Source organism: Aegilops tauschii, chromosome 3 (assembly GCF_002575655.3).
Source record: "Aegilops tauschii subsp. strangulata cultivar AL8/78 chromosome 3, Aet v6.0, whole genome shotgun sequence".
NCBI classification, from domain to species: domain Eukaryota; kingdom Viridiplantae; phylum Streptophyta; class Magnoliopsida; order Poales; family Poaceae; genus Aegilops; species Aegilops tauschii.
The window spans coordinates 230,679,218-230,751,306 of NC_053037.3; the positions used below are offsets into that span (position 1 = coordinate 230,679,218).

General features: G+C 48.1%; 1 protein-coding gene across 1 annotated transcript; it reads right to left on the minus strand.

Annotated features, from left to right (window-relative positions):
• Positions 1-26,233: 26,233 nt before the first annotated feature.
• Positions 26,234-42,876, minus strand: LOC109738476 (gamma carbonic anhydrase 1, mitochondrial). Its single transcript, XM_020297570.4, has 5 exons — positions 42,559-42,876; positions 40,093-40,236; positions 30,351-30,476; positions 27,181-27,332; positions 26,234-26,829 (listed from the first exon to the last, which is right to left on the minus strand). The coding sequence occupies exons 1-5, from the start codon at positions 42,662-42,664 to the stop codon at positions 26,569-26,571; spliced, it is 789 nt and encodes a 262-aa protein (XP_020153159.1). The 5' UTR covers positions 42,665-42,876; the 3' UTR covers positions 26,234-26,568.
• Between the last annotated feature and the right edge of the window lie 29,213 nt (positions 42,877-72,089).

Genomic DNA, 72,089 nt, shown 5'->3' on the forward strand with positions numbered 1-72,089 from the left:
TCACTTGTAATAGAGCAATCCTAATCCTACTAGGACTAGTCATGTAACCCGCCCCTTCAACATATATAAGGAGGGGCAGGGCTCCCCAAAGAGGGACAAGCAAGAAGCAATAATCTCTAGGGCTAGACACAATTAGAGGAGAGCCGGTTTACCGGCGACTCCCTCATGAGCATAATGAGATCTAGCCACAAACAGCATGTAGGGCTATTACCGGATGATGTTTCCCGGGGCCCGAAGCTGTCTAAATCCTTGTCTTGTGTGTTGATCCGCCTCGCGTCTCTCGATTCCGACCAACCCCTTCAAGCTACCACATAGATGCGTTGGCCTCACGACTAAGTCCTCACACTAGGACATCTGCCGTGACAATTCCACGACAGTTGGCGCCCACCGTGGGGCTCGCGCACGGTGGTGTTGAGTTCTTGGAGGGATCTGTTCTTAGGGTTTCGAGAAATTTGCGATCAGCCGGATAAAGAAGAACCGGCGCGAAAGAACTGTGCAAGATGACCCGGCGTGGGACAGTCATTTGGCAAAGCCGACGTTGTGATTAATTCTACAGGGCCAAGACAATAGCTGAAGGCTGTGAACGGCCGCCGGAGGCGCCCGAATGTCGGTGTTCTGGGAACGGGGGTCCCCAGACTTGCCTGCCTGCAGCCCACGGCGTGGCTAAGCTAGCGGGCCGTACGGCCCATCTTCATCGACAAGGCAATCAAGACCCTCGCGAGGGGCCAAGCCTCGCGGGGCGGACGACGCAAGACCTCCTCAGGAGCGGTCTAGCCAGGCAGGCTCACTAGGAGCGGAGATATCAAGGCGGGGCAAACCTCACGAGGCTCTCTTGTGACGTGAGCCATGACGATCGACACCTGGCAGGCGCCAGGGCGCGCAGCGTCCTTGTTTCCTCTTTGATGCTAAGGAGGCAAGCGCAGGCGAGGAGTATCGAGGCATCAGGCAAAGGTTTCCACATCGGTGCAACGAGACCAAGACCAGCAGGACGGCAAGACGGAGGTCACCATGGAGCCCAAGATGATGTCATCACCAGAGCCTTTTGCAAGCGAAGGCCGCTTTTGTCAGGATAGCTTGTACTAGCTGTCCCCTTTCAAATTCTCCCGCCATTGTTGGCTCCCTTCCCGCTCAATATTTGGGGAGAGGACCAGGGCCTATATAAGTAGAGCTAGCCACCACAGTAGAGACAGGTTGAAAGGGGGAACCAGAGGTTGAACTGTGGAACGAACCAAGGGTGAACTGATAGAGTTCTCATCCACAAGTCCATAGAGCACAAGAACACCTCAACCTCAGGAGGCTGTTCTTCCCCTTGTACTGTTCATCATCAGCCCAAGAGGCAATCCACCACCACCACACTGGAGTAGGGTATTACACCATAACGGTGGCCCGAACCAGTATAAACCTCGTGTCCTTCTGTGTTGCGAGTTCGTCGAGTTCGTCCGTGAGATCTTAGCGAGCTAGGGCGTGGATCGGTAGGAGGAAAAGAACTTCGCACGCACCCCGGAGTTCGAACCTGAAGGGTTTTGCTGGAACCCCACATCCGACATTGGGCGCGCCAGGAAGGGGTGCGCCGTAGCTTCCTTTTCGTCGATCCATCGCTCCGTCGCTCCGCCATCTCCATGGCGGACGCTCGCCGTGCTCGAGCTGAGCGCCGGGCTGCCCTCACCGCCCGCGTAGCTCAGACGGCTCCCGTCGGCGGGCCACCCCGTCGTTCTCCATCTCCTGCCGCCAACGCCGCCACCGGCCTGGCGGGGAATGAGCAGCAAGCGTCCTCGCTGCACCCATCGGTGCGGCAGGACGGCCGCACCGCCACTCCATCACTGACCCCGGCCGGTTCTTCGTCTCATGCACACTACGCTCCCATGAATGTGCGGGCCGCGCTCCTCGTGGCAAACGAGCTCCTGCGCTACCGCCCGGTCGATGACCTCTACGAGGAGTGGCTCGACCACGTCGCCGAGCTCGTCCGCACCGCAGGAGGCTCCCCGGCGACGTCCCTTTCTCTGCCTCACCCTCCGCCAGCCATGGGCGACGTGGCTCATGGCGCGCCTCCACCACCTCTGCCTCAAGACCACGCCTTGGCGCCAAGGCGCGCGGCCTCGCAGCGCGATCCACCACGCCCGGTGCCCGCGTGCGAAGAGAGGAGCTGCCAAGAAATCCTCGGCCGCGGGAAGCTGCACCTGCGCTCCCCGCACCGCCTCATCAAGACCGCGCGCCACCTGCGGTGGCGGCGCACGGACCTCATCAAGACCAAGCCCCACCTCTGAGGCGGGCCCCGGCGACCACGACCGGTTGCCGCGCCTTCACCCCCGAGCTGCGTAGCGTCGCCTGGCCGGGCAAGTTCAAGCCGGATCTGCCCCCTCGCTACGATGGCACCGCCGACCCCGCGGAGTTCCTGCAGCTCTACGAGCTGAGCATCAAAGCGGCCAATGGCGATGAGAAAGTCATGGCAAACTGGTTTCCCATGGCTCTCCAAGATGGTGCCCGCTCCTGGCTCCTGAACCTGCAGCACGGCTCGATCTCCTCCTGGGATGAGATGCGCGACCGCTTCGTCGCCAACTTCCAGGGCACCCGTGACCGCCCGCCGGCCGCGGGCGACCTGCGCCGCATCAAGCAACAACCGGGAGAGACCCTCCAGAAGTACATCCAGCGCTTCAACAACACTCACCTCAAGATCCCCAAGGTCACGGACGAGGCCATCATCTCTGCGTTCTCCGATGGCGTCCGTGACGTCAAGATGAAGGAAGAGCTCGCTATCCACGAGGAGTTGTGCACGTCTCAGGAGCTGTTCAACCTGGCGACGAAGTGCGCAAGAGCTGAGGAGGCGCGCCTTTCCCTCCTCGAGCTGCCAGCTGCGGGTGCAGAGGAGAAGAAGGCTAGGGCCAAGGACGTGAAGCGCAAGGAAGCGGTCGTGCTCGCAGCGGAGCCCGACACCAAGCGGGGCAGAGATCAGCCTGGGTCATCCAAGAATAGCCGGCCGTTCTGCGCCTTCCACAAGCTGAACACCCACAACACCAGTGACTGCCAAGAGCTCAGAGCCATCCGCAAAGGACGCTTCGGTCGACGCCTTGAGCGCAGCGACCGTGGCTACGGCCGAGGAGGAGCACGTGGTGGCGGACGCTGGGACGACCGTGGCCCACGTCAGGAGTGGCGCGACCGTCCTCGCGAGGACTGCTGGCAGGATCATCCTCGCGAGGGCTCCTGGAGAGACCAGCCTCGTGAGGACCGTCCTTAGGGCAACGCCGGTCTTCCCCCGCTGCGGCCACCGCCAAGGAGGAATGACGACCACCATCAAGACGAGGGGGCTGGGGGCTTCCAGGAGCCGCGTGCTATCGCCTGCATCTTGGGCGGAGCTCAGGCCCCCGCCTCGCAGCGCATCTTCAAACAGTTTGCTCATGAAGTGAATGTAGTCCTCCCCAAGCTCGAGGCCACGCGTCCGCTCAGGTGGTCCCAGTGCGCCATCACCTTCAACTCGGCAGACCAGATCAAGTGCGCCGCCACCGCTGGCGCCCTCCCAATGCTTTGTTCACCAGTCATCAGCAATGTGCAAGTTACCAAGACCCTCATCGACTGCGGCGCATGGCTTAACGTCCTGTCCGTCGACACGTTCGACAACCTCCAAGTCCCGTATGAACAGCTTCAGCCTACCAAGCCTTTCTCAGGAGTGACCGACGGTTCCACCACACCAATTGGGCAGGTCCGCCTCCCTGTCACCTTCGGGGAACGCAAGAACTACCGCACCGAGCTCATCGACTTCGACGTCGCGCACATCCGCCTGCCGTACAACGCCATCCTTGGGTATCTGGCCCTGGCCAAGTTCATGGCCATCACCCACCATGGCTACAACGTCCTCAAGATGTCGGGAAGCGGCGGAATAATCACGGTCCCATGTGAAGAGAGAGATGCGGTGTGCTCCCTCGAGCGCGCCTTCCAGGCCGCAGCGATCGACGACCCCGACAGCAAAAGTGAGGGCCCTCCGGAGGCCATCCCCAAGAAGAAGCAGCTGCGCCGTGCCGGATCTCAGAAGGGTGACGACGCTGCTGGAGCCTCGTCAGGATCAGCGCCCGCTCTAGGGGCGCCTCCTTCCATCGCATAGGAAGGCGCGCCCGGCGCCCTCCTCGGGCAGGGCTCGGGGGCTCTCTTCTGGAGGGCCTCGGACCTTGCCAACCTCACGAGGGAGGCGCTTGGGAACCACTTGGAGGCGTGCTTTGCGGCACGTTTCCCTTAGGAGGACACATGGCAAGGCGTGCCCACCACTCAGAAGTTCATCACCAAGGCCACTCAGGAACTGCAAGACGCAAGAGCCATGCGCGGCGACCGCCGCTCACGAGGCACAGCTCCGCATCCAGGCGAGGATGTCGGGCTGTGTGTCTGCATCGACGTCCCAGGACTCAACAGGGCCGCATCTCAGGGGCTCTTCTGGCCTTCGCGCGTGGGACGCTGCGAGGGTCTACCGCACAGCTACGTTCGCATGCCCTTCAGCTTTCCGAGCATGGCGTCAGCCTATCAGCGCAACATGCGGCGTGTCCTGGCGGCTCAGGAGGCCAGGCACCACGCCGTCCTGGCGGAGATGGAGATGGTCCTCAGGGAACCACCTGAGCCCCCAGAGCCTCCCGAGGCTCAGGGCCCCGGTGGCTCGTGAGGAGCCATTCCTTCGACGCACGCCTTCAGCTTCACCAACTCTTCTTCGTCGACAGAACCAGGTGACATTTTCCAAGTTCGTTTAGCTGGGAGCGCCCCTCGGCTTCATTATTCCCAGGCCGCGTGGGTCTGTCCCTGTGGCATGTATCCCTTTTGCTTATGTCTTTAGCTTACCTTGTTGGGGGCATCCCTCGGGCTGCATCATCCCCAAGCCGCTCGGGCCTGACCCAGTGGCATGTATCTTTCTGCATTCACTTAAGCCGGTTTTGCCTTCCATGCTTAACCTGCCTGATTGCTACCTGCTCGGTCGTCGCCCTCACGGGGCCTCCTCACACTGGCACGGCGCTGGTCCATGGGTCCGTCCCTGCTCGTCGACAAACCTGAGCGGTCGAGCTCTGGCTCGCGGCACGCCTCGTGCACGCCACCTCACCAGGCCCTCAGTACATTCGTCTCCTCACCAAGCGACCAGCGGCAGGCTGGCAACCATAACGGCAAAACCGTGTTTCTCCTCGTGATGACCTGCAGGAACCTCCCGAGGATAATAGCTAGCGGAACCACGGGCCCTTTCCTCTTACAAGCAATCCGCTTGCACGTTAAAGGGGGGCTCCTGAGCATCGCGACTCAGGAGCTCTTACTGGCTCTCCAGCCCTCACCCCCTAGCCTTGACCACGGCATCGCGACCTGGCATACCAGTGGCGGCTGAGCTCGCTCGAGGGCCGGGACCTGAGGACGTAGAGCACTAAGGAGAGCATGGGGAGGGGAAGACTCGTGCGGGCCTAACCTAGCTACGCTGCGGGGATCTGCGCACAGGCCTGGCGCATCGCGAAGAATCGACCCCGCGCCACTGAGATAAGTCTCACGCTCGGATCGGCTAATCGTTGGAACCTTAGGGTCGCGGTCATCGCTGTTGGAGATATGCCCTAGAGGCAATCATGTGATGATGATATTTCCATATGTATTCATGAGTCCTTTGTATTGTCCTTGAACATCATCAATGATATGTATCAATAAGTATGTGACTTGTTTGTGGAACTATGTATTGTATGATGATTGTTTTAATGGTCCCTAGTTGATAAGGTTATGCAGACACATATCCTTGACTAGTATACGACTCGGTTGATGACTATGTTTCACAAGTCATGTGCATGGAGATGCTAAACCGATATTATGGGCTCGGGGATGGAGATCACCGAGCCGGACAGACCCACTTTGAGACGCAGTGAGATATAGTCATCTGTTAGTCTCAAGTGCAATGTCTATGCCATGTCCTAGACCTGAGGTCCTCGCATGTTCTCGGGATGAGGATCGACTCACTTAGGGTCTATCAAACGCTACTCCGTAACTGGGTAGTTATAAAGGTAGCTTTCAGGTGAGTCGCGAGACATGCCGCGAGACATGGTTGACCAAGATGGAATTTGCCCCTCCTATTTGGAGAGATATTCTCTGGGCCCTCTCGAGTGGTCAGATTCGAAAAGCATGGCCATGCGACTTGGGTTAAGTGTTAACCCAGTTCGGGAATCTGTATCATGGTTTCGAGAAGAGAGGTCGAGCTAACACAAGGGTGACAAGTACTCGCCTTGAGCTCGACAACAAATATCGTGAGGCAAAAGGAATGTTGCATATGCCACATTGTTGAGGTTCATCAAACGACTTTACGCCCACATGGGAGTTGGCACGTTCTGCTAGGAGCCGCTACCAACTATCGACTCTGGTCGTGTCCATGTGTACGTGAACCTATAGGGTCGCACACTTAAGGGGCTGCAGCCCATTCGGATTGGATCGGAGTGGAAAATGGATGTGGATTCCTAGTGGGCTCAAGTGTTGAGCCCACCTCGGAGGTCTATATAAAGGGGAGTGGGCACACCACTTAGGGTTGATCGGATTGAACCCTGGTTAGCCACCGCCACTCCCCATGCCCATGCCGCGCGACCGGACCTAGCAGTCCGCCGCTCGACGCTGCTCCCCGTACGTGTGGATACCTTGGAGGCATCGCATTTGCGGTGCTTGGACGAACCGTTCGAGGGAACCGCGAGGTGCCGTTCGCGGGAGATCACCGTTCACGGGTCTTCGCTGTTCGCGGGAGATCGGCAACGCGAGGAGGAGACGGCCCGGGAGATCGGCTACACGCATCACAAACTCTACTTCCGCTGTGGTGACTACACGTCTAGTGGTAAACCCGATCCCGTGATCTATTTCCAGCAGCATGATCTTGGGTGCGCGGTAGAAAATTTTATTTGGCGCTAGCATAGCGTACCGCGTGTTCCAACAATCGCAGCTCTGTCGCGGCCACGTCGCCTCCCTTTCTTACCTTGCCGTAGCTGCTTGAGCGCTAAAGGGGACCTCCTGAGCATCGCACCTCAGGGGCTCTTACCGGACCTCGGGCCGCACACCTCCTGGCCTTGACCACGGCACGCGACTTGGCATACCAGCAACGACTGTAGCCTGCCTGGGGACTGAGACCTGTCAGCATAGAGCAACAAGCTATCGCGAGGTTGGAAAGGGGAGACCGAGCCTTGACAGGACATGCGCTCGCAAATTTTCATAATAAGGAAGATATACACAAAAGGGCATCACAGATCCTTACACGCCCCCACGGGGTACCTCATGATCCTTCGCAGGAAACAACAGCAAGAACTAGGGGGAATCCTATCTACACCCTCCCGTGGCAGACGCCATAATCAACAGTGGGCCACGGGAGGCCGGCGCCAACCTCATCCAGATCAGCGACAACGTCGACTGGACCCCGCAGCCCTGCTCCGAGCCCGGCGAGAGCTCGGAGGCACGTAGCTGTCGTCGCTTGTCTCCGGAGTCTCTTAAGGCTCGGAAGAGCTTCTGGACTCCCAGGGGCTGCTGCTGCTGGAGTAGCCACGAGCGGAGCGCGCGTCAACCTGGCGCTCCCCTCTAGGGCAACACTCTAGGCGGCGGCACTCCGCGTTGAAGACCTTGAAGAAGAGCGTGGTGGTGCCGTCATACTCGCAGTGGATCGCGAGAGCATCCCTCGCACGACAAACCCGCGCGACCTCGCCCCAGTCGCGGGTCATGAAGATTTTGCCGGCAGGGACCGCTTCGATCTCGCCCCAGTCGGCGTGCTGCAACCAAAGCTCAAGGGCCCCCCTCGGCGGCATCACGTCGAAGAAGAACCGCGGGAAGCAGATCCAAGAGCTTGGGGGCATCGGCGCCCATAGCACAAGCTCGCGCGAGGAGTCTGCAGCATGGACTCCCGGAGCGACCGCACGCGTCGTCGTCGCACGGCAACCACGGGCGCGGCGCGGGCGGCGCCGCTCATCGATCCGCCCTCCTGAGCCCTCGGCTCGGGCATACAAGGGTAGCGGATACCCTGGAGGAGGCCGCTCGCACCAAGGCCTCGTCACCACCTGCATTGCCGTCTCGTCGCGATGATGGACCGACCTCTTCTTCGGCGGGAGAGGCCCGGATCTTTGCGGGGAGCCTTTCCCTTCTCTTCAGTGGAGAACCTTCGGATGGGCGCCATTGTTGCAAGCAGAGGAGAAGAAGCGAGTGAAGGAAGGAAGAGATGAGCGACGGGGGCTCCACCCCCTTCCCCATTTATAGCGAGAGGAGGCCAACCGGCGCCCCCCACGATCACAGGTAATGATGGTTTTCCTTGCATGTCGCAGGGACTTGTCAAGTCATGCAGTTGCCGAGGCAGTGTGGGGAAGCGGAGACGCCCACGTCCGATCAACCGCCACGCGTCAACCGAGGCCGCAGGCTTTTGGGGCCCGCGGTGCTCCGTACTTGACCCTTGGCTTCGCCTCGAAGCCAAGCCCGAGCGCGCCTTGGGCCCGGGGGCTATTGTCGGCGTTCTGGGAACGGGGGTCCCCAGACTTGCCTACCTGCGGCCCACGGCGTGGCTAAGCTAGCGGGCTGTACGACCCATCTTCATCGACAAGGCAATCAAGACCCTCGCGAGGGGCCAAGCCTCGCGGGGCGGACGACGCAAGACCTCCTCAGGAGCGGTCTAGCCAGGCAGGCTCACGAGGAGCGGAGATATCAAGGCAGGGCAAACCTCATGAGGCTCTCTTGTGACGTGAGCCATGACGATCGACACCAGGCAGGCGCCAGGTGGGCGCCAGGGCGCGCAGTGTCCTTGTTTCCTCTTTGGTGCTAAGGAGGCAAGCGCAGGCGAGGAGTACCGAGGCATCAGGCAAAGGTTTCCACATTGGTGCAATGAGACCAAGACCAGCAGGACGGCAAGATGGAGGTCACCATGGAGCCCAAGACGGTGTCATCACTAGAGCCTTTTGCAGGCGAAGGCCGCTTTTGTCAGGATAGCTTGTACTCGTTGTCCCCTTTCAAATTCGCCCGACATTGTTGGCTTCCTTCCCGCTCAATATTTGGGGAGAGGACCAGGGCCTATATAAGTAGAGCTAGCCACCACAGTAGAGACAGGTTGAAAGGGGGAACCAGAGGTTGAACTGTGGAATGAACCAAGGGTGAACTGATAGAGTTCTCATCCACAAGTCCACAGAGCACAAGAACACCTCAACCTCAGGAGGTTGTTCTTCCCCTTGTACTGTTCAACATCAGCCCAAGAGGCAATCCACCACCACCACACTGGAGTAGGGTATTACACCACGACGGTGGCCCGAACCAGTATAAACCTCGTGTCTTTCTGTGTTGCGAGTTCGTCTGTGAGATCTTAGCGAGCTAGGGCGTGGATCGGTAGGAGGAAAAGAACTTCGCGCGCACCCCAGAGTTCGAACCTTAAAGGTTTTGCCGGAACCCCACATCCGACACCTGATGATTCACCAGCCAGATTGTTTCCGTGGACAGCCGCAAGTTGCCAATCTAAGACGGTCAAGAAAATCCCGTTGCGGTAGTCTGAATACTATTCTATAGACCAAAGGAGATATTGAATTAAGTCCCAAGGCAGCGTTCCGGTTTGATCAACGCGTCGATATCCGCGTGTTTTGTTGCCGCTGATTATACTACTTCCAAACCATAGCTGCTGGTGCTACTACATGTCATTGTATAGAAGAAGAAACAAAAAGCATGGCCGGAGGCCCAAGCGTGCACGTCACCGACCGCACGTGCTATGCTGCTGTTGCAGGAGAGAAAAAAATTGCGACGACCGCCGATGGATCATGTGCGGGCACGGCTGCTACATCGGTTGAGAGGATATTCAGGTGGATCAAGGAAAAGGAGATAAAGCCGGCTATGTACAGATTGCACTACTAGTACAATACAAAATCGGACTGATGTGCCATCACAAAGGCTTAAGGGATTTGAACTATTATCGTACTCTTCAAAGACCCGGAGTCCAGATAAAAAAAGTTGTTTATACCAATCTAATGTCGCGTGGGATGGCTGGGCCCAGCTGCTTGTTTTATCTGCTGGTGCACGCCGTCCAGGGTCAAACCTCGAAGAGAGGAGCGCAGCAGTGCTTCCCGCGTGCACGGCAGGGTGCTGCATGCCCTTTGTCCTATCCGTTCAACCCGTGAGCCGCCAGAACAAAAATTGCGCAAGGATTAAAGCAAGGCACTTATTGCTATCCTTGTGAAGGCCATTGTACGGGAGTACCAGTACTCAGACAACAATCTGTCTAACTACATCCAGCATCATACGGCGCCAGTGTCCGTGTTCACCCGATAACAAATATCAGGTGCTATTTTCCCTTTTCATCACATACATTATTTCATCCGAAAACAATTATTTTGTCCCATAATATTTATACGCAGGATAGTCATTCAGGACAAGGGTGTTGTACAACGGATATGGAGTGCGCACCAGTATAACTCTGCACTGGCGTTCGTCCGTGTCATGTTGCTTGACGGATACGCGTACAAGTCACCGCCCCCGCTGTTCGGTTTACATCCGTCCGCACCTGCGGCCGATTCACCCGTCTGCGCCGGCCTACAACACCTGCGATCGACTCGCCCGCCCGCACCGGCTTACAACGCCGTGGCCGGCTCATCTGTCCGTTTCAGCGGACGACTCACTCGTGGTTGATTTCAGCTTCACCGTCGTGATCTTGAACACCGTGGCTGATAATTTTCGGCCTAACATATCAAGGTGAAATCTGTCCAATCAATTTTTATTGATACATTTTTTATTCTTTAAAAGAACAAATTACTCCGGCTTGCGATATTACCTATGCAGGAGCAATTATTCATTGCAAAAGCTATGGCCGTGTCATGGATGTATAGCTCGCGCCACCATTATAATGCGCTAGCATCTGACCATACCATCAAGCTCGATGAATATATGTGCAAGCCGTCATTCTGCAGACCAGTTTACGTCAACATGATGTGGCTAACTCGCCCGTCCGCGCCGGCTTACAACGCTGCTGCCGACTCTCCCGTCTGCACCGGTTTACAACACCGCAGACAACTCACTCGTCCGCCCCCGCGACCGGTTCACCAGACTGCACCGGCTTACAACGCCGTGGCCGACTCATTTATCTATATCGCCTCTGATGTTGCGGTTGTCTTTGTTGTCCATCTCTCCCGGCTTGGTCTACATCAGCACACCGTGCCGCACCTGTCTGCATGAGTTGTTTATTGAGTATGAGCAAGTCACTGCTTGGGTAGCCCGGTTTTCTTCCAACAAATTGGAGGCAAATTATCATGTATTATCAGCCGCCGTCTGCACTGGATGGCTCAATGGGCATGCGCACAAGTCGCCGCCACTACAGTTTGGTTAACTTCAAACAGCCAGTTGGGAGGAACCATTGGCCGAGTTGCTGACACGGCTCATACGGGATCATTTATAACCCACCGCAGCCACCTCAACCTTCTGTGGATTCACATCGCATTATCAACGCCAACAATACACCTCTTATGCTGTGGTCAAGCATGGAGAGTCTCAAGCCAACTCCTCAAGTAGTCTTGAGATTCGGGGGCTACAATGACATGACTCAACAAATCTTGCCAGTTTCAGCAGGCTCAAGAACTCCGGATTATTGGAGGGAAGATAACCCGGTCCCGGAGGCTACCTCCATATTGGTGAAAATTTAAAGGCCGTCAGAAGATTTCCAACTCAAAATGAGGATTCTGGTTCAAAATCCAGTTAAAGGGAAACTTATCTACCACAAAGCTTTGAAACTCTCAATATCCGGTTCACAATCCGGCTCAAGGACAATCTGTCTCCCACAAAGTTTGAAGCTTTCAAATCCGGTTTAAAGTTCTGGTTCAAAAAGAATTAATCTCTCGCAAGTTCGAGTTCTCAGACAAATTAAAGGTTGCCAAAGAGAACTTGCTGCCATGATGCGCGGTTCAAACATGGGTATCCTGCCTTACGGCTTATCTTATTATGGTCACTTGGGGGCTTCCTGCTCATCGAGCATAGCTGTATGTACCATCTTGATCGGCGCAATGCCAAAACTTATATGGTCACTTGGGGGCTTCCTATTCAAACATAGGTCGTATTTGAACCAAAGAGAACATAGTTGTCAGTACCCTCTTGATCGGCACAATGCCAAACTCACTAGGGGGCTTCTTGATCGTATTCGAATAATAGGTTAACCTCTTTTGGGTCCGACTTTGATCGTATTCGAATCAGAGTCGTTAAAAAATTCAAGGTCATTTGGGGGCTTCCTGTTCAAACATAGGTTGTATTCGAACCAAAGAGAACATAGTTGCCGGTACCCTCTTGATCGGCGCAACGCCAAAGCCACTGGGGGCTACATGATCGTATTCGAATCCTAGCTTAACCCCTTTGGTCCGGTTTACTGATCGTATTCAAATCAGAAGCCTCAAATTTTTCTTTATATTTGGTTTAAGTTTTTTGAAAACAATCTTTGTTTTTGTCTTGAAGCTTTTTGTCCAGGTCTAAGTATAAGTATGGTTTAAATTTAACCCGGCTTGGCTTTCGACTATAAGTCGCCAGTATGAGATAAAATAATATCCGGTGTTTATTAACCGGGCATGGCTTTAAGACGATAAGTCGCCAGTATATGATGAGAAATTATCCGGTGTTTGTTAACCCGGCCTGGCTTTGGACTATAAGTCGCCAGTATATATTTGGATTGCCCAATGGAATCATGCGCTTATAAATCATTGGGTATATTATTCAAATCTTTAATAGCCAACATGGCTGGATTTTTATTATGGTTATCAATAACCAATATTATGATTTAGGTTTTCAAAGTCGCTTTAGCGCAATGGCTATTATTTTATATGATTTATTCTACAATGGAGGGAGTAGTCCCGAGTCGCTGCAGGCTACGACCCGGCCCTTGGGGGCTACATTATTCAAGTTGAAATTACATCAAATATGCAAGTTTCATGTCGCTGCAAGCATGCACCATGACACTTGGGGGCTAATGCAAAGTCATTTTTACTAGCCTTATTGAAGACCCGACTCATCACATCATAATGAGCCGGCCCTTGGGGGCTACCAATTTCTCCTGACAAAAATTTAAGGTACACAAGTCTTAATCCATTATATTAAAGGATCCACTGCTCAGTTGGTAAAGCACAAGGCTCTTAACCTTGTGGTCGTGGGTTCAAGCCCCATGGTGGAGTTACATCATATGATGTTATTTTCAATGAAGTATAATCATATCTACAAAGTCCCTGCTCATTATTGCATAATGACCCGGCCCTTGGGGGCTACATTGGTTGAAGTTTTTATGAGCATAAGGCAATTACAAGTCCCAGGTTGCTGCAAGCATGACAACCCGGCACTTGGGGGCTACATATGAGGAATACTCAGTTATGACTAGTGATTGAGATGAACAATATAGATTTCTTCAAAGTGGTAATATTTATATTGAAGCAAGTCTTAAGTCATCATTTTGCTCTGCTCAAGACTTGGGTGCTACAGGTAACACAGATATAAGGAGAAATATTTTCAAATTCTCAGTTTTGAGCAAACCAGATTGACCAGGCGTCACCAATCATCATGACCCGGTGTCTGCAACAATCATAACCCGACGTCATCAATAATTATGACCCGGCGTTGGCAACAATCATGACCCGGCGTCTATAAACAGTCGTGACCCGGAACCATCGGTTTTTATAACCCGGCAATTTTGCAAATCATAGCTCGGCAAGTTCTACATTTTCAAGTCGACTGAATATCTGTTGAATATTTCAAGACCAATATTTTTGTCAAGTCACAGCATTGAAGGCCGACTCGAATGGATTCTTTATTTACAATATTTCTTCTACAAGCAAATTGATTATGAAGTTGGTATATTGACCCGGACTTTCCAGAAGGAGGAGATGACAAGGACTTAAGGATGATCAAGTGTCGGCTTACAAGATATTTAACCTGGAGTACAATCTGTCAATTTGTTCTTGTGTTTATGTTGTAGATCAGTTTAACATGGATAAATCCAAATTAAACTTGGGGGCTAATGCCGGGGATATACCCCGCGGTATGACCCGGCCGGATGTATAACCCGGCCGGACTTGGCGACTCACTAAGTGACCCGCCCGAGCCTGGCGACTTATGGGTGACCTGGCAAGCGGATCAGAGGAGCGACAAGTCCCGGGGGCCCAGGTGGCTCAAGGCCCAGAAGGCCGGCTTACGTTATGGTAGGCCGGCTTAAGAGGAAAGGCATAAGGAATATTCTCCTACAAAGGAAGCAAGACTAGGACTTCACTTGTAATAGAGTAATCTTAATCCTACTAGGACTAGTCATGTAACCCGCCCCTTCAACATATATAAGGAGGGGCAGGGCAAGACACAATTAGAGGAGAGCCGGTTTACCGGCGACTCCCTCATGAGCATAATGAGACCTAGCCACAAACAGCATGTAGGGCTATTACCGGATGATGTTTCCCGGGGCCTGAAGCTATCTAAATCCTTGTCTTGTGTGTTGATCCGCCTCGCGTCTCTCGATTCTGACCAACCCCTTGAAGCTACCACATAGATGCGTTGGCCTCATGACTAAGTCCTCACACTAAGACATTTGCCGTGACAATTCCACGACAATGAGGGAAGGCGCGCCGTGGTCGCCCGACCTCCTCGGCCGCGCTTCCACTCGACGGGCTTGTTCCCAGAGTTTGTCGTGTGGTCGGAGAGGCCTGCTGGCACCTGGCTCCCACTCCCGTGCTTCTTTGCGGGTGAGCTGCCGCCCATGGGGCTTGACGGCCTCTGGTTGCAAGCTGACGACTGCTGCAGCAGGGCCTCATGGGCTGGGGTCGAGGTCACCGCCGCAGGCATCGTGTCCTTGACTCGTGGTTGGCAGGTGTTTGCCCACGCGCAGGGCCTGAGCAGGAGGTAGGTACAAGATAGAAGGCCTTTCCCCGTGTCCGAATGGGGCTCACCTTGGCGTGGATAGCAAGCTTGGCGGCTAGTCGTATAGTTTCCTTTCTCTGTAAACCGACTTTGTACAACCCTGGCCCTCTCCGGTGTCTATATAAACCGGAGGGTTTAGTCCGTAGAGGCGATCACGATCATACAGGCTAGACATCTAGGGTTTAGCCATCACGATCTTGAGGTAGATCAACTCTTGTAACCCCTATACTCATTAAAGTCAATCAAGCAGGAAGTAGGTTATTACCTCCATTAAGAGGGCCCGAACCTGGGTAAACATCGTGTCCCCCGCCTCCTGTTACCTTCGATCATCAGACGCACGCATAGTTCGGTACCCCCTACCCGAGATCGGCCGGTTTTGAAACCGACAGTCACCCATCCTTGGACTACTCCAGCCCGAGCACGCTTAACTTCTGCGTTCTATTCGACTAGGCTAGCGGATGGGAAGCCGCCCCTTACTGATAAGAATTGCCTCCTTGCCATTAAGGCGTTTCACGCTGGTCACCCTATGGGACCTACTCCCTCCTATCACATACATTTGTCCTTTTAGAAACTGTGTGGGATATTTACATGGCCGGTGTGTCGCCGCTAGCCTTCAATGAGCACTGACACTGGTAGCGGGAAAACGATGGGAGAAGAGGCGGGAAACCGATGAGAGGAGTGGCTAGAAACGGTAGCATGTTTAGAAAACCTAGTACAGAAGGAAGCGTGAGCTAGCACGACGCATGCGCATAGTGCTTACCCATGTACTGCATGTGCTGTCGAAAGGGCTCAGGGTTGTCGTTCGATTTGGGAGCATCCAACGGTGCACACATACGATCCGTGGGGTTTGGGTTCTGGCCAATCGGAATGCATCACTCAGATCGCGCGCAACAAGGGGGCGGGGGAGGGGGCATCGGCCACGGTTTGGTTGGCACACTGCTTTCGTGAGTGAACCGTGTGCTATTTGAAAACATTTTCTGAGAAGAATCTCGATTTTTAAATCCCCGTAAATCCAAAACTCACCCGAAAATCGTGAAACCTGGCATGGTGTCACGACATGGCACATATATGTCGAGGAATTTTTTCGTCCATTATGGCGCAAGTTTTATTACAAGCCTCTTACAAACCGGAGCTTCTCTCAAAGAAGCCTCGTGGTTCCGATAGGGAAACGTGTCCCCCTTGTGGGCGAAACGTAATCACTGCCTCTTTTCGCCTTGTATTTTCTTCTACGTGCAATATGGAACGACATGATATCCATGCTGAAATTTAAACGTATTCAGGGTTCGTTTGGCCTTTTTATACAGTAATTGAGTTTCCTAGGCATTTAATGTTCACCAAAATGGCTAGAAAATTTATACATGTGTCCTTGGCTGCATGTTTAGGTCCCATGCCAGGAATGGGAACGAATTACAACCGTACCCGCGTCCTGGCTCGTCCTCAAACATTTGGAATCTTGGTTTTTAAATCCCCGTAAATCCTAAACTCACCAGAAAGTCATCAAAGGTGGCATGGTGTCACGTCATGGCACATATATGTCGTGGTAAAAACATTGTCCAATTTGGGCCAAGCTTTATTACAAACCTCTTACAAACCGGAGCTTCTCTCAAAGAAGCCTCATGGTTCCGATAGGGAAATGTGTTCCCCTTGTGGGCGAAACGTAATCACTGCCTCTTTTCGCCTTGTATTTTCTTCTACGGGCAACATGGAACGACATGATATCCGTGCTGAAATTTAAACTTATTCAGGGTTTGTTTGGCCTTTTTATACACTAATTGAGTTTCCTAGGCATTTAATGTCCATAATTCAAATCTGAACTACAAATACATGCTCCAGTTCACCAAAATGGCTAGAAAAATTATACATGTGTCCTTGGGTGCATGTTTAGGTCCCATGCCAGGAATGGGAACGAATTACAACCGTACCGGTGTCCTGGCTCGTCCTCAAACATTTCGAATCTCGGTTTTAAATCCAAAACTCACCAGAAAGTCATCAAAGGTGGCATGGTGTCACGTCATGGCGCATATATGTCATGGTAAAAACATTGCCAATTTGGGACAAGCTTTATTACAAACCTCTTACAAACCGAAGCCTGTCGAAGAACCCTTGTGGTTTTGATAGGGCAACGTATCCCCTTGTGGGCCAAACGATAATCGCTCCCTCTTCTAGCCTCGTATTTTTCTTCTACACGCAACACGGAACAACAGGAGATTCACGCTGAACTTTGAAATTATTCAGGGTTCGTTTTACCTTTTTTATTCATTAATTGAGTTTTCTAGGCATTTAATGTCCTTAATTCAAATCCAAACTACAAATACATGCTCCAGTGCACCAAAATGGCTAGAAAAAACGTACATGTTTCCTGGGGGTGCATGTTTAGGTCCCATGGAACGAATGGGAATGAATTCAACCGTCTCGACGTCCTAGCTTGGCCACAAACATTACGAATCTCGGTTTTTAAATCTCTGTAAATCCAAAACTCACCAGGAAATCATGAAACTTGTCATGGTGTCACTACATGGTACATATAATTGTCCAATTTGGGCGAAGCTATATTACAAGCCTCTTACAAACCAGAGCCTGTCGCAACCCTCGTGGTTCCGATAGGGAAACACGCCCCTCTTGTGGGCGAAACGATAATCGCTGCCTCTTCTCGCCTTGAACTTTGTTTTCTACACGCAACATAGAATAACAGGAGTGTCGTGCTGAAATTTGAAACTGTTCAGGGTTCGTTTGACCATTTTATATATTACTAATTAAGTTTTCTATGCATTTAATGTAGTCCATAATTCAAATTTGAACTACAAGCACATGCTCCAGTGAAGCAAAATGGGTGGGAAATCGTACATGTGTCATTGGGTGCATGTTTAGGTCTCATTTAAGGAATGGAAATGAATTACAAACTTGCCGTCGTCCTGAAACATTGAGAATCTCGGTTTTTAAATACCAGTAAATCAAAAACTCACCCAAAAAACATGAAACTTGGCATGGTTTCATGACATGGCACATATATGTTGTGGTAAAAAAATCGTCCAGTTTGAGAAGAGGCGCACACATTAGTAGCCAACAAAGTCCTTTTTGAAACAAAAAGTTGACACGTTAATATCGCAAATGGTTGTATTATATTAACCGTGTCTAAATTTAACCATACTCGGTGGCGTGCGTGCAGCTGTTTGATTAGACGGGACGAGCGCGAGAAGTCCACCGTGCAGGCTCGACGAGACGCATGCGAGCAGTCCCCCGCGCAGGCTCGACTAGACGCGTGCATCCTGTCCACCTCGCAGGCTCGACGGGACACGTGCGACCAGCAAGGCCACCCATGCTCACCGGGAAGCGAGCTCTTTGACCTCCATGCACCAGTTGCCGCCTGCCTCGCTCACAACTTCTCCATTAATGGGTTAATTAAAGCACCTAGACGGAGGGTGTTTGCTTGTGATCCCATGGCAGCATTTGCTTTGTTCGTGTTTTCAACTCGTATTCCGGCCTAATTTAAATTGCCACATAGGGCAACGGATAATACGACCACAAATAAAATGGCAACGGATAATACGACGACAAATTTACAATGGTGCAGATAATAATTGTCTTACATATTCCGGATAATTTAAAATGCCACATGCGGCAAAGCCCGGAAGACACGGGAGCAAGAGAAGAAGGAAATTGCAGACAACGATCTGGGTCGCTACTGTCTCTACTCGTCGATGGATCGCTGGGCGACGACATCCTCCAGCTCCTTCTTCAATTCCTCACGACTTTGCTTGAAAGCAGCCACAGATTCCTCCACCTCCTGCTCACGCTCGATACGGAGCTTCCTCAAGTCACCCATCAGTTCCTAGACGACCGCTGCCAGCGTCATCCCCGAGGCACTGCTCTACTCATGCAGCATCTTCCAGCCGGCGGCCTCCTCCTCCTTCTCGGCGAGCGCCATGAGGAGCTTCACATTGTCAGCCATGAGTTGCTCGACGAGGCCGGTCGCCTTGTCAACCGAGGCATCACTGATCTTGAGCAGCTTCATCAAGCTGTCGACCAGCTCCTGCTGCTTAGTGACGCTAGCGAGAATGTCATCGTCGCCGGCCAAGGACTTCAGGAACGCCAGCTCGTCGCGATGGCCGACACCGCGAGTGCGCTTGTGAGAGCCCTCGCGTGCCCGTGAGAGCTCATTCGAGGGCTCCGCGGCGCGTCGGGACATCTCTGATGCGGTTGTGGCTTCGCGGGGGGACCTCTCTAGTGCTTCTGCGGCCTTGGTCTTTGCTGCCTGGTTGTATGTCCACCCTAAACTCCTCCTACCGGTCATGGCGGAACGACTTGACAGGAAAGACCAGTTTTGTGGGTGATGAGGAGAGGAACTGTGAAGTAATTTTTGAGAGGGTAGTTTTTATAGCCCGGTGCTAAGTGTGAACACATATTAGTTTGATAGGTGTGAACAGATTTGCAATTACTTATTGCGTTGTAATCTGCAATGTGATGAGAAACAAGGTCAAAATTTATTAATGGCAGAAGGTTGACCACGTGGTTGCTCGCCGTTGAGGCGGCCGCGGTGCTCTCTGCTCGCGTCCGTCCGAGCGTTTGGCTCGCCATTGTGGCGGCCACGGCGTGCTCCGTTCATCTGAGTCGGCTGTTTGCCACGTATCACACACATCTTATTAAGTTGAACCATTTCTGTTGTGTTCCCTAATCGAAAACAGTTCGTCCGAGTGAACCGTATGCCGTATATCACACACACCTTGATCTGGCTAACCATTTCTATTGCACTCCCTAATAGCAAACAGTTCATCAGAGCGAATTGTATGCCATATATCGCACACACATTGATATATGGCTGCCCATTTCTGTTGTTCTGCCTCATCGCAAATAGTTCGAATGGATTAACTGTGTGCCCTGCATCGCACACGCAACTAAAATCTGAACCGTGTTTGATGGCTCCGCCATCGCAAACGTTTGCACCTTTTTTGACGTTTTTTATTGTTTGCGATTAATGCATCGCACACAGTTTCATGAAAGGGTCTCTGATCGTAGTGTCGCGTTAGCAGCATCCTGCAGTAGTGACATGTCAACTATAGTTGTTAAGACATGGAAAATGCATTTGAAAATTGATGGAAAATACAGTTTGAAACAGACATGGCAAATGCAGTTGATAAGTCATGGCAACTGCAGTTGAAGAGGCATTTTTCGTAAATACAGTTGATAAGTGATGGCAAATCCAGTTGATCAGAGATGGCAAATGCACTTTACCAGACATGGCAAATGCAGATGATGGGACATGGCAAATGAATTTCATACGTGATGGCAAATGCACTTCGATGTCAACTATAGTTTTTAAGGCACGGCAAATGCATTTGATAATTCATGGCAAATGCAGTTTGAACAGACATGGCAAATGCAGTTGATAAGACATGGCAACCAGGGCCGGCCCTGGGGAGGGCCGGGGGGGCGGCCGCCCCGGGCCCCCAAAATCGAGGGGTCCCTCCCGGGTATACACGTAGGCTATGGCCTATGGCCCAACAAAACGTATGCACGCAGCGAGTCACACGGAGGACGAGCCAGCGATCGATTCGTTCCATTTAGTACATGCACGAAGAAAAGAAGGAAGTTCCGATTCTTTCCTTAGGTTACTACATGCACTGCGCAAAAGAAGGAACTGGTTGATCCCCTTCCATTCCATCACGCACGCATTCATGCAGCGCTTTCCAATTTGCCAGCGGCCGCCGACGCTTGTCTCTTGCCTCTTGGCTAATTGCGACTGTGCGCATGGCGCTCCTTTTCCCTTTTCCCCTAAATCAATTTTTCCTTCCTAATACAGTCAGGTCGTCCGCCGATTTCATTTCCCCGGTGGTCGGCGCAACATCACTTTGCTCTCCGTCCATTAACAGTTCGACCGTCTGGGTGAGCATAGTGGGTGTAGGGGCACCTGGGTGTTGAAAATCATGTCTCCTAAAGTATATCTTATATCTTATATTTCATACCACAGTTCCTACTTCCTAGTCTCCTAGATGAACAGCCGGCACATCGCATTGTTCGATAATTGTCAATTGAAGTACTTTTTTATATTTATTTTCAACATTGTGTCTTATCATGCTGTTCAGGAGAAAGTATCCATCTGGTAGTGGTAAAAGGGGAAGGAAGAAAGTTGTGGATGACTTGTACAATCACAGTGCTGAAATATGTATGGCGAAAGTGATTATCAAGAAGAAATCCTAGAAGCTGAGAGGACTTTTCAAGTTAAATATTTCTTCTTCTTCTTTTGCGGGGTAAGTTAAATATTTCTTTTGTTTTGGTTGATATGGCGATCACTTCTTTGAAAGGTAGATTTAAAGAACTCATGGTGATTAAAGATATATATTCGGGTTATGATTGAGCTCGGGCGGACCATGAAGTCGCATGATATTGAACTTGAAGAGTGATGCACAAAATTTCCAGAAACTTTCTCTCTTGATGGTTCATGAGATGTTGAGTTATATGATCTTATTCTTGAATTGAAGACTAAAATTAACTTTGCCAGATGGTGCAATGTGTGCTATGGAGTTTCAAGCATGTCCAAGAAGTTGATTGTTACCCTAATATCTCCATTGCTTATCACATCTTATTTACTATGCCTGTGACTAGCTTTCAAAGTTGAAATTGCTGAAGAACTATTTGAGGTAAACAATGGTTCAGAGAGGTTAGATGATTCGGCAACATTCTGCATCGAGAAGAAATTATTGGATAATATTGACATCGACCCCATCATAATTGCTTCGCATGGAGGATTGTTAGAAGAAAATTTGAAGGTAATATGTATAAATTATTTCATATGCATACTAATTTTAGATGCATTTAAGTGTTATCAATAAATATTTCACATATATTCATTTCTATTGTTATGGCATACATATTAAGGGCCCCGAGTTTAAGTCTCGCCCCGGGCCCCCAAGATCTCAGGACCGGCCCTGATGGCAACTGTAGTTGAACAAACATTGTAAATGCAGTTGATAGGTGCTGGCAATGGCAGTTCATTAGAGATGGCAACTGCAGTTTACCAGACATGGAAAATGCAGTTGATCAGACATGGAAAATGAATTTGACAAGTGATTGGCAAATGCATTTGATAAGTTATCGCAACTTCAGTTGGTAAGTGATCAGTCATGTAGCAAATACTTTGTGAATATTTTTTGACATATTGTGCGCGCGAGCAATTTTTCATGTCTCACCTGCATAAGATGTTGATGGCAGGACTCCCATTGTGAGCTGGTGCCATGTTCTACATGTCGTTCCTGCATTTTACAAATTTGTAAGTTTGACAGTTCATCATCCATGTTGCTCTTATCGTTTTTATGAGTTCAGAAAAAAATTTGGTCTACTTGTTATCGTCACGTTACTTTTTCACATGATTTTTGGTACACAATATCTTGATTCGCCATATGTGATACTTGTAGTTGGTGTCCTGATTCTGCAGTACTGGTAGTTCCTTGTGGTGCAGCTTGCCACGGGTCTCCTGAAGGTGTGGTTGTATCATAAGCCACATTATTTCTACAAACATGGCAAATCTGCCTTTTTCTCGGTGGATCGTACCGATGTCTACATATTGTTGTAGTAGTGGTAGCAATGGCCCCGCTGAAATGAGTTCATTGTATTCTAGCGCATCCCACAGGGGTGCGTGTGACGGTCCGAAAAACCAAGGAGTAGACCCGTCTCCAGGATCCATTCGACTTTTTCTTGCTTTTGCTTCTCCCTCGGTTTTTCTACCCCTATAGAATGAAACAATCACGGTATGCATGAGTACGCATTTCTCTTTGTTAGTTTAACTAAAATAGACATGGCAATTTTACATTGCCATCTAAGAATGGCATGCATCCGTAGCGTAGCATGGCAACTAAGAGCATCTCCAGCCGTTGGCCCCCCAGGAGGCATAAAAATAGCCGCCTGGGGGCGAGCCGGTGGTATAATCGGCTCTGGGGGCGGTTGGGCACCCAGCCGTCGCCCCCACGCGTCGATGTCGGCCCAGTTTTTGGCCCATTTTCGGTGAAAAATGGCCCGATATCAGCGAGAATTGGCCCATATTCGGCGTGGTTCGGTGTGAATTCTCAACATAAATAATTTTTTATCACATAGTTCATCACAGAAAATCAATAGAAATCAAATAGTTCAATACAAATTATATAGTTCAATAAATAAAAACTCATATTTCATCACGCGTCGCCCTTGATCCTCCGTAGATGCTCCACCAGATCCTGCTGCATTTTGTTGATGCACCTGTGGGTCTCGGATCTCCTGACGCATATTGAGGTAGGCAGTCCAGGTTGCCGGCAACTGGTGATCAACTTCGGCAAGAGGACCCTGCCTGTAGTATGGTTTAGTGTCCAACACTGGCTCTTCATGCTCGCTCTCAATGATCATATTGTGCAAGATGACACAGCAAGTCATGATCTCCCACATTTGATCTTTCGACCAGGTCTGAGCAGGGTACCGGACAACAGCAAATCGAGATTGGAGCACACCAAATGCCCGCTCGACATCCTTCCTGCAAGCCTCCTGAACCTTGGCAAAGTGGGACGCTTGCCTCCTGGCACAACATTTGAGATAGTCTTCACAAATGTCGACCATCTCGGATAGATGCCATCAGCTAGGTAGTACCCCTTGTTGTAGTGCTGCCCATCGACCTCGAAGTTCACCGTGAGGAGAATGACCTTCAACAAGCTTGGCAAAGACAGGGGAGCACTGCAGCACGTTGATGTCACTGTGAGTTCCTGGCATACCAAAGAAGGAGTGCCAAATCCAGAGGTCCTGTGTGGCCACCGCCTCAAGTACCACACTGCAATCGCCTTTGGCGCCTTTGTACATCCCCTGCCAAGCAAATGAGCAGTTCTTCCATTTTCAATGCATGCAGTCGATGCTTCCAAGCATCCCAGGAAATCCTCTTGCTGCATTCTGTGCTAGGATCCGAGCAGTGTCTTCCGCATTGGGTGTTCGCAAGTATTGCGGTGCAAACACTACGACCACTGACGTGCAGAACTTGTAGAAACACTCAATGGTGGTGGACTCGGCCATGCGCCCATAGTCATCGAGTGAATCACCGGGAGCTCCGTATGCAAGCATCCTCATCGCTGTCGTGCACTTCTGGATTGAGGTGAATCCAAGTTTGCCGGTGCAATCCTTCTTGCACTTGAACTAGTTGTCGAACTCCCGGATGGAATCCACAATCCTGAGGAAAAGCTTTCGGCTCATCCGATAACGGCGCCGAAATACTTTGTCGCCGTGCAGTGGAGCATCGGCGAAGTAGTCGGAGTTGAGCATGCAGTAGCCTTCCAGACGATGCCGGTTATTTGCTTTCATCCGCCCCGGCGCCGAGCCACCTCGCCGCCGCTTTTCATTGCTCGCGAGCAGGCCAGCGAGGGCGGCGAGGACCATGAGATGTTCCGCTTCCTGGACGTCGGCATCGGCTTCCTCCTCCAGCAGCGCGGCGAGCGCCTCCTCGTCATCCGAGTCCATTGCCGAGCAGGCAAATCGCCAACCACCTTGCGAGCATGGTGGGCGCACACCCGCCGGCATACTGCCCCTGCGCGGCCGGAACACCGGAAAAATCGCCCGGACGGTGGTGGAGAGGCTGCCGCGGCGAAACCTCTTCTCTTTTTCCGGCGGGGAAAGGCCTATCTAGCGGTGTTGGGCGGTGGGCGGCGCCGGGATCGGCAGGGTGGTGGCCGAGCGCGCAGGGGGTGGGAGGCGAATCTGGACAATTGGCTTGACTTTTTGCCTGACGGTGTGGGCCAAGCGTGTTTTTCCCTTGCGCCGGAGCCCCCGAGCGCCCCCCCCCCCCCCCCAGTGCGCCGGGTTCGGCCTGCGATCGCCGGGCCCAAAAACGGACCGAGCCGGCGGATTTCAGTGTCTTGGGGGCGCGAGTGGGGCGTTTTTTCGACGCCGGCGCGTAAAAAGTCGCCTGGGGGGCCTGTTGGGGGCTGCTGGAGATGCTCTAAAATGTTGAAAGTCGTGTCTCTGTTTCTCAATGCAACCTTTCTGCAAACATACATTAACTTTGTGAACCACATAGTTTTGGGGTGGACACCACCGTTAGATTGCCATGGCAAATTACATGAAGTACGGGCGGCAACTATCACTGTAGTTACATGGCAAGTACTAGTGTAGGTGCATTTGGCGGCAACAACTTATAAAATCGGGTGGCAACTTACAGCAAACATGTACAGCAAAACTTTTCACAATCCCCTGCTGAAAAAACTCTGATTTTCCCTTGTCCCCCACCCCCTTGTTTTTCACTAATTGGATCTGACTTTCAAGTAGATCAAATCGACGGCAACTCCAAGGTTCAAGATGCAACTCAAATTTAGGATAGTAAGCATGGCAATTTAACATATCCAATTTCAATCAAGGATTCGTTGGTGGCATGCACGGTAATTTTGAATCGCACATTTGGGTCAAATTTTGTTGGAAAAATTGAAAGGTGAGGGAAGAGGAGAAGGGCCGGATTCATGCAATTACTCACCTTCAGGAATTTGTTGCCATTGTTTTCCGTCTAGATCACGGTAGGGTTTGCTGCGGTTGCCATGGCAACTTGAGAAACCAGAGGATGGAGGGGGGGGGGGGGGGGGCTGATCGAGAGGTGGGCGTTGGAAGAGGGGTTAGGGGAGGTTTCTTGGGGTGGCGACTTTCTCGCAGGGGACCCAACTAGTTCATGGGGCGGGGCAGGTGTTCACTAGTTGTGCGGGCTAGCAGGGTTTTACGCCCGAACGTGTGGGCTGTCAGGTGGTCACCCGGACGTGCGGGTGTTGAAGTGTTTGCCCGAACGGCGGGCGTGCGGGCTAGCTTGGTGAAACACCAGACGGATCATGCGGCATGACCGACTTGTAGTCCGCATGTGTGGCAGTTATTGGCGTCCAATAATTAACACATAGATCTTCCTCTTACCACGTAGATAACTTCAACATAATGCATCAATAGGGTGCAGAGTGCACCACACGGGCATGGCTAATTCTTCCCCACCAGTCCCCCGCACAAAAAACCATGTCACCGAACAAATGAAGAAAAGATGCCAAAGCCGCTGCACCAAGATCCATTGATTGATACACCAAGTGTTTGAAATCCAAAAGGAGGCAACAGACCGGTCGCCAGCGTTCGTATTGAACGTTGTCAAGATAAGGAGGCTAAAAAGATCCAATGCATCATGGCCGTTACCAGGGAACGCTACCGTACTAGAACTAAGAGAAACAGAAGATTCAGTTGTTTCAGAAATACTTGTACTACCTCCAATCCATATTAATTGTCGCTGCTTTTGTACTAAAGTTATACTAAATCAACGACAACTGATATGAATCAAAGAGAGTACAGGAGTACATAAACCGAACGTAATGGATGCCTTTTTCAGAAAAACTTCAGCACAGACAAGCATAAATCCAACACCAACCAATTCATCAATAAAATTTATCCTTCAGTACTTTTTGTTATCAAATATTTATTCAATTAAGCATTTAACTACAGGCCAACAGTTCATGTGCTGCCTCCAATGCATCTCGCAATTTCAGCCAGAGTAAACTATGCACGCAGCACATGCTACTCATAAATTTGTGCGAAATGGATCTATTTGTTCCATGGATCTTGAACATATGGAATACAGAAACTGAAGTACATGGTCAGCTTTAGAACATTGCTCGACCCAAAATTACTGAAGTAAAAGTAAACTGCCAAACTCACTGGACAGATAGAGATATAAGAATGCAAACTGAAGGTGGTGATAAGAAAAGTTTATTGGGCAGGAGTAGGACTGGGGGGCGCCAGCTCTGGAGGGACCTCTCGAGTGACACTAAGCATGGAATCGTGTTCATCGTCCTGGTGAGCAAATTTCTTGCGCAGGACTTTCTCAAAATCAATCTTTTCCAAGGATTTAGCATTCTCAACAGCATGTGCCTTGGCTAAGTTGGAATAGTTGGCAGCTGATTCCGCAATAAAAGCGATCTCCTCGTCTGTGAGCTTCCTCAGAAATTTTGCAGGGTTTCCACCCCATACCTAAATTGAACAGAGATAGTCAACAACAGAGCACTTGCTGAGATAAGATTATCAAACAAGAGTTATGAAGCTTTTTTTTTTTGTTTCATCCATGCATAAATGCATGGCATCAAAGTCACTGCAAAATGCAATTACCCCCCAAAAAAAGCATCATGAACCATGTCACAATATCAAGTAGTGTCGAAAGGGTTTTTGTATCTAAGAAAATGGGGTCTTCTCTTAACACATGCTAATCCAGATTCAGACATACCTTATCATAAATAACCGTTAGTTAATTAAAACCAGATAAGAAAACGTGTCTGAGATGACCTAAATAAGAATCCAAACAATAGTGGTCAAGTAAAGCACAACCTCTCCACAAGGGATCCTCGTGTTCTGTCTTACAAGGGCTCCAGCAGCAACCATCCCATGCTTTTCCACAACAACACCATCTAACAGGGTAGCTCCCATACCAACAAAAGCTTCATCCTCAACAGTGCATCCTTGTAATACAGCACTATGCCCTGCGAAACAAAGTTCGGAATATATATGTTATCCGAATATCAGTGAATATTTTACACGAGAATGAAGGTCCTAGATAGCAGATAACAGGTTGGTGTCAGATTGGTTTTGGCATTTCAGATAGTGAGCAAGATGAGAGGCAATGGGTATCATTACCAATATCAGAGTTTAAATTTCCAATACAAATGTTTATTGATGGTGCATATCCTCTGACAAATGTATGTCATGCTAACTCTACCAAGGTTTTACACAAAAGCTCATGAAGGGGTACATGGGGGCTTTGGCTATGGCATCAGGAATCAAGAAGGAGAAGATGTCTTAAGCTTTGCTCTAGCCTACGACATGATCGTAGCTAACACCCTCTTCAAAAAGAGAGAATCACATCTGGTGACTTTTAGTAGTGGCCAACACTCTAGCCAGATTGATTTCATCCTCTCGAGAAGAGAAGATAGGCGTGCGTGCCTAGATTGTAAGGTGATACCTGGAGAGAGTGTTGTCGCTCAACATAAGCTGGTGGTTGCTGACTTCCGCTTTCGGATTCGTGTCCAGCGGGATAAGCGTGCGAAAGTCGCTAGAACAAAGTGGTGGAAGCTCAAAGGGGAGGTAGCTCGGGTGTTCAAGGAGAAGGTCATTAAGGAGGACCCTTGGGAGGAAGGAGGGGATGCGAACAATGTGTGGATGAAGATGGCGACTTGCATCCGTAAGGTGGCCTCGGAGGAGTTTGGAGTGTCCAGGGGAAGGAGAAGCGAAGCTAAGGATACCTGGTGGTGGAATGATGATGTCCAGAAGGTGATTAAGGAGAAGAAAGATTGTTTCAGATGCCTGTACCTGGATAGGAGTGCAGACAACATAGAGAAGTACAAGATGGCGAAGAAGGCCGCAAAGCGAGCTATCGGTGAGGACCTCTACCGCCGGTTAGGCACGAAGAAAGGCGAAAGGGACATCTATAAGATGGCCAAGATCCGAGAGAGGAAGACGAGGGATGTTGGCCAAGTCAAATGCATCAAGGACGGAGTAGACCAACTCCTGGTGAAGGACGAGGAGATTAAGCATAGATGGTGGGAGTACTTCGACAAGTTGTTCAATGAGGAGAATGAGAGTTCTACCATTGAACTGGACGACTCCTTTGATGAGACCAGCATGCGTTTTGTGTGGCGAATCCAGGAGTCTGAGGTCAAGGAGGCTTTAAAAAGGATGAAAGGAGGCAAGGCGATGGGCCCTGATTGTATCCCCATTTGAGGTGTGGAAAGGCCTTGGGGACATAGCGATAGTATGGCTAACCAAGCTTTTCAACCCATTTTTCGGGCAAACAAGATGCCAGAAGAATGGAGATGGAGTATATTAGTACCAATCTTCAAGAACAAGGGGGGTGTTCGGAGTTGTACTAATTACCGTGGAATTAAGTTGATCAGCCATACAATGAAGCTATGGGAGAGAGTCATTGAGCACCGCTTAAGAAGAATGACAAGCGTGACCAAAAATCAGTTTGGTTTCATGCCTGGGAGGTCGACCATGGAAGCCATTTTCTTGGTACGACAACTTATGGAGAGATACAGGGAGCAAAAGAAGGACTTGCATATGGTGTTCATTGACTTGGAGAAAGCCTATGATAAGATACCATGGAATGTCATGTGGTGGGCCTTGGAGAAACACAAAGTCCCAGCAAAGTACATTACCCTCATCAAGCGCATGCACGTTAATGTTGTGACAAGTGTTCGAACAAATGATGTCGACACTGATGACTTCCCGATTAAGATAGGACTACATCAGGGGTCAGCTTTGAGCCCTTATCTTTCTGCCTTGGTGATGGATGAGGTCACAAGAGATATACAACGAGATGTCCCATGGTGTATGCTCTTTGCGGATGATGTGGTGCTAGTCGACGATAGTCGGACGGGGGTAAATAGGAAGTGAGTTATGGAGACAAACCTTGGAATCGAAAGGGTTTAGGCTTAGTAGAACTAAACCGAGTACATGATGTGCGGTTTCAGTACTACTAGGCGTGAGGAGGAGGTTACCCTTGATGGGCATGTGGTGCCTCAGAAGGACACCTTTCGATATTTGGGGTCAATGTTGCAGAAGGATGGGGGTATTGATGAAGATGTGAACCATCGAATCAAAGTCGGATGGATGAAGTGGCGTCAAGCTTCTGGCATTCTATGTGACAAAAGAGTGCCACGAAAGCTAAAAGGCAAGTTCTACAGGACGGCGGTTCGACCCGCAATGTTGTATGGCGCGGAGTGTTGGCCGACTAAAAGGAGACATGTTCAACAATTAGGTGTGGCAGAGATGCGTATGTTGAGATGGATGTGTGGCCACACGAGGAAGGATCGAGTCTGGAATGATGATATACGAGATAGAGTTGGGTAGCACCAATTGAAGAGAAGCTTGTTCAACATCATCTGAGATGGTTTGGGCATATTCAGCGCAGGCCTCCAGAAGCTCCAGTGCATAGCGGACGGCTCAAGAGTGCGGAGAATGTCAAGAGAAGTCGGGGTAGACCGAATTTGACATGGGAGGAGTCCGTAAAGAGAGATGTGAAGGATTGGAGTATCACCAAAGAACTAGCTATGGACAGGGGTGCGTGGAAGCTTGCTATCCATGTGCCCGAACCATGAATTGGTCGCGAGATCTTATGGGTTTCACCTCTAGCCTACCCCAACTTGTTTGGGATTAAAGGCTTTGTTGTTGTTGTTGTTGTTGTTGTTGTTGTTGTTGTTGTTGCTCAATTGCTCAACCTTGTCTTCAAAATTATCTATACTACTGTGTTGGAATAAAAACAAGGTAGCGGAATGATATCTGTCTGGTATGTTTGTTTCCAGTTTACTTTAACCATAGAATTAGGGCTCCAATAACAAAATATTTGTGGATACTGATGAAAAGTAGTACCCCAAAAAAGATCAATAACAATTTTACTATACTAGACTTTGGTCTAAGCAGATAATGAACAATTGAACATCGTGAGGCTGTGGAATAAATCAGTGGTTAAAACAAGAACCAGAAGGTAAATCTATTTTTACCTACTGTGACATTGTCTCCAATGATAGTTGGAAAGACTTTTCCACTTAGATTAGATTTTGCCACATGCACAACAGAATTGTCCTGTATATTGGTCCCAGATCCAACTTGAACGTTATTTGCATCACCTGTAACCAAGTATGTTAAGTAACTTGTAGGAAGCATGACTAACAACTGAAGTCACACACTCACAGTACAGTATGATACATAAGGATATAAATAAACTTGGGACCTACTAGTAAACAATACATAAAATAGAAAAGGTGTTTCCAGCTGTAGATATCAATTCCATGAAAACATTTTCTTCGCAAGAACAAAATTCCATGAAAATATTTGCTTCATGGTAAAAATCATCTTTACTGGTGTCTTGCATCAGCCAGTCAAAGCTTATTTCTTCTCCGGCAGGCACACCTGTCAGTGCACTGCCTGTAACGAAGAGCAAGAACAAAATGCACTAATCAGTTTTCAGTTGTGGGACCCCTTGAGGATAAGTGAGAGCACTAATCTCCCTCACCAATCCCATTTTAATCGATATCTTCTATCATCTGAAGATAAGAGCACAGTGCCTAGGCTGATCTCTGCAGAGTTATGACAGGTGATGCATACCTATGGTGGTGGTGCTACAGCGTGTAGCAGTGGCGGAGCTAGACAAATATGTTTGGGGGGGCCAAAATACAAAAATTATCTGTAGGGAGCAACTGTTACTGAGAGAACAAATTTATAATGTGCATAGTCCAATTCAATCAACCACTAACTAACTGAGAAAAAATTGTAGTGCTATCACAGAAAAAAAAAATCCCAACTATATCAAACCACACAACGGAACTACAAAAGAAAACCCACTTTGACTCCTACTGTACAGCAGTGTTGATGTACAGGCAACGCTTTTGGTGTTACAGAATTCAGACAAATTCTGCAGGCGGCGGCAGCCGTACTGGGCGAGCCCTTGATCCCCCCAGGCGCTGGAGTCGTTGCCACCGGCCCAAACGCGGAGCTCCTCTTAACCCTCTCGCCTTCTCAGCAACGGCCGGACGACGTCGAGGGGTCGAGGCTGTCCGTCACGGCGCCGTCGGCTGGTTGAGTGAAGCACATCACTGAGAAGCATCCAGGAGTTTAGGGTTGTATTTGAGCTGGGTGGATGGCACTTACAAAGTTAAGTACACAAATTCGTATGGGGTGTGGCCAGCGACGAGGGATGGCTAGCCGGCCGGCCGACATCGACGACCACTGTCCAGTGGCAAAGAGCCAAAGATGACCGTCTCAGGCGCCCCCTTGTTCCTCCCTCACGACCTTAGTGCATGCAGGTCAGAGGCGATCATCTCGTCGGTGCCGGCGTCGAGGCAGTGCGGCAGCTTGTTTCATGGATGGATCAGGTCAGCAGGCAACGGAGGCGAGCAGCCGTGCCCGAGCGACAAGTGTGTTTGGGGAAAAAGAGTCGAAGCAGCCGAGCCCCGAGCAGGTTCGCCAGAGGCTTGTGGCCTTCTATGTGTACGTGCATGGCCCATCTATAACCTGCAAGGCAGGGCTATTACTACCTAGTAAAAAAATTACACTTTGGTTGGGGGGCCATGGCCCCCTCAGCCTCCTACTTAGCTCCGCCGTTGGCGTGTAGGGTACAACAGTCTGCGCAGCCTCCGACAGAGTGGTATGTCAGTGTTCTTATTTTTTCTATGTGATACTCGCAGTGGTGTTACTTAAACCAGAGTATCAAGTGCATCGCTCGACTAGCCACAGATGCTGGACAGGAACAGACGTATCCTACGACGAAGGTGGGAGATATTATTCTCCGTAACAACATCACTGCGGCGTGTCTCCCCATCTTTCAGATGCTGCGATTGTGCTATGTGAGATTTTTTGTTCATCCGCCCATTACTTTTTTGCAGTGAGCACTAGAACTAGTGTTATTCCTATCCATGGTCTTCAATTCTTAGTTAGATCTTACTGGTACATGTTTAAAAATTCCCACAAGTGTTAACGATTTGTCATCCTGCTGAAAATTTCTTAGTTGTTGTGTTAGTAGCTGTGAACATAAATTATTGTAGTGCTACCACCCCCTGCTAGTTGCACACGCATTCATCTAACTAGTGGATAGCCACGGTGACATTCTAGTAAAGAACTTAGTGTTTTAAGCTACCAGCACGAGGAAAATGATTCGGAAGATAACAGATCATATAGCAGCTTTATCAACTACTTCCTCGGTCTGGGTTTATAAGCCCCCTCGTATTGGGGTCAAAATTTGACCATAGAATTGACTACCAAAATCAATGGTCAACATAACACCCTATTCCCCGCATTTATCGCCCAGCCAATTAATCAGGCCGTCAGACCGAGTAGTCCAGGGAGCAGCGATTAATTGGGCTGCTGTGCATATCTGCAGTCGCCCCACGTCTTAGGGCTAGGGAAATTGCGGCTCCAGCTCGTCCTGCTCCCCTCTCCCGCTCACAAATCAAGCAGCCGCTGTCCATGGCGTCCAGCAGCAAAGGTATGTTGCTGCTCCTCCCACCTAAAAAGCACGGACACGGGGACGCAAAGACAGGGATACGCATACGGGGACACGGGATACAGGATACGGCATTTTTCAAAAACAGCCATTCAGGGATATGGCAGGGTATATCAATATATAGAAAAAATAACAGCATGTAATAAAGATTTAATGATAATTTTTAGATCAGAGATTTTGTACTGGATATATGTTTTTTGTAAAGGAATTACTGGATATATGTTGCCTCATTTCTATTGATAAAAGACTTTGGGGCAGCCCATAGTCCCATACGAACCCTCCACTCAGGCCCATGTAGCTCTCCACTCAGAGCCCATATAAGGTCCAGTTCCTGAAACCCTAGACTAGTCAGCTCCTCTAGCCGTTCTCTTCTCGTTTCCTCCAGCCGCCTGAGAGCTGCAGAGAGCAGAAGAAAAGATTGCGCCGCCACTTATATCTTCTTCCTCGCTGCTGGCTGCAGTCCCCATCTTTCTCTCCGCCCAGTCCTTCTTCCTTGTCCTCGAACGCCTTGCCATCTTCCTCTCTGCTGGATGGACATTCTTCGTCGGGGGAAGAGCTGGGCTTGGGGGAAACGGCGGCGGCGAGCCGGCGACCAGAGAAGCGAGTCCAGGCAGCTGCAGCCTCGAGCCTAGGCTGCGGCGGCGAGGCTGGCTCCCGAGTCCCCACCGTGTTCACACCGTACCTGCCGTATCCCGATTTCTTTCCCCCTTTTTTTAATTCGGAAAAGATGGGATACTGCGGGATACGTGTATCCCGGCGTATCCGCGCGTCCCCGTATCCCCCCGTACTAGGACGGCAATTCGGCAGTTTCTGCCATATCCATGCTTTGTAGCCTCCCACCACTGTGAGGTGTTGCTAGTTTGCTGCTGAAATTGAGTTGTTGCTATTCCTCACTGCTCTGCTTGCATGTACAGGCAATATTGTCAGGTCATATATAAATGAGCTTGCTGATTTATGCTCTATGTTGCTGGCTTGCTGCTGCTGTTGCTATTCTATAATCTATATAGATGTGCAAGTCATATATTTATTTGCATGTAGATCTGTAGATTGGCATGTGTACTGATATGTATGTAGAACAAGATATAGATGTATTCTTATTTTACATGCTTGTATAGATTGGTATGTGTACTAATATGTATGCAACATTCATTTTTGTAGCAATCTATGGTTGCTTCAACTGCAGCAAGTGCTCCAACATTTAAAAGAAAAATCCAGATGACATGGGGCGGAAGTTTGGAGTCGTGTATGATCCTGTTGATCTACAGAGGGTGAAATGCAGGTTGTGTGGAAAGGAGATCGGTATTAGGATAAGCAGATTGAAGCAACATGTTGGTCAAGTGAAACGTCAAGTAAAAAGTTGCATGGTGGTGAAGCAGCACAAGGTTGTGGAGGAGCAACTCCACCTTGCTGCTACAAAGTGTACAGCACTAGAGTTGAAGGAACTACTTCAATGTGTTGCGCTAGATATCGTTCTAGAGGCTAATGTAGGCCAATATGGCAGCAGGAGTTCAATCCAGAACTCCTAGAGCACAAGATCTACTCCAAGATCTTAGATAAGAACACCAAGCTCTACTCCCTCCGTTCCAAATTAGTTGACTCAGATTTGTCTAGATACGGATATATCTAGACATGTTTTAGTGTTAGATACATCCGTATCTAGATAAATCCAAATCAACTAATTTGGAACGGAGGGAGTATTATAGATAGTGGGGGTACATCATCTGGGTACAAACTATAGGTGATGACCTCTATATAGGGCTTTGGGTAGCCTTCACATACTTCTACTTATGGCTAGAACACTCCGGAGAACACTACTTAAGATTCACCATTATACTCATAGCTACTCACAACTAGAGGACTCTAGAAAACAGTAGGTAGGGTAGAGACGAAATACTACACTAGAGTGGAAGTATCTAGAAGTAGCCAAACAGATCTAGCATGTGGTTTCCTTTTTCTATTTTTCTCATCTATTGTTCCTCATCATTCTCCCCGGGTTGTTTGGAACTCGCCCTCGAGTTATCTTCATAGAGCACTTCTTCTGGATGGTAGAGTCAAGTCCTGTCGGAGTAATTGGACACGGGTATCCCGAAGACGACGAGACAATATTTCAAGACATCGGGGCTAGCAAAGCCCCTCAGTCCGACTGCCCGGCCGCTCCTGCCGGCTCCTCAGTCCGACTGCTCCACCCGGCCGGCTGCCAGCTGACCGACTGCATCGACTAGCCGGCTGCCGACTGCAGTCCGACCCGGCATCGACAAGACCCCGACGAGACGACCATACCGCGGACAAGACAACCGTACCGCAACACCATCATGTATAGTGTCACTTGTCCCCTGGCACTATTCATGAAGTGACCTAGGGGACAAGCATGACATGCACCATACCTTGCTCCCATACCTCCACATAGCTTAGATACAAAGCTACCCTCTCCTATAAAAGGAGACACACATCCATCCATCCATGGATGGACTCACACGTACACACAACAAGCAAGCTAGCTAGCAAGAGAGCTAGCTAGCCATCCATCCATCCATTCCCACGGGCATGCATGCCCAAGCACCACATACGGCCATGCTCATGGCCGGCCACTAAAGCATGCCTGGTGCATGCATATACAGAGCCAGATGCCCATGGCACTGCCCCCAGATACAGCTCTAGGAGCACTTTGTACTGCCCGATGTACACCCCAGATATATATGCTCAGACATGCAGGAGTAGGGGTATTATCTCTCCGGAGAGCCCCGAACCTGGGTAAACTAGCGCGTGCTACTCGCATACCCGCTCCCGGGCCTATCAGCAGCAGTCTTACCCTCACACAAAGCCCTTGTGGCATCTGTCGCCTCACACCCCCCCCCCCCCCCCCCCCCGTGAGAATACCACGACAAGTCCGCAACATTGAAAGTGTTGGATATGCCCATGTCGCTTGGAAGATCTATCACATAGGCATTATCATTTATCTTCCTCATGATAGAGAAGGACCCATACCTTCGCTGCCTAAGCTTCCCTTTAACACCTAAAGGCAGCCTCTCTTTTCGAAGGTAGACCATCACCTTATCACCAACTTGGAATGATTTTGGCCTCCTTTTGCAATCAGCAAGTTGTTTATATTTCTGATTTTGTGCTTCCAAAACACCACGAATCTCTTCAAATAACTCAGTGTAATTATCAGCAAAGGACAATGCTGATTTTGAGTTTCCCCTTGATGGTAGCTTCACCAGGTCCACCACATATGTTGGAAATTTAGTGCAGGCAATGGAAAAAGGACTCCTTCCTGTGGACCTATGCTTGGAGTTATTGTAGGAGAACTCTGCAGGAGATAAAGCCAAATCCCATTGTCCCTTTCTTTCTCCACAAATGCAACGGATCAAATTACCCAAAAACTTGTTCACCACTTCCATTTGTCCATCTGTTTGTGTATGGGCAGTGCTAGAAAATTTCAATTCAATGTTGAATTGCTTCCACGAGGAGGGGGAGGAGGTCAGGCTTGATGGGCAGGTGGTGCCTCAGAAGTACACCTTTAGATATTTGGGGTCTATGCTGCAAAAGGATGGGGATATCAATGAAGATGTGAATCGTCGAATCAAAGCCGGATGGATGAAATGGCACCAAGCTTTTGGCACTCTATGTGACAAGAGAGTGCCACAAAAGCTAAAAGGCAAGTTCCATAGGACGGCGGTTCGACCCGCAATGTTGTATGGCGCTGAGTGTTGGCTGACTAAAAGGTGACATGTTCAACAGTTAGGTGTGGCGGAGATGCGCATGTTGAGATGGATGTGTGGCCACACAAGGAAGGACCGGATACGGAATGATGATATACGAGATAGAGTTGGGGGCACCGATTGAAGAGAAGCTTGTCCAACATCGTCTGAAACAGTTTGGTGTTAGAATCACTAAATCAAAGGAGCTGATTATTTTTTCCTTTATGCACATCATAAAACATTGTCCTTGACAAGGTCTTATACAAAAGAGAGAGACATTGTGAGACCAAGAGTGACAAGGTTTGCTTCAGCATTTGTTACTTTGCAAAGTTCGGTTGCTAAGAAGGAATTAAGAGCAATGGTTTGTAGTGATGCTTGGGAAGAATGCAAGCACACAAGAACAAAGAAAGGAAAGTTAACTCATGCCACAATCATGAGGGGCCATTGGAAAAATGTCTCTTTGCCTCAAGGTATTGGTTGTCTTATATTATAGTTAGTGGCTCTTTTTATGTTGTGTATGTAGGAGCTGTTTTATGTTGTCTCGAGTGTTGACTAATACTTAGGTATGTACCGTGCAAGGTTTTTGAGCCATTGGTGAGATCCTTATGTCGTCTACTGAGAGTTGTATTGCTTGTGTCGGCTAGAGATCAAAGAGAGCCCGAACCTAGGCCAATCCTTGTGTCTTGTGTGTAGCCATTCCGATCTGCCACTTGTACATCCCTCCGAACAAATTGAGCTATCCACCATACCCCTCCGAGAGTACTGTCGGATCAGAAGTTACACTAACACCCAGCCAAACCGGCATTTGGGTGTGGCAAGACTGGTGCTGGCACACCTCAGCCTCCCCTGAAACCTGCAACTACACCCCTCCATTGCTCCTCTTTCTCCCCGCCATTTCTCTCCTCCAAAGCTCAGGAGAGCATGTCGAACAACTCGATTGCGTGAGACATTGCAGCATCAATGTTGCAGCCCCGCCGCATTGGCTTCCTCCACTTGGTCCTCACAGCCTTCCTAGCCTCGACCAAGCCTCTAGAACCGTCGCTAAGCCACAAGACTTAGAACGCTCATCGCTGCTTCCTACCACATGCAATCATGCGTGCCACCAATGGCGCACCGACGACTGCCTGCAAATAAGCCAACCCGATCATGCCACGCTTCGCCACCGAACTCCGATCACTCTCAATCGAGCTCCCCGAGCTGCAATTTCTCCCATGCTAGCCTTCTTCCTCTCCGGCCGAGGACACCGCCGCGGCCTTGCAAATCAAGAGGGGCTTCCTCTTGGTCCCTTCCTCCAAGAGCTTCCTCTAACCCCTCTTGGCATGTTGAAATGCTCAATCGTGAGCGGGAAGCAGCCCACACTCTCCATTCTTGTTGGTCCCGCTCTACTCCATCTCCCCACCGTTCTAGTCATAGCTGCCGACGTCCTCTTCTGACTCGCGTTAGCCGCCGCGCACCCCGCCATGGCGTACTGGGTGAGCAACCATGAGATGAACCGGCTCAACATCGCGCATGGACAACACCGACGTTGAAGCCCCACCATGCTCTTGGTTTGGGGCCGTGGCAAGGGGGTGGAGAGGGTAGCACTTATCGGATGTGTAGCGCCACTGTTCGTCAGTCCACCATCTAGCGTTGGGGTAATAGAGTGAAGGGTTGAGGAGTGAGGCGCCCCGACTCGGTGCCTTTAGTGAGCTAGCTGACATGGCAAATTGCAATGCCAATGAGGCAGCCGACTCGGTAAATACCAGTCGCATGAGCAAAAAAAAACAGTTTCAGCTCGGTTAAGGGGGGACGATGGGATAAGTTGGAGGTCGTGCAGTAACCGGTTAATGAGTTCAGGGTTGATTCTTAAACCATCTAGTTAGTTGAGGATTGAAAAGTGGGCTTGTCTCTATTTTGTTAGTTAAACATATGGTCAAAGTTTGACCCAAAATACGTGGGGGGCTATATAATAAAACTGGAGAAAGTAGTAACAAGTAGATATAACGAAGCATAGAAGATCATGGATTGATATGGCATTAGTTCTAGTGCTTATGAAAACATTAGCTCAACAAATAGCTAAATCTGAAAGATGGTGAAGCACAGCCAACGATGTTGTCCACGCAATAATATTATGTCACCATTGCTGCAGGATATTGGCATCTGTTACGAGAGATATAACACCATCCATCCTAAGTGATAGACTTGAAACCTAGACTAAGCAGCATAACAGCATGAAGGAACACAAGTATGGAGTATCACACTGAAGACAAGCATTGAAACACACACAAAATACAAACACCAAGAAAGCACGCCGCTGGGGGTCATGAACATGCCTAGACCTAACCCGGTGCCGAATCATCAACTCATGTGAGGCACCACGATGGCGGCGCCTTCAAGGCACCACAAAGAACAAAATCAAAACTGCAGTCAGAGTTGTAGGTTATGGGAGAGAAAGAGGCAGTGGACTGATGGAACTGGTGAGGAAGAGTAGCATCACTATTTATCCTCCTCGGATAACGTGCTGCTATGATTGTTCAATGAACAAACCCCTGAAATTGGACTTGCATCATGGCTTTTGCAAGGGAGCCGAGGGACAAGAAAGATCACATTTCTTGCTTGCTCTTCATTGTAAGCTGAGAGCCCCTCTCTTTCCTTTTTCTTCAAACGATATTCTTGTTTACAATACAACACAGCAACAGATCATCTGCGTTTTACTGCAAATGACAGGTGGGCCTTCATGCCGTATCCTCCTTGTAGTTTCCCTTTTTTGCAATTTTCAGTAAACAGCAAATCTTAAAGTTGGGAATTTAAATTATTTGTATACTGAGAAATTCCAGTATGGATCAAATAGATCTGGTGAAAGAAAGAACTAGCTGCACTCAGGCGTCAACGTTTGCATAAGGTGGCAAGGCAAAAAAAACATGGAGATGGAAAGACATGATCATGATCACCCACTGGTGGAGCTACGAATCAATCCTCTGTCTAATATCTAGTTACTAAAATCCATGGGATCTATCTCTTGAAATCTTCATACTGCTAGGTATTTTGTTAAATTCAACTGCATATTTAAGGGAATAATAAACCGTGGACTGTCTATGCCCACCGCACCTACAAGGCTACAACTAATGTACAATGAACGCACCCTTCTCAACATTATCTGCAACAAGACGATGCAAATGGATATGCATGGTGCATTTAACCACAGAACTGTTGCTTATTTGTCTTGGATGATGTATTTATTTATGTATAGAAATACTCCCTCCGTCCCAAATTAAGTGACTCAACTTTGTACTAAAGTTAGTACAAAGTTGAGTCACTTATTTTAGGACGGAGGGAGTAACAAATAACGAAAGATATGCTAGCCAAGAATAATATAGAACCAGAACTAGAAAGTAAATTGCATAAGATAAGAGCCGGAAGACTATTGGAAAAGAAACGCAGCACAACGGGGTGATTACTATCACACATTTTGGTACAGTCAAATCTGAATACAGGCACACTTTGGAAGCACGCGTTAATTGAGCAAAGAAGATCAAAATGATGCTCACTGGAACATTGAGCACAAACCTCTTAAGACGCATCCGTACCAAATTGAAGACCCTTGCCCAACTTCAACATCGCCAATAAGGGATGCACTTGGAGCGACAAATGCCTCTTTGTGAACATGAGGGGCTTTGTCAAAGATGTTCATAAGTGTGCGATGTCTTGAAACTGGAAAGGTTCAAAACAAAATCATGTTAGCACTTTTATAGGTGTAGTTGCTCACAACAGCACAAACAATTATAACATATGTCAACATAAAACGTGGCCATAATAATTAGATGCAGTGCAGAACATAAGCAGCATCCTGAAGATAAGGATGCAGAAGATCAGGTAATCAAAAAGTGTCTCCGAGTTATCTACCACTTCACAGCCACAGAAAGCTAATATGCAGATGAAGAAAAAACTTACAGATGGATAATTTTATCCAGAGTGTGACATGAAGAGGAACCACAAATTCATGAGCTTGATCAGAGATCAAGTGCTCAAAGAAGATAGTCGATGTAAGTAAAATGTCAATGCCTTTTTTACTGAAATGTGACATACTTAGATATCATTCAGGAGATGCACGATCAAAATGCTAATACAGGATTACTAAACCTACAAATATATAAAAACAATCCAGCAGAAAACAGCAAAAAGAACATCATCAGATATAAGCAAGGGGTGAACACAACATATGCACATCCAAGGATAATGAGATTGATTAGGGAGAAATGTGCAGAACCAAAAAGTGTCCAATCATATTTGTGTCACTCTCGGGAGCAGCGGGTACAGTACCGGAGCAAATTGCACAATTCACCATGTATACCGAACTCATTTGTATAAAACATAACCTCTAAGAAATACATCCACAATCAGCCAATCTTCTGCCATCGGAAAGCGCTTTATATCACCTAAACAAACTGTCTGCGTAGGCCAGCTTACTGACAGAACAGACCTAGCTACAGGCACGATTCTGGGCTGATACGGTGGCAACAGTGTTGACATGGGAGATTGGCGCAGCCTGAGAGGCTAAGATTGAACAGCGTGTCTTGGGGTCTGCAGTGCAACAGAGAGACTACTCCAACGAGACACATCAGATACCACCACAGTCCACGGCCAGCCAGCATTTTGAGACATGGCTGCAAGTGGGGGCTGTAAGCAAGTCAGATCCAATACTAGATTGCCAAAGATATTGTGTTATGCGGAAGGATAGCTTAAATGCTACGTTTATTGTGCAATTTACTCAAAGAGTTAATAATTTAAGGGTACAATTGCTTGCATACTAGAGTATTGTAGATTCAGGAGACTAAGAGTCTTTTGAAAGCAAACTACCAGTGTTAATTTCTATTTGGATCAAAGACAGATGTAAATGGCGATCCCTGGTCAGGGCAATAGTCAATAGCGACAAGAGATAATTCTAACAAGCAAGCTGCAGCACCAGCTACCTAGGGGGCTTTTGACGAACAATTAGTATGTTAAAATTTGGTTGTGTTATTCAAAATCACAATTATAAGGAAATAATTTTGAGTACAAAAAATCATATAACATTGCATACTTATGGAGTGACTGTTGTGGTCAAATTCTTGTGTTAAACCGATAAAAACACGTCCTACATTTTGCAACAGAATGAGTAAAACCTCAAACAATAAATGGAGTAGGATGGTCCATGGCGATGATAACAGAACTGGAGCTATTAAATTATCTTCAAGCATCTTAGTGAGCATCAACTCGTCGGAGGAAACCATCATCGACAGCTCTAGAACTTCTAAAATTTTAGTTGACATCGTGTAAAATCTCAAAAGCCATGACCGACTATCTGTAAAGATAAAGGTAAATCTTACCAATAGCGATATAAGTTATTTGAAACAAACAAATTATCAAAAACATTATTAAACTCCAACCACAACCCCCGTCTTGGACAGGAATTCCTCGAGTTTCAGCTCACCTGGTATGGTAAATAAAAAGGCCTAGAACGATAAAGGGGGCAGAACGGAGCTCAAGAATGCAGAGCTACAGCTATTCGTATAGCATCCCAATATCATGGCAAATACCTAACGATAATAGATATTGCGGATAGCAATTTGACATATTCAGGACTTTCAGTTAATATCCCATTGGTATAAATAATTGGGTAAGTAGCAGTTCTACCAAAGAGTGATCCATAATCCATACAACTGTCCACCTCCATAATTTTAGCACACTATGAACTGAGCAACTCGCGTAGAAAGACACGTCGATTTGAATTCGAATCTTAGCGTGTGAATTAACGACGAATGCACTATGACCTAAGAATGCATAACCCTAGGCCAACCCCAACCTAATGGGGCACACATGACCGTAACATTTCCTGAACCGTCCCTAACCGTAGGCGGCAATCCCGAAATGCTCACTCATTTGGGACCGCCAGAGAAGACCAAATCCACGCGATGCCCGAAGTATCTGCAAAAATCGGCGAGGGAGGGGCGAAAGGTAGGATTATTAGGGGCGAGGGAAGGTGTTTATGCTTACTCTGCTCGTGGAAGAAGTAGTTCCCCTGGAGGCGACAGCCGAGGCGGTCGAGGGCCTGACCGGTCTCCCGGATCCAGAAACCCACCGCGTAAAACGCCTTCGCCATCTCTCCGGGCGGCGGCGGGCAAGATCGCAGAACGGCGACTGCGGAGGCGCAGAGGCGGCGGTGGCCTTGCGTTTGTTGGCTCCTGGCCTTGGCCCGTGGGAGATCTCGAGGAGAGACGGGAGCTGAGCTGAGGGGGTCAGGAGGGAGAGAGTGGGGACTGGGCCTGTGGAGAGCGCTGGCGCTTCTTCGGCCGCTCGCGGAATTGACCGCTTTGCCCTTGAAGACTGCTTCTACTATCTTTGGGCGCTCTTCATGTTCTGCCTCAAAAGGTTAGAGCATCTCTAGCAGATCCCTCAAATTGCGGACATGTAAACTCAGTTTACAATTCGCTTGTTGCTTCGAATACGGGCCGAAAACCTCCGCGAAAGAACAGAAACCGTAAATGGAATTGTAAATTTTGAAATCAAGACTTCGCGGAAGAAATAGAACGAGTTCATAGTTATTGATCACCATACATAGTTCATATATACACTAAATCACACTAAATGGCTAGGAGGATAGGCGACCACCGTAACCCTGCAGCCAAAAATTGGCTCGCCGGAGCCATCCGGGTGCGATGGCGACGCTGCGGCGGTGGACATCCTCAGTCGTCGTTGTCGGAGACGAGGTCAACGTAGATGTCGTCCTGCGCCTTCTTCTCGCGGCGCCATGCGTCTTGGTTGTCGACGTACTCCTTCTCCTTCGCGAGCCCCTGCTCGAGGAGAACGTTGTCGAGGTTCGCAAGGAATTGTCGGTGCTGCTCCTCCTCCTCCTTCCGCGCGCTGCGCGCCATGATTACCCACTCGAAGATGTCCACCTCGGCCTGGGGGAGGAAATCCGCTGGCCCGATGACGCCACCGCTCGACAGCACCGGCTCCGCCTCGAGCTCCCACTTCACCACGTGGAGGGCCGGGAGATCCATCGGCTCCTTTTTCACCGGTGTGAGGAGCGGCGTGCGGGGACTCGACCCCCCGACGGCGGAGCTGCCCGCGGCGGAGAAGGGCCCGCGCCAAAGAAGATCAGCTCGTGCCGACGGTCGTACTCCTCCGTCTCGCGAAGGAGCGACTCCGACGGCTAGAGGTTGTGGTTGGTGTACTTCTTCACCACGCGCTTCCTCGCACCATCCGCTCGGACACACCGCTGGCGCTCGGGGTCGTCCCGTGTGGCACTCCGGCTCAGAGAAACCGGAACGCCCCGTATTCCAGCCCAGAGGTCGAGGAGAAGTCTTCTGGAATACGGCACTGCTTAGCATAGAACAAATCAGCTCTTTATTACAATCTGTATGGATACAAGGGATTACATCGACACGACGAAATTACGCCTGCCACGGTTGCTCCATGCAAGCAGTAGAACAACACGATGCAGCGGAATAACTCTAGCAGCGGAACAGCGACGACGGTGATGAACTCCACTCCGCAGGGACTCTGGCTGGAACGCTTATCCTAGCTCGCAAACAAGGGATCCACGGCAAACAAGCAATCAAATCCGGCATGACCTGCAAACTGGCATGACACGCCAGGTCAGTACATTGAATGTACTTGCAAGCTCACAGCAACCAAAGCAATCAAGACAGACAACAACATGGCAATTACAGGTTAACAAGGATTAACGTGATACTATCAGAACAACATGGCATGAACAACATGATACAGCTAGAACGATACGAGCATGGCATGAACATATAAACATGATGACACTATCATGCAACATGATGACGTTACCATGCACCAACTTACTCTGTTCGGGTTACCTCGTAACCCTCACATACATCACTTACCAACCTCGGACATCACACGATCATCTCATGATCATATCAAGCTTGGTATAAACAATACCGTAGTAATCATTAAATGACCACAAGAAGCTTGATCTTTAGCCACGATTCTCGCACAACATCACGAATATCCAACAACTCGGTATCCTCGATACCACGGTGATCATTCACGGATCACAAACGGAACCACTCTTGGCTCAACGGGTTACCTCGTAATCAAGCGGTGATCATTCACGGATCACAAACGGAACCACTCTTGGCTCAACGGGTTACCTCGTAACCAAACGGTGATCATTCACGGATCACATAACCAACTTATCTCATCATCAAAACAGGGTTGTTATTAATCAAGTTATTATTAATACTGTTGACCCATAGTGTGACCAACTACGAACTGGGCCCTTATTCGCGGGCGCGGCTATCGATAGATTTAATGTACACTCTGCAGAGGTTAGTACTCTGTACCCACACCACGGAACCCATGGCCTCGCACTCCCATTCGGGTGGACCAACGGCGTTCCGACAAAACCGCTCTACTGCAATGACACTCTCCGGGCCACTCCGACAAACTCCACTCTGGGATAAGTCATGGGTGGCCCCGTGCCTACCAAAGGCATCAACGGCCACCGTCGTGGCAAACAAAAACGGTCCCAAATGGGGACAAAAGCGCGCAAACATCTCGGGCACACAAGGCTTATGCCGTCCTACCCGGCCAAGGTAGCGCCCGCGCATAACCTTCCCTCGTTGGAGGCACGGGCAAGAGGCATGACGATAGACCCAGTTAGGACCTTTCCATAAAGGCAAATGTGGTTGCACTGGTCAGCTCAATATGGTGGCACCATGACTCAGCCAACAGTTGTTCAAGTTCAATTTAATCCGGTTAAACTTGAATGCAAATATGCTGAGCCATGATAAAATAACATGATGCAATTACAATGCATGAGCATGATATCAACATAAGCATGGGAGTGCAACATAACTATCAACCATATCAACAATTAATCATATCCAACTGAGCATGGCATAAATGACGAGCATGAATATTACAAGTACAACACTACTCATAGCATAACAGGACCATTATCATCAACAATAAGTACCATGCAAGAACACATCAATAACCTAACCGAGTAAGCACTTAACCAACTAACAGCAAAGGAACAATGCATATCAACGGTATTCGGTAACCGACAACAGTCATGCCTCGAAGAACATGACCAACCCAACATGTACTACTACCAAGCAGGGCCAATATGAAAGTAATACTAGCAGGTAGAACATGATAACAGAGTGCAAGAAAACATAGCATGACGGTAATCACCGATCCAAAAGCATAACCGAAACAACGACAGCAGTAGCAAAACAAACATACAAATATTAAAGATTCAAGTTTAAAACCAAATGGTGGTTGTGGCTTGCCTGGGGATGAAGAAGGCACCGGGAAGAAGTGTGGAACAATCGCGGAAAGATTCGCCGGAAATAGTTCTCTCTCGGAGGGGGCTGTTTATGGGTAAGAGCAAAATGGTCATTTCCATTATGTCAAACCATAGTGAAAATGATACCAAAAGTTTGGGCTCGAAGAGACGAAGATGTGGGCGTTGGATTCACCTCGATCGGAGTTACGGACAAAAAGTTAGGAGGGGTTTTTTGCCAGGGACCCATCTGCAAAAAGAATAGTCACAAGCAGGTCCTTGGTGGTTTAACAGAAAGCGTCTTTCGGTAGAATACACTTTCAGAGTTGAGAAAGCGTATCCCCAGCCGAAGAGCACCAGAGTACGTTTTCTAGAGGGGAAAGCGTACTTACTAGAAACCGCGTCCACTTAAATGGCGTGGCCACGGCGGGACCGGCTCCTGTGATGCTGACTGGTGGGTCCCGCTGACTCTCTCTCTCTTTCCTGGCTCCCTTCTCCTTCATCCCGACGCGGCGCAGGGGAGGGATGAGGCAGAGGCGTGGCCGTCGCCGGCCCCCGTGGCTTCGGCCACCTCCGGCCAAGGGGAAGGCAACGGCGGGACCAGGGCGAGGCGCCACACCCTCATGGACCGGTTCGGGACGCCGAGGAGGGACTACAAGGCGATGGCCGAAGACAGGGCAGACGGCGGCTCGAGTTGGCGTTGGGCATGGCCCTACGGGTGATCCGGCGACGAGCCGAGGGTCGGGTGGTCTTGCGGGAGTGGAGGAGGAGTTTTGGAGTGGAAAGGAGGAGAGGAGGGGCTGTGCCTAGCTCGAATTTGAGCGAGGCCCGACGGCGGCAATGGCGGACAGAGGAGTGGAACAGGAGCTCCTCGAGCTCGGTTTGGTGGTCAAGGCGGCGTAGAGGAGATCGGTGAGGAGGCTGGTGAGGTCGAATGGCTCGGGGGAGGCCTTTATATAGGTGTGGCCGAGGAGGGGAGGCCGCGGACGCGTGGCCGTGGCTCGGGTGCCGCCGCTCGCGTCCGGCCACGCTCTGGCGACGGCCAGGGATCACGGGAGGGCGCGGGAAGGCGACGAGGGAGGGAACGGACGAGCTACAGAAGGTCACGGAGCGGCCGGAGCCAAGGGGGAGCAGAGGAAGAGGCCGAGCGCCATTAATGCGTTGTCGGCTATAGCTCGCCCGTGGGCGCGCGGCGACGAGCGCTGACGGAGAGGCTTACGGAGGGAGAGATGGCTCCAGGAGGACGGCGACGACGCGGTGAAGCTGTTGGACATGCTCAGGAGCACAAAGACGACGAGAGGGGGAGGGGCCGGAGCTAGAAGACGTTCTGGACGCGACCATTGCACACTAAAGCGGTGGTCACCGCGTGCACTGGTGCACACAGTGCCACAAGCTATGCCAAAAGATGTCTGGGGTGGAGTCCCTCCAGGGTAGGTTTCAACTGCGGTGGTAGCTTGGTTAAAGACTCTTTGGTTAAATGGTAAGTGAGCTATGAAGTTTGTTGTTGCAAACTTGATCATTATGCAGTGATCAATAGAGTGAGGTTAAGAGGCAAATGAGTTGTCTGGGGTGTTTAGGTTAGGAAGGACTACAGTCCTGTGAAGTCTGGAAGGAAATGGACCAAGATTTAACATAGTTGCTTCACAACTGCTTAAATTGGTCCAGAAACTTGAGCATGATGATGCACTCACATGGAGTATCAACTTGAGCTCAAATTTTGCAAGGCAGCGTTATTTGGCCATATGAAGATGCTGTAAAAGTTTCATACCAAATGGATAAACCAAAATGGTACTTGCTTCACAAACATCTCCTCTGGACAGAAACTTGCAATAATTTTGGTGATCAAATGGCTTAAGTAAATAATCCCAAATTTGGTGGAGAGATGTTATATGGGTAGGAGCATGATCTGGTAATTTCTCAGAATTAATGAAGCATTAAAAATTATACTTGCTTCATAACCTGAAAATATAGCCAGAAACAAAGATTTGATCATGTGCTCGCATAGATGATTGGACAGGGCTGAAAATTGGAGGAGGGCATTGATATGAGCACATTAAGAAGTGTGCAAAATTTCAACTCATTTGGATAACCCTAGCCAGCACTTCCTTCACAAAGGCTTCCCTCAGACAGGAACTTTGAAAAATCACTGAGGAAGTTTGGCTAGGCAAATAAAGTTGAATTTTGGCAGAGGTCAATTATTTGGACAAGAAAAGATGTCCAAAAAGTTTGGTGTCAAATGGGCAAATATAAATAGCACTTGCTTCACAATGTGCCATTTAGGACAGAATAGGAAATGAATTGATTGAGCATGATGAGGAACATGGACAATGAAATATTTTTCCATATTTGAGGAAGATATGATCCAAACAATTTATGAGAATTATTTGGGAATTTTGGGAGTGATAGAAATATAGGTTGCTTCACAACCTAGGGCAAATTGGGTTATTCCTTTAATAGAAAAGGAATATTCCCAAGGAAAAGAATATTGGGGTTGGGGCTAGGAGGAAAATGGCAAGGTCTTGGGAAGGGTTTGAGGATGACAAGCCACTCTGGAAAGAAAGAAGAGGTTATCTTCTTTAGTTTCCAGACCACATAGCCACGGAAAAAGAAATCTCAAGCAAAAACCTCAGAAAATCAAAAGAAAAAGAAAGGGCCAAAAATCAGGCTGTGACATCCCGCCCGTCGGAGCTACGGCCGGATCTCCACATTTCTTCCCACATGGTGGCGTTCGGCGGCGGGATTGGACTCACCGGTGGTGAGAAACAAAAGTGTGACTGGGGAATCGCGCCGGCGGGGGTGTAACACCCCGAGACCGATGCATCAAATGTCTCCCGTTTATTCACCATCGTTGCCATGTCATTCGCTTGCATGTTGCACTTTGCCATGTCATCATATGCATTTCATCTGCATGTTTTTCAAAACTTGCATCCGTTCGGGTCTGACAGTTCTCTCCGTTGTCCATTCTGAGTCCAACTACACACGCACGCGCCCGCGACACCTTCGAATATTATTTTATAAGTGGCATAAAAATGTTCTCGGAATGGGATGAAAGTTGGCGTGCACTGTTGTTATGTTGTCGGTAGACGGCCCGCCAGATTTCATTGCATTCGGAGTCCATTTGATAGCTCAACCGTTAAACATATAGCGGCATTATAGCCTGTCAGAATGTCGAACGTTTTCGATATCCGAAAACCTGTTGTCGGGCCTCCCTTCTCATCTCTCTTTAAGCCCAAGGCCTTCTTTACACAGCCACAATCAGCCCACCTGGCCCAACCTAGCCCCCCTCCGACCGGAACCGTCAGATCGCGATAAGAGGGCTTCGACCCCCCCCCCCCAAATCCCTCAAACCCTAGCCCCTACCCTATTTAAACACCTCTCCCTGCCATTTTAGGCAATCCCTACCCCCTAGCCTCCTTCCACCTCGCAGCTGCCGCCCCCACTTCCATTTCCATGCCCAGCCACCTCCACTCCGCCACTTGTCGCCGACAGAACCACCATGCACCGCCGCCACGTCAGCCCCGCCGCCGGCCGCAGCCAACCAGGGCGCGCCATGTGCCCCTGGCCTCCACCCGGCCGCCGCGACCCGCCAGGCCTAGGGCAAGCCCGCCCCGGGCCGCCCTGGGCCCGAAGCCGAGCCCCGCGCCCGAGGCGCCCCGCCTCCACTCCGTCGCCCGCTCCGCGCCACCTCGACCCCGCCTCGCCTCCCGCCAGCGAGCACCTACCGGAGCTAGCCATCTTCGGCGACCCAGGCCAGCGCCGCCCCGCCCCTCTCCCGCCTTCTCCTTCCCACGCTCTCCCCCTAACCTTCTTCTCTCTCTCCAGGGCCACCATAGCTGCTACCATGGAGCTCGACCACCGGATCCGGCCATCCCCGGTGAGATCCAGCCAGAGAAGCACTCCGCCGCCCAGATCCGACCCCCCTGCGCATGTTGCCGTCCATCCCGGTCGTCGTCGTCGTTGGTCACCGCCGTCGCGCCCTGCCCTCGCTCGGGCGAGAGCACGACCAGGACACCCCCCCTCCTCGTGGGCCTCGGCCTCGGCCGCGCCGGCCCGATCCACCACCACCCCTGGGCTGAGCCCGCTAGGTGAGCGCCCGCTTAAACATCGCCCTGAGCGTCTTTTAGTTATCCCGCCTCCATGTGATTTCTGCCAAGTCTAGAGATAAAAACCATCATATATGCATTTTGTGTGGGCTCTAGTTTGGTGCATGCTTGTCCTATGATGATAAATTATATATCTAAATTGGTTATTGCATTCATGCTAGAATTCATCTACATGTCATAATCTCTGTTGCAAAAGTGCATGCTGATGTTAACTGCTAAAAACTGATATAACTTGCCCTTTTGTTATTTTCGTGTGATTTAATGCATACATCATATGAGCATCTTGGCAACACATGTTTGGTGCATTTTTATGTCCGCTTACTTGTAGTATTTATTTAATGCAGTGATATGTCTTGATATGAGTGCCATGAGATTGCAAAGTGGCCTACTCACTGTTTGCTGTTTTCAGAGACATTAAATTCTGCAGTCTGAATCTGTTATATTGTGATGTCATGTTTGCTTGATGCTACCGTCAAATCTATGCATAATCTGGAGATGTTCAGTAATCATGTTTTGATGACCATGTTATGATCTATGAATCCATGCCCTTGTTTGGAATTTTAGCCTAATGTAGATTGTCATTTTCATGCTTTCAAATTGCTTTAAAATATAATTGTCAGTTTGTTAACAACATGTTCCATTTTGCAAAGCTCATTGTAATTAATCTATTCATTTTATGGAATTGTGCACATGGAGTAAGTTGTAGTATGCCATGTCCACTACATGCCCATATCTTTTGCATAAATATTAAAATTGCTATGCTTGCTGTTATGTGCCTCCGAAGTCAGCATCATGATGTTACTATTTTGCATTCCCAGATTTTCATGAAGTCTGAGAATCATGATATGTAATGTTTGCATCTTGTCTTGATGAATGGCATGAACCTGTTGCTCCTATGTATATGCCACGTTGTGTTATTTGAGCTCCATGATATGTAATAGCATACTATACCTTTTGATGCCATGTTCATGCACTGTAGCATACTTGTTTCATGCCTCCAACATGCCATCGTATTAACTCTGCTCATGTATATGCCCAGTTTTTCACCAATCTGTGTTGTAAAGTTGCTTTTTTCCATTGATCATGTTGGTTTAATCTTAATGCCTATGAACATGAACCTTAATGACATTTGAAGCATGTTATCCGTACTTTGAGTGCATATCAAGTTTGTGGCCATATAGTTCCTGTAGCATGTTGTTTTGGTGCTTGTAATGTGCCTAGTTGCTGTTTTAGGCAGATTGTTGTTATATCTTGTTTTGAGTGTATGTATTGAACCGTTGCTCCGTTTTCATCATGTTCTATATGAAACTTGCTTCGAATTGCATGTAGATTCATATATTGTTGCATCCATATTTTGGGTCTGTGTGCTTGATGTTTGTATGCATTTTGCATCAATGCCGTGTTTATCGTGTGTTTGCTTCTTTCCGGTTGTGCTTCTTCTCGATAGTTCCTATTTCGTTGCGATCGTGAGGATTCGTTCGACTACGTTGGTTCGACTACTTCATGGACTCGATCTTCTTCCTAGCGGGATTTCAGGCAAGATGACCATAACCTTGGATCCCACTACTATCTTTGCTATGCTAGTTGTCTCGATGCTTTCGCTATGTTGCGCTACCCACCACTTGTTTGTCAAGCCTCCCAATTTGCCATGTTAGCCGCTAACCTTTTCCACCATCCCAGCAAACCGTTGTGTGGCTATGTTACCGCTTTGCTCGGCCCCTCTTATAGCGTTGTTAGTTGCAGGTGCAGTTGCAGGTTGTTCCATGTTGGGACATGGATATCCTGGGATATCACAATATCTCTTGTTTAATTAATGCATCTTTATACTTGGTAAAGGGTGGAAGGCTCGGCCTTTTGCCTGGTGTTTTGTTCCACTCTTGCCGCCCTAGTTTCCGTCATACCGGTGTTATGTTCCTTGATTTTGCGTTCCTAACACGGTTGGGGTATATGGGCCCCCTTGACAGTTTGCTTTGAATAAACTCTTCCAGCAAGGTCCAACTTTGGTTTTACCATTTTCCTAAAAACAACTAAAACTTGCATAGGGACCGGCTAGCACCCGAGGACTCTTAATTAACGACCCGGGCCAGTGCTCCTCATGAGTGTTGGTCCAAACCTGTCAACCGCCGGTGACCGCCAGGGGCAACTCTGGATTTGGCCTACCGGAAGTTTGGACAACCCGATCGTGGCCTGAGACGAGATACGTGCGGCCACTATCAGGGTGTCAGCACGTCAGGAGGTCTTGCTGGTTTTGTTTTACCATTGTCGAAATGTCTTGTGAAACGGGATTCCGAGCTTGATCGAGTTGTTCCGGGAGGAGGATTTTCCTTCGTTGATCGTGAGAGCTTGTCATGGGCTAAGTTGGGACACCCCTGCAGGGTTTGATCTTTCGAAAGCCGTGCCCGCGGTTATGTGGCAGATGGGAGTTTTTAATATCCGATTGTAGAGAACTTGACACCAGATCCGAAATAAAATACACAAACCACGCGTGTAACCGTGATTGTCTCTTTTCGACGAAGTTCGGAAGAGAACATAGTTGGGTTATGTTTGAACGTAAGTAGTTCAGGATCACTTCTTGATCATTACTAGTTTGCGACCGTTGCGTAGTTTCTCATCTTATTCTTGTACTCGTAAGTTAGCCACCATATAATGCTTAGTGCTGCTGCAACCTCACCACTTATCCATTCCATACCCATTAAGCTTTGCTAGTCTTGATACCCATGGTAATGGGATTGCTGAGTCATTGTGGCTCATAGATTACTACAACAATAGTTGAAGGTACAAGCTATGCAATGATCTGACGTGAGAGCGATGCTTGATTGTTTTCGAGTTCTTCTGCTTCTTCTTCGTTCGGGGGTTAGGTTCCTGGCCGGCAGCCCGGGCTAGTAGGGTGGATGTCGTTCTTGTTTTCCGTTTGTTTTCATCCGTAGTCGAATGCCTCTCTTCTGTATGATGTTTGATGTATTCATGTGGCATTTGTATGCCTTTGTATGTATCCCCATTTATTATGTAACACTACTAGGGAAAACCCTAGAAGTAGCGCGGGTATTTTGCCTATCAGTAGCGCGGGACGACGCGCTACTGATAAGGCGCTACAGCTAACGTGTAGCAGTAGCGCCTGTCGTCCCACGCTACTGCTATGCATGGCTAGCAGTAGCGCACTTTAGTGCAGAGCGCTGCTGCTAATATCTGCAGCGCTTTTTAGCAGGAAGCGCTACTGGTAAGGGAGCGCTATTGCTAACTTTGTTCCCCTCGCTACTGCTAGTTTAATTAGTTTCTGTTTTTTTCTGCATATTTGTTTTGTATTTGAATAGGCTTTATACAATAATATTAGCATATCATACACATACAAGTGTAATCATAGCATATACATACAAATAGTCTCATCAAATCATGTCATCATCATAATCATCATCCAACACAAAGTGGTCTATCTTCATCATCTCGAAAATAGCGATACAAGTCTCGATTACTTGCAACTACATCGTCATCCATCTAAACAAATGATATACGCGAGAAGAGCTATCACTTTGAGTGAGAGCGGAACTATGCAGTACATGAGTTCGTATCCCTCTCTCGCATTAGCGTGAACCTAAACTAACTACTGCCTGTCGCTCGGAAACCGGAAACCGGTACACCTGGGCCTGACACTCCGGCCACTCGTCGTATGTATACTCCTAGTGTAGCACTTCTTCGCCATCGATGATCTATGCACCTGCATCGTCACATGAGTCGATGATATGCAACATATATAGTTGAGCAACAGAAAGAGACAGACTTGGCAAAAATAGAAGCAACATATCATAAGCATAAATAACAAAGTTGATCGTATCCAAAATGCCCTAACTAGAGTGATCGTCGCTAGTCGAGGAGGACGGTTAAATTACATCACAAATAAAGTTTCGTCGTGCATAACTCAAAGTTTCGTCATACAGAAAGTATGGACTAAACGGACACATTGTCATGTATCGACAATCACTCCAACATGTAGTGCCATCCATCCAAGTCAGGGAGATAGTCCCTGAGCCTAGTGAAAGGCTTCAGGTCGAGACGCTGAGTGGCTACCCGTGTTCGGACGTCTTCCCGCGACATTTGTCCTTCTTCGTAGAACATCCCTGTTTTTCCGACGACCTCCTTCATGATGATTTGGGCAAGTTCGCGCTGGATGTGATAGAACTCAGCTCGAAGTCGATGATCCTTGATATCTCCTAAGTTCTTTGCCCATTGCAGAATATGGGCATCGCCGGATCTAGCTGACATGCGAAGGTTCTCGTGATCCCGTCTGTACTCCAGCATGTGGTGTAGGACATAGAATCCATCATTAAGAGAATCACTCGGTTGCTGGATGCATCAGAAGTCGGTCTTATCGCCGAAGGCGGGCCTGCTGTCCCTTCTCTTCTTGTCCTTGACCTCTCCACCCCGTGCGTCGTAGTAATACATAGCACTGTCGAGAACAGACTTGACGTGGGTGTAATCCTTTTTGTTAATGTTCTTCGACGAGTCCAAGTATAGAGCGTGGGAGTATCGGGGGTAGAGGATGATGAGGACGGCGCGCCCGCCGCTGCGCAAAATAAGTACACCTCAAATTAATTATCCTCCACCATGCAAATGAATGATTGAAATTGAAGGAAGGATATCCGCGCGGATGACTTACAGGGGATGATAAGGCACGAGAATCGCCTCCTTGTCCTTATTGGCGAGCATGAAATTGACGATGTATTCCCTCGCGTATTCACGGTGCTTTGCGTAGACTCGCAAGAAGCCCTCGTGCATGAAGTACGGGTCAGCGACACAGATATGAGGTATCTGCTCAACCCCGATGAGTTAGTTCATGTGCAAGGCATAAAGGCAGACAAACGTAAAATCCAGCTTCTTCACGTGAAACATGTCGAATATGTAATCGAATTGAAGGAAGAACTTCTCCGCGGGGAATGTGTCGACGCACGACAATTGCCGCGGAACGTTAACCACGTAGAGTGGGTATCCTGGATCTTTCGAGGCGATGAGGCCTTTCTCTATCCGCAGCACATCGTCATGAAGTCTCCTTAGATCGTCGAATCTGGCCCTAGCGCTGCTTCAGGTAGGATTGGTTGATCGGGGATATGCCATTTTGCCGCACCGGGGATATCTATACGGTCTTGAACCCGAGGCTGCTGAGGTGGCTGGATCATAGAAGCAGCTTTTTTGCCTTTCCTTGGTCTCTTCCTAGACTTCTTTACTATCGGAAGGTCGTCCATAATACGTTCAGCCTCCGGAGACGGCAATTCAGGCACCGACTCATGACGCTCAAACCCTAAGTAGGCGCCAGTATTGACATACTGTTGAGTGTCATCCTCATCCTCATCCTCATCTATGGCGACATCACCAGCGACTAATGGAGCCTTTTCCTCACCCCCTGTTGAATCGCGGAACGACAGTTGGTGCCCACCGTGGGGCCTGCACACGGTGGTGTTGAGTTCTTGGAGGGGTCTTTTCTAGGGTTTGAGAAGTTTGCAATTTTCCGGTTCGACAAAAAGCCGGCGTGGAAAATTTCACATCAACCATGTTACACGCTGTGCTGTTGCTCTGGCACGCGATCTGTCCGCCGACGTTTGGATACGCCGAGTCCAAGACAATTTATTTATGGCGTTTTCTACTCTGAGGTCAACAGAAGATGGAAGCCGCCAAGATCGAGTTTGGTGATTCCTCGGCGTATCCGAGTGTTAGATGTACGAACCGCTGTAGACTGTTTCACCAATTAGATGCGTCAACTGATTTCTGTATCCGGGTTCGCTACAACTCCCAAGGACAATTGATCGGTCGTGACGCTGCTGCTACACCATCAATTCTAGCTACTCCGCTTCCTGATGAGAAGACTCAGTCAAAGTACTAGTTCAAACAGTACTTCTCACGTGCTGCTATCACACTTGAGTGTCCACCACTCGTTTCCATGGAGCAGAACCGCCTTTGAGCTACTGTTTTTAAGTCATCGTGGCAATCTTTTTCCACTGTTGAGGTTCATCTTTTGAGTCGCCACGCTGTGACCCGCCTCGCTCCGCCATTGCTCTGAATTGCTGGAGCTACCCCCACGGGCCTGCTTGCCTCCACTTCTGCTACAGCCATCCGAGCCACCCTATTGAATCGCGGAACGTCGCCGTCTCTGCCGGTCGTCTTCAAAGCTGAACTGCTCGCCTGCCAAGTCGCTCGCGTCGGTTCTCTATCCTCGCCTTGGCTCCGCCTTGAGCCGCCGCAGCTTTGCTGCAAGACGGCCCTGTTTAAGTTCGGCCTGGTTACACCTTGAGCTGCCGCAGTTTTGCCGCAAGACGGCCCTGTTTCAAGTCGCCGGCCAGCGGCTCCCGTCCTTCACACCCAGTCACTACCGCCGCCGGTGTTGCCGCTGCGGTCCCCGCATCTGCCGCGGTCTCGCATCTCCGAGCCATGGGCCTTGCTGTCGCCAACACTGCACTTTTGAGCCGCCGGCCGCCGAGCCTCCCAAACCGCCGGCCTCCGAGCGCTACGAGCCGCCCCGACCGAGTTGCCCGCAGCGAGCAAACCGCCGACGAGCCGCCTCCTCTATGGCGGGTCAACGCCAAACCGCACCTGGCCTCGCTCCAAACCGCCGCCGGGCCTCGCTGTTGCGACCGCGATTTCGTCCGCTGGTGAACCGGCCTACAACTACAGAGCCGCCACCCCTATTGCCATGCTTTGAACCGCCCTTGCTGTATCCGCGGGGGCACATTGAGCCGGCCTACTGATTTTTTCGACGCTACAGCTGTTGACGAGTCTCTACAATTGCTGGAGGTGTTTGAAGCACTGTATGACATGGCTGCGTGCAAGGCCTTTCAGTTTTTGCAAGCAGTACGGAAATCCATGAGTTACGTAGGTTGTGTGAGATGATCAGAAAAGGAGTGCAGATTGTGTATGGTCAACCTTCTCAAAGTCTCCTTTGACTCCAAGTGTGAGAACAGAGAAGAGGTTTCAAGACTTTCAACTGCACCTTCAGAGATTCAGTTATCAAATTACAATGATCAAAATTCTCAAAGGTTATCTCCCGACGCTACTTATGGATCATCGGTCGTGCGGATAAATCAGGTGATATTCATCTAAGTATATTTTCTCGACACATTGTTTTTTATCAAAGAACAATTACTTTGGTCCACAATATATTTTGTGCAGGACAATGATTCATGATAAAGGTGGTGCCAGGCTATGCCGATGGAGTATGTGTTAGCATCATCATGCGCTAGCATCCGCACCCACTTGTTGTTGTACGGGTGTGCGCAAGCCGCCGCCCGTGCAGCTTAATCTACATCAGCTCGCTGGAATTGCGCCTGCGATTGACTTGCCCGTCCGCACCGGCTTATAATGTCGCGGCCGACTCATCTGTCCGTGCTGCCTCTGATGCTACGGTTGTCTTTACCGTCCGTCCCTCGCGGTCTGGTCTACATCAACACACCGGGCCGCACCTATGTGCACAAGTTTGCTTAACAAGTGTGTGCAAGTCACCGCTCCTGCTGCCCGGTCTATTACAACGATTTTGAAGAAGGTCAGAGTGTCAGCCTCTGCCTCCACCAGATGGTTCATTGGATAGGCGTACAAATCACTATCACTGCGTTTTGGTTAAACAACCAGCTGGGATGAACCGCTGGCCGGATTACTGACACAAATCATGCGGGGTCATTTATAACCCGCCACGGTCGACCTCAAGTTTCTGTGGATTCACATCGCGTTATCAACGTCAAAGGATATATAATGAGTGTCACGAAGATTGTTAACTCGCCACCTTGCTTCCAACTTTAACATATTACAACATTCTGCTGTTCAGCTATATGCCGGTTTATATCACGGTCAAATATGGAGAATCTCAAACAAACTCCTCGAGTCGCCTTGAGACTCGGGGGCTACAATGATATGATTCAGCAAATGTTGCCGGTTTTCAGTGAATTCAAGAACCCCGGGACGTTGGAGGAAAAGATAACCCGGTCCCGGAGGCTACTACCATATTGGTGAAAAATTTAAAAGCCGCCAGAGAATTTCTGGCTCAAAATGAAGATTTCGGTTCAAAATCCGGTTCAAGAGAAATTTGTTTTTCACAAAGCGTTGAAGCTCTCAATAACTGGTTTAATATCCGGCTCAAGGGAAATCAGTCTCACCGAAGCTCTCAAAATGTCTGGTTTAAAATCTGGCTCAAGGGAAATCTATCTCTTACAAAGCTCTGACGCTCTCAATTTCCGGTTCAAAATCCTTGTTCAAGAAGAATTTATCTCTTGCAAAAAGTTAAAGGTTGCCGAAGAGGACCTGTCGCCATGATGCGCGGTTCAAACATGGGTATCCTGCCTTATTGGCTTATCATATTATTGATCACATGGGGGCTTCCTGCTCATTGAAGCGAAGCTATGATTACCCTTTAATCCGGCTTATATGCCATTCTTACAAAACACTTGGGGGCTTGCTACCCAGGTTAAAGGGACCAAAGAGAGTCTGTTGCAAAAGCACAACTCAAACATAGGTGCCCATTGAGCATAGCTCAGAAATATTGCTTGGGGGCTATTTTGTTCTAAAGAACAAGAGTTGCTATAACCCTTGTGATAGGCTTAAAAACCAGGCTTGGAAGCCAGGTGTATTCACCTAAAACCCCGGGTTATCCTGCCTGTATGCCAGATGCTTCTCCATTAGGTAATCCTGATTGACCCAACGAACTCTTAACAGTCAATCTTCTCAACAAGACCCTGGACTTGTTATGGTTAAAACGCCGGTTTGTCATGTGAGGGCACGGCTTACGGATAGCAAGGAGAAGCTCAGGCTGATAAAGCCGCCTTCCTTGAAACTTGGATAAATCGGCCTGTGATGCACGATGCCGCTCTAACCCCGCGTACTCATGATAAGTCTATCTTAAAAAAGAACTGAACTTATCCGGGTTAAAATGTCGATTGGGTAAATGAGGGCCGGCTCACAAAAAGCGCGTACCTTCCAGTGGCTAATGCTAGTTTCATTGAAGAAGGAAATTTTGGCTTGGCGGCCGATGAAAGCCTCAAAAATTTAATGTTGATTTGATTTAAAAGTCTTTTTTGCGTTTTCTCTTATGACATCGTCATACATGGTTGAAAACCAGTAAGGCTTATAATGCCTTATGAATCATACATCACAATACGCCGGTGTTTATTAACCCGGCCTAGCTTTTGACTACAAGTCGCCAGTATGAGATAAATCCGGTGTTTATTAACCCGGCCTGGCTTTATTCATAAGCCGGCAATATATGATAATTACCAGTGCTCAAGTTTTGGGTTATCACCCTTATTCTACTGGGTTGGTAAACCAACAGTGTGATCAAATATCACAGGAACCGGTTTTCAAACCGGGTTATATTATTCAAATCTTTAATAGCCAACATGGCTGGATTTTTATTATGGTTATCAATAACCAGTATTATGATTGAGGTTTTCAAAGTCGCTTTAGCGCAATGGCTATTATTTTATGAATGGATATGATTTATTCTACAATGGAGGGAATAGTCCCGAGTCGCTGCAGGCTTACGACCCGGCACTTGGGGGCTACATTATTCAAGTTGAGATTATATCAAATATGCAAGTCTCATGTTGCGGCAAGCATGCACCATGACACTTGGGGGCTAATGCAAAGTCATTTTTACTGGCCTTATTGAAGACCCGACTCATCACATCGTAATGAGCCGGCCCTTGGGGGCTACCAATTGCTCCTGTCGAAAATTTAAGGTACACAAGCTTTAATCCATTATATTGAAAGGTTTATTGCTTAGTTGGTAAAGCACAAAGCTCTTAACCTTGTGGACGTGAGTTCAAGCCCCATGATGGGGGTTACATCATATGATGTTATTTTCAAAGAAGTATATATAAAGTCCCAGCTCAATATTATCTTACTAAGTCGGCCCTTGGGGGCTACACGTTGCCGCTCAAATCTACATCTATAAAGTCCCTACTCATTATTGCATAATGGCCCGGCCCTTGGGGGCTACACCGGTTGAAGTTTTTGTGAGCATAAGACAATTACAAGTCCGAGGCTGTTGCAAGCATGACAACCCGGCACTTGGGGGCTACATATGTGGAATATTCAGTTTTTGACTAGTGATTGAGATGAACAACCTGGATTTCTTCAAAGGTTGCAACATTTATATTGAAGCAAGTCTTAAGTCATCACTTTGTTCTGCTCAAGACTTGGGGGCTACGAGTAATATGGATATAAGGGAGAAATATCTTCAAATTTTCAGTTTTGAGCAAACCAGATTGACCCGGTGTTTGCAACAATCATAACCCGGCGTCACCAATAATGATGACCCGGCGTCGGCAACAATCATGACCCGGAATCATCAGTTATTATAACCCGACAATTTTGGAGATCATAGCTCAATAAGTTCTACATTTTAAAGCCGGCTGAATATCAGTTGCATATTTGAAGACCAATATTTTTGTCAAGTCAGAGTATTGAAGGCCGACTAATGGATTCTTTATTTATAATATTTCTTCTACAAGCAAGTTGATTATGAATCCGGTCTATTAACTTGGATTTTCTAGAAGGAGGAAATGACAAGGACTTAAGGATGATCAGGTGCCGGCTTACAAAATATTTAACCCAGAGCACAACCTGTCAAATTTGTTCTTGTGTTTATATTGCAGATTAGTTTAACATGGATAAATCCAAATTAAACTGGGGGCTAATGTCGGGGATATACCCCGCGGTGTAACCCGGCTAGATGAATGACCCGGCTGGAGCGTGGCGACTCACTGGTGACCTGCCCGGAGCTTGGCGATTCACAGATAACCCGCCTGATCTTGGCAGCTCATTAGTAACCCGGCGGGCGGGTCAGATGGACAACAAGGCCCAAGGCCCAGAAGGCCGGCTCATATGGCGGGCCGGTTTAAGAGGAAAGCGTAAGGAATATTCCCTTACAAAGGAAACAAGACTAGGACTCCACTTGTAACTGAGTAATCCTAATCCTATTAGGACTAGTCATGTAACCCGCCCCTTCCACTTATATAAGGAGGGGCGGGGCACCCCGAGAGGGAGAGAGAAATAATCTTAGGGCCAGACATAACTAGGAGAACCGGTTTACGGCGACTCCCTCGTGATGATAATGAGACCTAGCCACAAACAGCATGTAGGGTTGTTACCAGATGATGTTTCCCGGGGCCCGAAGCTGTCTAAACTCTTGTCTTGTGTTGTGTCCCTCGATTCCACTCAACCCCTCTCAAGCTACCACATAGATGCGTTGGCCTCACGACTAAGTCCTCGCACTAGGACATCTGTCGTGACAATTCCACGACAACAGCCGACGCTAATTGGGTAGGTGAGGTGTTGACGTTCATACCTAACTGCATGCTCGTGGGTGTGCTCCCGGCCGCCTCCAGACGAAGCAGACTCTTTGGCCACAACAAGACCCACCCATTGCAACAATCACCAAGCCGCCGCGAGGTCTCGTCGTCATCCCCCACTAGTACCAGAGGAGCCAAATTCTCGTGGCCCGGTTTGACACTGGCCACGGAAACCTTGAAGATGTCCGGGGGGATCGGCCGGCTGTGGAACAATGGTTCCTTCGGCTCCATTATCGTCGCCTTCCCCACGTCCACCTTCTGGTCGCCGATGGTGTACAATATGGTGCACGGTGTTTCGTCGGCCTGCAAAGAAAAGTCTGCGACGTGAGACATCCGAAAGGTAACGAAGACGTGAGATTATACATTTATTGAAGGGGGCCGGTGTGACAGATACCGTGAGGGCGTCGAGCTCAGCCAAAGACGAAGCACCGCCGAGCACGTCCGGTGCCAGAGCCGGTGCCGGAGCAGGTGCGGGAGCCAGTGCGGGAGCAGCTGCAGGAGCCGGTGCGGGAGCAGGTGCTGGTGCAACGCTAGTCGAGCTGCTCCCCAAGAAGTCAGCAAGGGGAAAGTCCGCTGCATTTTTTTTCTGGATTTTGCCTGCTCCAATTGAAAACGGCCAGAACCAAGGTAGTAGACATATCTACAAGCACCTGTTTTGCGGCAGCTACCGCTGTTGCGACTGTCTCAGATGATTTCTTCTCAACCGCAATCTCAACCTTCTTGTCGATGTTTTCTTCAGTTAACCTCCGTCTTTCCTTTCTCTCCTCCGTGGTCTCACGGTAGTACTTCTTCCACGTGGCGCCGTCTCCAACACCGTGCACGCGTCCATATGACGGTCGAGTCTCCACCGGGAGTCCTTTCAATATGTTCAATGCCCGGTTGAATGGAGTGTCCCACTTGGGCCTCGCCAACGCCTCAGACGGCGAGTCACTTTCAGCCGCAATCCTGTGCTGCTCTCTCTGCAAAAGGCACAAGGATCGTTTACAAATATGACTAATGTGCAGTCGAATTGATCAGAAACTAAAATTACCAGCAGTCTCATGAACTCCATCGTGACCACGTTCGTCTCGAAAACCTTCTTCACTGGGTCCCAACGGTGCCGGGCCCTGAGGACGTCACTGATACGTCTCCAACGTATCTATAATTTATGAAGTATTCATGCTATTATATTATCCATCTTAGATGTTTTATATGAGTTTATATGTTATTTTATATTATTTTTGGGACTAACCTGTTAACCTAGAGCCTAGTGCCAGTTTCTGTTTTCTCCTTGTTTTTGAGTTTTGCAGAAAAGGAATACCAAACGGAGTCCAATTGACGTGCCAATTTTGATGATTTTTTATGGACCAAAAGAAGACCACGGAGCATCGGAATTGGGCTAGAAGAGTCCCGAGCTGCCCACGAGGGTGGGGGGCGCGCCCACCCCCCTGGGCGCGTGGGTCTGCCTCGTGGACAGCTCGGGCACCTCCTTGACGTGAGACCGACGCCAAAAATTCCAATAAATACAGAAACCTCGGAAAATTAACCTAGATCGGAAGTTCCACCGCCGCAAGCCTCTGTAGCCACGAGAAATCAATCTAGGCCCTCTCTGGCACCCTGCCGGAGGGGGCCACCATCACCGGTGGCCATGGAGGAGTATCCCGGAGAGGCCATCATCGCCATGAAGGCCAAGGACCAGAGGGAGAACCTTTCCCCATCTAGGGGGAGGCCATGGAGGAGGAAGCACAAGGGGGAGAACCTCTCCTCCTCTCTCTCGGTGGCGCCAGAGTGCCATCGGGAGGGGAATCATCGCCGCGGTGATCGTCTTCATCAACATCACCATCATCATCACCATCCTCATCTATTTTACGCGGTCCACTCTCCCGCACCCCGCTGAAATCCCTACTTGAACATGGTGCTTTATGCCACATATTATGATCCAATGATGTGTTGCCATCCTATGATGTTTTGAGTAGATATCTTTTGTCCTTGGGTTGATTGATGATCTAGATTGGTACGAGTTGTATGTTTTATTTTTGTGCTGTCCTATGGTGCCCTCCGTGTCGCGCAAACGAGAGGGATTCCCGCTGTAGGGTGTTGCAATACGTTCATGATTCGCTTATAGTGGGTTGCTAGAGCGATAGAAGCTTAAACCCGAGTAAGGGAGTTGTTGCGTATGGGATAAAAGGGGACTTGATGCTTTAATGCTATGGTTGGGTTTTACCTTAATGATCTTTAGTAGTTGCGGATGCTTGCTAGAGTTCCAATCATAAGTGCACATGATCCAAGTAGAGAAAGTATGTTAGCTTATGCCTCTCCCTCATATGAAATTGCAATGACGACTATCGGTCTTGTTAACAATTGCCTAGGACAATTCTGCACATCGATCCACCATTATTCCACACTCGCTATTTATAATCTTTAGTAATATATTCTAAATTTATGATAATAGCACCTACTTTTATATTTTATCTCTCCGATATCATACAAAGTTATCCTCTTCGTACCCACAACATAGTTCTATTTCTCGTTGCTAGTTGGAAGCAAACGTTCGGTGTATGTAGAGTCGTATCAGTGGCAGATAGGGCTTGAGAGAATATTGATCTTACCTTTAGCTCCTTGTGGGTTCGACACTCCATACTTATCACTTCCACCTTTTGAAATTGCTATGATGATTCCTTGCACTTGGGGATTATCAAGCTCTTTTCTGGCGCCGTTGTCGGGGAGCAATAGCGTGGGGTTGATATTCTCGTGTGTGCTTGTTTGCTTTCTTCACTAAGTAGATTTTGTTTTACCTTTTTTGTTTCTGTTTAGTTGTGGGTGAAACATACATTTTTTTAAAAGAATGAAAATACAAAAAAAAATTACTTGCCTCTCATGCCTAAAAAGTTTTTCAAAAAGAGAAGTGATTGGAAAGTTATGCATTGAAGAAGTGAGGGTCGACCTTGAGCACTTGTGTTCATGCTCACGGAAACAATATAGAATTTTTCATGGAAGTTTCTCTGTAAATAATTATCCCCATGTATATATCCATTGTATTATAAAAATAATGTGCCAAGCTTTGGTTTTAGGATGATTAGATTGCTTGTTTACTATGTGCAGAACAAAAACAGAAACTTTGGCTGTAGTGCGTGAATTTAATTTTTTTACTGGAAAGTAAAATGGGTATGAAATTTTTTGCACATTACTTATGTACAAATTTTTCAAATTTTCATATTTATTTCATAATTTTAGGAGTTACATAAGTTTACCAAACTTCCAGATTACTACAGACTGTTCTGTTTTTAACAGATTCTGTTTTGCGTGTGTTGTTTGCTTATTTTGATGAATCTATGGCTAGTATCAGGGGGTATGAACCATAGAGAAGTTGGAATACAGTAGTTTTAACACCAATATAAATAAAAAATGAGTTCATTACAGTACCTAAAGGTAGTGATTTGCTTTATTACACTAACGGATCTCACAAGTTTTTGTTAAAGTTTGTGTGGATGAAGTGCCCGAAGGTCGAGGAGCTATAAATATGAGAAGAATAAAGAGAGGCAAGAGTTCAAGCTTGGGTATGCCCAAGGCACCCCAAGTAAATATTTCAAAGGATACTCAAGCATCTAAGCTTGGGGATGCCCCGGTTGGCATCCCATCTTTCTTCTTCAATATATATCGGTATACCTCGGTTTTTTCTTTGTTCACATGATTTGTGTCTTTTGTGTTTTTGTTTTTCCTTTAAGAACCATGCTAGCATGAGATAGACCTTCATTTATTTATAGAATAATTCATGTGATTCACTTAAATCTTTTAAGTATGATCTTATAGAATTGCTCTTTGTGCTTCACTTAAATCTTTTGAGTATGGTTTTATAGAATGCTTCATGTGCTTCACTTATACATTTTGAGCTTGGATATTGGTTAGTCTATATTAATTGTAGAATGCTCCATGAACTTCACTTATATATTTTGGAGTATGAATAATACCATCATTTAAAGTGGGTTTGGAAGAGTGTCAACTTTAGGAATTAGTGATCCCACTATTTTGGAGGGTGTTGAATCTTAGTGTGATATTTATGAAAGTGGATTTGGAAGAGTGTCAACTTTAGCTAGTAATGATTCCACTATTTCGGAAGAGGTTCCAATTGATTATGAGAACAAAGCTGCTATTCATGATGCTACTGAAAATTGTTAGCGGGAGGAATACATGCTTGTAGGAGTTGCAATAATATCAAGTTTCCTCTCTATGTGCTTAAAGTTTTGAAGTTATACTTGTTTTGCCTTCCTATGCTAGTTGATTCTTGTTCCCATAAGTTGTGTGCTCACAAAATCCCTAGGCATAGGAAGTGGGTTAGATTTAAATGTGCTAGTCATATTCTTCAAGATGCTCTCTTTGTGTTTCAATTCTTGTCTATTATGTGAGCATCATTGAAATCATCATGCCTAGCTAAAAGGCACTAAAGAAAAGCGCTTGTTGGGAGACAACCCAATATTTATCCTTACTGTTTTTGTGTGTTTACATGATTAAGCTACTTTATTAAACATGTTTTATAGCTTTTGTTTCAATAAAGTGCCAAGTAAGACCTTTGGGCGGATTTGGGAGAAAGATTAATGTGATCTAGCTGTAAAAAAACAGAAACTTTGCGCTCACGAGATTAGCTGTCATTTTTTACAGAAGAGTGCTTTTGAGTTGATTATTTTTTGCCGAAGTTTAATAGACAAATTCCTAACGTCCACCAATTTATTTCATAATTTTTGGAGTAGCAGAAGTATGGTTTATGTTCAGATCATTACAGACTGTTCTGTTTCTGACAGATTCTGTTTTCATTGCATAGTTTGCTTGTTTTCTAGTTTCTATGACTTATACTTCTCAATATAAATTGTAGAAATGATATGGTACAGTAGACATTGTGTGAGAACTATTATTAACCTTGTCTTAGACAGTACCAAAGTGGATGTTCACTCTTTATCATACTAACCTATCTCACGAAGTTTGGCTAAGTTTTGTGTGATTGAAGTTTTCAAGCTTTGGGTGAGATATCGATATGAGGAGAATAAGGAGAGGAAAGACCCTAAGCTTGGGGATTCCCAAGGCACCCCAAGGTAATATTCAAGGAAGACTCAAGCGCCTAAGCTTGGGGATGCCCCGGAAGGCATCCCCTTTTTCGTCTTCAAAACTATCGGTATACCTTACGCGGAGCTATATTTTTATTCGTCACATGATATGTGTTTTGCTTGGAGCGTATTTTCAATTTTACTTGCTGTTTGAATAAAATCATTGGATCTGAATTATTGAATGAAAAAGAATCCTCCCATGGCTAGCTAATTATTTGACTACTCAGTGTTCTTCACTCGTATCTGTTGGGAGTAGTTTGTTAATAACTCACGTGCTTCACGTATATCCTATGAGTAAAAGGTTGAATAAATTGAATGTCATAAATCTGAATTTATATATGTTTTATATGCTTACAACATGGGGAGTAATGACTTCACACATAATAAGTATAGGTAGTAAACTTATTGAAAGTTAGCAAACGTAGAATTGGTCACTTGAACAATTCATGAAAGAATATTGAAGGAAGAGGTATTTCACATATAAATATACTATCTTGGACATCTTTTGTAATTGTGAGCACTCATTAAAATACGACATGCTAAAAGGTTGATGTTGGACAAGGAAGACAACGTAATGGGTTATGTTTTCTTATATCTAAAATAAAGTATATTGTCATGGATCGCCCAACACGTTGAGCTTGCCTTTCCCCCTCATGCTAGCCAAATTCTTTGCACTAAGTAGAGATACTACTTGTGCTTCCAAATACCCTTAAACTTGGTTTTGCCATGAGAGTCCACCATACCTACCTATGGATTGAGTAAGATCCTTCAAGTAAGTTGTCATCGGTGCAAGCAATAAAAATTGCTCTCTAAATATGTATGATTGATTAGTGTGGAGGAAATAAGCTTTATACGATCTTGTGATGTGGAAGAAATAAAAGGGACAGACTGCATAATAAAGGTCCATATCACAAGTGGCAATATAAAGTGACGTTCTTTCGCATTAAGATTTTGTGCATCCAACCCTGAAAGCGCATGGCAACCTCTGCTTCCCTCTGCGAAGGGCCTATCTTTTACTTTTATCTCTTACTCTTATGCAAGAGTCATGGTGATTTTTCACCTTTTCTTTTTACATTTTATCCTTTGGCAAGCACATTGTGTTGGAAAGATTCTGATATATATATATCCAATTGGATGTAAGGCATCATGAACTATTATTGTTGACATTACCCTTGAGGTAAAAGGTTGGGAGGCGAATCTATAAGCCCCTATCTTTCTCTGTGTCTGATTAAAACTTTGAACCCATAAATATCACGTGAGTGTTAGCAATTGTGAAAGACTACATGATAGTTGAGTATGTGGAGTTTGCTAAATCAAAGCTCTGACATAGACTCTTCCTGAAAATAAGATGAATTGTAATTGTTTGATGACTAAGAACATTGTTTGTTAGTTTTGAAGAAAGTTGATGATCTATACTTTAACATGTGAATAGCTTGTTACTTGATCATGAAAATTTTTATGAAAATGAGCTACTGTTATGACGTATAATGATGCTAGAAAAGGTGATTGAAATTATCATTGATCAAACTTGTGCACCTGCTAGCATTCACACTTCATAAATTATTTCTTTTATCATTTACCTACTCGAGGACGAGCAGGAATTAAGCTTGGGGATGCTGATACGTCTCCAACGTATCTATAATTTATGAAGTATTCATGCTATTATATTATCCATCTTAGATGTTTGATATGCATTTATATGCTATTTTATATGATTTTTGGGACTAACCTATTAACCTAGAGCCCAGTGCCAGTTTCTGTTTTCTCCTTGTTTTTGAGTTTTGCAGAAAAGGAATACCAAACGGAGTCCAATTGACGTGCCAATTTTTGATGATTTTTTATGGACCAAAAGAAGACCACGAAGCATCGAAGTTGGGCCAGAATAGTCCCGAGCTGCCCACGAGGGTGGGGGGTGCGCCCACCCCCTGGGCGCGTGGGCCTGCCTCATGGACAGCTCGGGCACCTCCTTGATGTGAGACCGACGCCAAAAATTCCTATAAATACAGAAACCTCGGAAAATTAACCTAGATCGGAAGTTCCGCCGCCGCAAGGCTCTGTAGCCACGAGAAATCAATCTAGGCCCTCTCTGGCACCCTGCCGGAGGGGGCCACCATCATCGGTGGCCATGGAGGAGTATCCCGGAGAGGCCATCATCGCCATGAAGGCCAAGGACCAGATGGAGAACCTTTCCCCATCTAGGGGGAGGCCATGGAGGAGGGAAGCACAAGGGGGAGAACCTCTCCTCCTCTCTCTCGGTGCCACCGGAGTGCCATTGGGAGGGGAATCATCGCTGCGGTGATCGTCTTCATCAACATCACCATCATCATCACCATCCTCATCTATTTTACGCGGTCCACTCTCCCGCACCCCGCTGTAATCCCTACTTGAACATGGTGCTTTATGCCACATATTATGATCCAATGATGTGTTGCCATCCTATGATGTTTTGAGTAGATATCTTTTGTCCTTGGGTTGATTGATGATCTAGATTGGTACGAGTTGTATGTTTTATTTTGGTGCTGTCCTATGGTGCCCTCCGTGTCGCGCAAACGTGAGGGATCCCCGCTGTAGGGTGTTGCAATACGTTCATGATTCGCTTATAGTGGGTTGCTAGAGTGACAGAGTAAGGGAGTTGTTGCGTATGGGATAAAAGGGGACTTGATGCTTTAATGCTATGGTTGGGTTTTACCTTAATGATCTTTAGTAGTTGCGGATGCTTGCTAGAGTTCCAATCATAAGTGCATATGATCCAAGTAGAGAAAGTATGTTAGCTTATGCCTCTCTCTCATATGAAATTGCAATGACGACTATCGGTCTTGTTAACAATTGCCTAGGACAATTCTGCACATCGACCCACCATTATTCCACACTCGCTATTTATAATCTTTAGTAATATATTCTAACTTTATGATAACAACACCTACTTTTATATTTTAGCTCTCCGATATCATACAAAGTTATCCTCTTCATACCCACAACATAGTTCTATTTCTCGTTGCTAGTTGGAAGCAAACGCTCGGTGTACGTAGAGTCGTATCAGTGGCAGATAGGGCTTGAGAGAATATTGATCTTACCTTTAGCTCCTTGTGGGTTCGACACTCCGTACTTATCACTTCCACCTTTGGAAATTGCTATGATGATTCCTTGCACTTGGGGATTATCAGTCACGCTCCTGCGGGACAGTGAACTCTGCCAAGGGGTCTGGGATGCCCAGACTCGCAGCTTCCGCGTCCTCGGCCCATATGGACCTCTTCCCGCCGTAACCACGGCTTCCGAGGTGGTGGCACCCAATGTTCCTCTGTTGAAGCCCCTTCATGTACTTCGACTTTTTTTGGCAGCTTAGGCCTCGCAAGCCGCCTTGAATATTTGAAAGTGCTCTGCCGTGATTGTCGGATTATCCTTTACAATCTCGGAGTAGGGTTCCTTTTTGTTGACGATCCGATATTTCACCCTTGATTTCCAGGCGGTCAACGCGTCGCTAAACTTGGTCATGGCGTGTTTTTATCTTCTTCATTGCCGGGTCCTTATCTGGATCTTTATAATCCTTTTCATTCCGGCCCGGGAACAAGAATATCTGGTGCAGCTTCTTTAGGAGGGAGGGCCTCTTATTATCTATCTTCTTTAGTTTCTCATCGTTGATGGTGGCGGTTGTCCGTATGATGCAGCCTATTTGATTGCCGTAGCACGCGCACGCTTCCTCGGGCGCGTTTGGCTCAAAATTGCCGTCGTCCACCTCCGTGACCACCAGTCTTGTAGTCCTGAGCTTGTTAGGAAGCTGTTGCCTCATTGCTTTCGGTTCTATACCGGCTCCGCTAGTCTCGGCGCCGGTCTCAGTCTCAGCGCCGGTCTCGATGCCGGTCTCAGTATCAGCGCCGGTCTCGATGTCGGTCTCAATCTCCGATGTGACAGGTGGACCCAACAACATCAACTCTTGATCGTCGGCTTCCCTAAAAAATTCTTCTGCCACCAGGTAGACGTTGTCGCAGTCACCAAAACCCTGTCCTTCATCGTTGCTAGCCATGTTTCCTATGATTAATTCTAGACCTAATAAAATGAATAATTACATAAAAAAGGCCTATGCTTTGCAGGAACGTTGACTCCTTCCCGGTGCGGCAAATCCCGGGCACTCGATATGTCCTAGTTTGTAGCACAAGTCATGCCGAAATTCACGGAAAATTTTGGCATGACTTTTGCTAAAAAGTGGACAAATCGAGAACCTGAAATTTGCCGGAACAGAAATGAATCAACATTCCGGCAAAACATAGGCCACTCGGCTTCATTCCCTGGAAACAGTGTTCAAATATCCATCTTCGACACCGCAACACATGTCCAAATATACACGAGCAACCACATGTCCAAATATACATGTCCAAATTTCACAAGCTAATTCAAAAACTAAGTGTAGAAGAAAATTCATTTAACTACTAATAGAACAAAATTCAGTTAACTTTAGTGCTCTATAATGATGAAAGGAAAAAAATTCAGTTAACTACTAATTTCATTCATTTAGGTTATTCATTTAACTTCACCTAATTAACCTACTGTACCACTACTACTAGCAGCACTACTCACCTAATTATCCTAGCAAAACCCTACTGCCCTAACTAAAAAACATCTAATTAACATCTACTAGTACCACTACTACCCTAACCTAATTAACATCTACTAGTATCCCTATATACTACAAGCAGCACTGCTACAACATTTTCCTCATTTTTTTCTTAAAAAAACATCTATGAAAACAAAAACCCTAATTAAACCCTACTGCCCTAAATAACTTTTGCTGTAAACCAAATTTTTTGCTCTAAACTAATTTTTGCTCTAACATCTACTACTTAACATCTTTTGCTCTAAACTAAATTTTTTGCTATAAACTAACTTTTGCTCTACTAATTTTTGCTCTAAAATGCAGAGAGAGAGAGGAGTGGTGGGGGGCTTACAGAGAGGGGAGAGACGATGGCGGGGAGGTGCTCGGTGACGGAGGCAGGGGCGAGGAGGGCGGGCTCGGGCAGCGGCGGTCCTGGGCGGGCTCGGGCGGCGGTGAGGTCGAGGACGGCGAGGGTGAGGTCGAGGGCGGCCTCGGGCGGCGGCGGTGAGGATGAGGGCGGCCTCGGGGGGAGACGGTGAGGTTGCGGGCGTCCACGCCGGCAGGAGACGGCGACGAAGTGGGGCGACGGCGAATTGGGGAGACGGCGGCGAAGTGGGGCGAGGGATTTGGGGGGGAAGTGGTGGGGGGGGAGGGAAAGCGCTAGTTAAGTGAAACATAACGGTAGCGCGTTTCTGAAAATGCGCTATAGCTAAGTTAGCTATAGCGCGTTTTCAGAAACGCGCTACTGCTATGCCTTTCTCCTTTTTTCCCCTTTTTCATTTATTTTTCTTTACATTCTATTTTTTCCCTATCTCCTTTTTCTATTTCTTTCATTTTCATTTACTTTTCTACTTCTTTTTCATTTTATTTTATTTTCGTTAGCAGTAGCGCCTTACACATAAACGCGCTGCTACAACAATATTAGCGGCAGCGCTGTTTCTAAAAGAGCGCTACTACTATGTGTAGCCTATCGGCTTAGTGGTGGGAATTTTAGTAGTAGCGCTTTTACAATGGGACGCGCTACTGCTATATATGTATCTGCAGCGCGGTTATTCCGCGCGCGCTACTGCTGTGTAGCAGTAGCGCGCTTTTTTAACAAGCGCTACTGCTGAAGTTCTGTGTATAAGGTTTTCCCTAGTAGTGTAATGGTACGGTGTAATGATATCCACCTTG

Excerpts from the sequence above, each read along its gene's own strand:
- LOC109738476 (XM_020297570.4), bottom strand. The coding sequence starts at position 42,664 with ATGGCGAAGGCGTTTTACGCGGTGGGTTTCTGGATCCGGGAGACCGGT. Across the intron at positions 30,477-40,092 it reads GTACGGATGCGTCTTAAGAG|GTGATGCAAATAACGTTCAA; the intron begins GTTTGTGCTCAA and ends ACTTGGTTACAG. Across the intron at positions 26,830-27,180 it reads CGAGGATCCCTTGTGGAGAG|GTATGGGGTGGAAACCCTGC; the intron begins GTTGTGCTTTAC and ends TGTTCAATTTAG.